The sequence below is a fragment of the Populus alba genome, chromosome 5, assembly GCF_005239225.2.
Source record: "Populus alba chromosome 5, ASM523922v2, whole genome shotgun sequence".
Classification (NCBI taxonomy): Eukaryota; Viridiplantae; Streptophyta; class Magnoliopsida; order Malpighiales; family Salicaceae; genus Populus; species Populus alba.
Genome location: NC_133288.1, coordinates 18,819,234 through 18,875,808, shown reverse-complemented (window position 1 = coordinate 18,875,808; position 56,575 = coordinate 18,819,234). Strand labels below are relative to the sequence as shown.

At 33.0% G+C, this 56,575-nt stretch overlaps 5 protein-coding genes across 14 annotated transcripts; 3 read left to right on the top strand and 2 right to left on the bottom strand.

Moving 5' to 3' along the window:
• The first annotated feature begins 3,197 nt into the window (after positions 1–3,197).
• Positions 3,198–18,418, top strand: LOC118061791 (type IV inositol polyphosphate 5-phosphatase 3). 4 transcript variants are annotated; one of them, XM_035075361.2, is made up of 12 exons: positions 3,210–3,500; positions 10,666–10,698; positions 10,776–10,941; positions 11,039–11,092; positions 12,003–12,075; positions 12,263–12,367; positions 12,943–13,795; positions 14,452–14,636; positions 14,821–14,929; positions 15,206–15,348; positions 16,301–16,535; positions 17,907–18,418. In XM_035075361.2, the coding sequence occupies exons 2-12, from the start codon at positions 10,669–10,671 to the stop codon at positions 17,928–17,930; spliced, it is 1,977 nt and encodes a 658-aa protein (XP_034931252.1). In that variant the 5' UTR covers positions 3,210–3,500; positions 10,666–10,668; the 3' UTR covers positions 17,931–18,418. The 4 variants fall into 4 exon arrangements, with proteins under 4 accessions (XP_073265213.1, XP_034931252.1, XP_034931253.1 ...); XM_035075362.2 differs by having other exon boundaries at positions 3,213–3,500; positions 10,824–10,941; XM_073409112.1 differs by lacking the exons at positions 16,301–16,535; positions 17,907–18,418 and adding an exon at positions 15,795–16,277 and having other exon boundaries at positions 3,198–3,500.
• A 1,299-nt stretch (positions 18,419–19,717) lies between these two features.
• On the top strand, positions 19,718–22,992 carry LOC118061793 (uncharacterized). 2 transcript variants are annotated; one of them, XM_035075366.2, is made up of 10 exons: positions 19,719–20,003; positions 20,108–20,169; positions 20,296–20,415; positions 20,551–20,650; positions 20,862–20,942; positions 21,253–21,302; positions 21,421–21,571; positions 21,658–21,714; positions 22,324–22,445; positions 22,540–22,992. In XM_035075366.2, the coding sequence occupies exons 1-10, from the start codon at positions 19,932–19,934 to the stop codon at positions 22,748–22,750; spliced, it is 1,026 nt and encodes a 341-aa protein (XP_034931257.1). In that variant the 5' UTR covers positions 19,719–19,931; the 3' UTR covers positions 22,751–22,992. The 2 variants fall into 2 exon arrangements, with proteins under 2 accessions (XP_073265492.1, XP_034931257.1); XM_073409391.1 differs by lacking the exon at positions 20,862–20,942 and having other exon boundaries at positions 19,718–20,003.
• Positions 22,937–27,084, bottom strand: LOC118061792 (probable choline kinase 3). Of its 3 annotated transcripts, none has more exons than XM_035075364.2 (8): positions 26,879–27,084; positions 26,153–26,539; positions 25,320–25,441; positions 25,045–25,240; positions 24,235–24,352; positions 24,040–24,087; positions 23,352–23,452; positions 22,937–23,263 (listed from the first exon to the last, which is right to left on the bottom strand). In XM_035075364.2, the coding sequence occupies exons 1-8, from the start codon at positions 26,993–26,995 to the stop codon at positions 23,120–23,122; spliced, it is 1,233 nt and encodes a 410-aa protein (XP_034931255.1). In that variant the 5' UTR covers positions 26,996–27,084; the 3' UTR covers positions 22,937–23,119. The 3 variants fall into 3 exon arrangements, with proteins under 3 accessions (XP_034931255.1, XP_034931256.1, XP_073265491.1); XM_035075365.2 differs by lacking the exon at positions 26,879–27,084 and adding an exon at positions 26,708–26,866; XM_073409390.1 differs by lacking the exon at positions 26,879–27,084 and adding an exon at positions 26,636–26,842.
• A 6,643-nt stretch (positions 27,085–33,727) lies between these two features.
• LOC118061794 (S-adenosylmethionine carrier 1, chloroplastic/mitochondrial) lies at positions 33,728–39,411 on the top strand. Of its 4 annotated transcripts, XM_073409071.1 has the most exons (13): positions 33,728–34,047; positions 34,370–34,480; positions 35,142–35,224; positions 35,841–35,917; positions 36,184–36,274; positions 36,659–36,712; positions 36,789–36,884; positions 37,129–37,218; positions 37,433–37,484; positions 37,898–37,959; positions 38,117–38,197; positions 38,290–38,335; positions 39,140–39,246. In XM_073409071.1, exons 1-12 carry the CDS (start codon positions 34,014–34,016, stop codon positions 38,329–38,331), a joined length of 873 nt encoding a protein of 290 aa, XP_073265172.1. In that variant the 5' UTR covers positions 33,728–34,013; the 3' UTR covers positions 38,332–38,335; positions 39,140–39,246. The 4 variants fall into 4 exon arrangements, with proteins under 4 accessions (XP_073265172.1, XP_034931260.1, XP_034931258.1 ...); XM_035075369.2 differs by lacking the exon at positions 38,290–38,335 and having other exon boundaries at positions 39,093–39,246; XM_035075367.1 differs by lacking the exon at positions 38,290–38,335 and having other exon boundaries at positions 33,730–34,047; positions 39,140–39,411.
• Positions 39,412–40,258: 847 nt separating this feature from the next.
• On the bottom strand, positions 40,259–47,124 carry LOC118061796 (carboxypeptidase SOL1). Its single transcript, XM_035075371.2, has 15 exons — positions 46,906–47,124; positions 46,701–46,779; positions 46,474–46,569; positions 46,242–46,272; positions 46,087–46,143; positions 45,893–45,988; positions 45,256–45,378; positions 44,432–44,536; positions 43,819–43,865; positions 43,096–43,221; positions 42,844–42,946; positions 42,641–42,703; positions 42,118–42,201; positions 41,532–41,595; positions 40,259–40,627 (listed from the first exon to the last, which is right to left on the bottom strand). The coding sequence occupies exons 1-15, from the start codon at positions 46,997–46,999 to the stop codon at positions 40,332–40,334; spliced, it is 1,464 nt and encodes a 487-aa protein (XP_034931262.1). The 5' UTR covers positions 47,000–47,124; the 3' UTR covers positions 40,259–40,331.
• Positions 47,125–56,575: the final 9,451 nt, after the last annotated feature.

The following is a 56,575-nucleotide window of genomic DNA, read 5'->3' as shown; positions in this document are numbered from 1 at the left end:
TAAAAAATTAAAAAATTTTGTTTTAATATATTTTTAAACAAAATAAAACCCTTTAAATCACAGATATTACTTCACTCTAACATGTTTGAGAATGTAGGTCTCAAACATTCTAGTGACACGTCACAGGTCTAACGAAAATTATTCGTCCTCATAGGTCTCTCTTTTTTTCCATATAAAAAACGAAAGAATAATAATTAAAAAAAAAAAAAACTAGTGACACGTCACAGGCATGATGCTGGCCATTGAAAGAATCCTATGGCAAGAAAATATTTTTTTTAAAAAATCATAATGTCCCTCCGGACCATGATCTTACCTCTCTCTATGGACGCATCACAGACACGTATAGTCTCTCGATTGATCATCGAATATTAATTAGATTTCATGAGATTGACGGTTTATGTCTTGGGAATAAATTAAAGGGGCTTCACTATTTTTATTTTTTTTATTCTTATAGTTCAATGTCACCTGATTTATATTAATGGTAAGAAGGAAGGCATAAACTGACAAATTAGAGTGCAAGTGTGGCTTTATTATTGGACCTCTTGCTTGATACCTTGAACTAGCCATGTCTATATGTGTAATAATTACTTTCTACCTATCAATTTTGAAATTATTAGTTTTGGGGTACTTAAAAGAATAGTAATAGTTGCCTTTTATTTTATTTTAAAAAAAAAAAATATTTGGTGCTGCTTATAGTTACAACGTTAACGATTGAGAAATTCCTTGCTTAACAAATTTTAATCGTGCCTTTCCTTTTTTTTCCAAGATAATTACGCGTGAACCAGAACAATATTTTTTTCCTCATGCAATTTGAATAGCATATCTTTTACATTAATCTCGTATATTAAATGTTTGTTTAAGAATATGATTATAATTATTTTTTAAAATATTTTTTGTGTTAAAATTTATTAAAATATATTTTTTTATTTTTAAAAATTATGTTTAAGATCAACGTATTGAAACGACATAAAACAAATAAAAAATTATTTAAAAAAAAATAAAAATTATTTTTTTAATTTAATAAAAGTCTTTAGATACTAACTCCAAGGATTAATTTCAAAAAGTCAATAAAAAGAGAGTACCTTCTTAACCATCAAGCAATTTAATATTAATTTATCTTAAAAATGTTATGTTACCCTCTATTACCATGGACTAGGGTGTGTTTGGTATTGCGGTTGCTGTTGTGGTTGTGGTTTTAAAAAAGTAGTTTTATAAAAAATACTTTTAGTTGAGGTTGGGTTGGAAAAATAGGTGTTTGGTTAAAACTGTGGTTGAAATTGAGGTTGAACAAAAAGTAGTTTAATGTGTTTGGTTAAAAAAAATGCTTTTCAAATTGAGGTTATAAAATAATTAATATATATATATATATATACTAATATTAATGATTTTTAATTTAAATATTATAAATTTAACTACTGTTATTACATCATGAAATAAATAATATTAATATCAAATATTTTTTATTATTTCATTAAACTATATGTAATGTCATTACATACGAAATCTATCAAATAAGGACTATATTTTTCATGGTTTCTTAAGCGCGCAACAACAAAAACTGATTTTTTAATTTATGTAGTGTTATTAAATAATAAAGATTGTGATATATTTATTATTGGAATTGCGATCAAATTTCATAAATACTATGTCATCATGCGATATATTTCTAATTTATGTAGTGTTATTAAATAATATTAAATACTAGTTTTTCGAGTAAAACATAATTTTTTTTAAAAAATTACAATTTCATTACGTACAAAAGTTATTCGACAACTACAGTTTCCATAATTTTTTGAGCGTGCAATAAAATTAGATAAAATATTATCATAAATAAAATTGAGATTACAGTACGAATAAATTTAATTCATCTTAAACTAATTTTTCTTTTTTTTAAAAAAAATATATTGTTTACGATTAACTGCACTGGTTTTTTGGAGGAAAAAATAAACCTTGCTCACTGATTTTTTTAAAAATAAATAAATAAATAAACTTTTTATACTGATTTAAAAAAAAAAAAAAAACATGGTGGCTCGTTAGAAGAAAACGTCTTCTAACAGGGAGCCATGCTCCACTGTTCATCCATTTTTCCATTTCAAGAAGCAGTCGAGAGCTGCTTCTTGAGACCTGTGGTTGCACCACAGTTAATAGTGGGGTCTATAATTGAAAAACTGTGGTGCAAAGGTTACCAAACAGAAAAATTTATGGCTGCGGGACATCAACACACAATACCAAACACACACTATATATTATACCTGCGTTAGCTATCAATTCCCATATCTAACACATGTTTAATGCCTTGAGTCCTTTGGTTTCTTTTCTGGCGCTGTCAGATCCCTTTGAAAATTCAGAACAAGTTGTCGCTTCGCGAGTGGGCCTCCAAAATGTTACCTTTTGATTGGCAATTCTCAAGATTTTTACATGGCCATCAATCATCATAGCAAGGGGGCAGATTCAAGACAGCTTGGGGTGTTCTGATCATTTCGAAGACACGTGTAACATGATATAATTTTTATATCATCCCGTTGCTCTAGCTTTTATTACAAATTGAAAGGTGAACTCACTCGTGAAGTTTTATTTGGGAGGTCGTCGAGCATGGGTTATTATGGTCATTTCAGTGTAAAATTGACAATTAAAATATAATTATCATTAACAAAAAATGTTTGTGTTATGGTCCAGGACTGAAATTCTGTGAGTGCCGAAGGAAGTCTCTTTGCATTTTACTGGGGAATTCACTTTTCACGAGTACTATAGTGTTCATGCTTGTTAAATACTGTTTAGAAATACAATGAAAATTATATTTTAAAAACATTATATTTTTATTATAAATTAATTTTTATATATAATTTATATTGTTTTGATAGGCTGATCTCTCACAATAATTTTTTAAAAATAAAAAAAATATATTATTTTAATGTATTTTAACATGAGAAACACTTTAAAAAATAACTACAACTACATTCCCAAACAGCTTTAATTTAATGTAAATTATTATTATTATTATTATTATATATTTTTAACATGAATACATTAAATTTATTAAAAAAAAAACTACAAAAATCATAAAAAAAAAACTCAAACTATAAATCGTCAAATAGAATTGGGGTGCATATTGAATGCAAAAATGGAGTTAAGAAGCCCAAAAGTTAATAAAGAAACAAAATGTTCAAAATGGCACAACCACGTCGAATGAGATGCGGCTTGGAAAGAGACGGAGCCATTTTTAAGTAGCAGACAGCATTTTATATATAAACAGCCAAAGAGAGGCAGTCTTTCACTCCAGCTGTAGACACACGACAGTGCAGAGAAAGCTCCTTCCTTAGCCATTGTAGGCCAGCACCTTCTTTCTGTGGTAAATAGGTAATTAAAGCTCCTTCCTTAGCCATTGTAGGCTAGCTGCTTCTTGCTGTGCAGAGACAAAAGTTGCAGTCGCAGACCAGGAAATCTACCTCACCCATAGTGAAGAGCTCCAGGTTAAAAACAAGAGGCTATCAGCCGATCAGGTATGTATGATCTGTTTCATTTCTTATATATGCAATTCCTTCGTTACTTCAAAAACTTTCTTGATTTGCAACCCTTCATTTTTATACTTTTTAATACGCGCACACCTGCAAGTTTTGTTTATGATCTGGGTATAGTTTGCTTGCTTTCTTCATAGTTATAAGACACGAGGGTTCGACCCAGCCGGGTTGACTCGCTGGTATGCGGGTCAAAAACAAAGTGCCCTTGATGTTGTTTTGCTAAATAAAAAGATATTAGTTCGAAGTAAGACCGTCTTCTCGAGGCGGTGGATCACCGAGTTGATTTATCAAACAAAACCGGGTTTTATTTTCGATGACTTCATGGTACGATATTGACTCAAGGGTGAGATTAATTTACTGGATACGATTTTAGGAATTCATTTCAAAAGTCCCTCCCTTTTCTTTCCGTTCTCCCTCCCTTCCTCTCTCTCTCTCTCTCTCTCTCTCTCTATTCATAGCGAAAATAATAGGAATAATGGTGCCCTGGAAAAGGGATGGATATTTTCATGATTTAATTGAACTTAAATGTCAATTAATGTCCGAGAAAATCGATTCCGGGGGCATGGTGCAAGGGAAAGGATACCTCGTCCTTGTAATACCGATTAGGGATTAACTCGGTATATGATTCAGAGTGTTGATTTTAGGTAATTTAATTTTTATTTTTTTAAAATTAAAATACTATTATTTTGATAAAATTTTTATGGATGACCGGATTAATAAGTTAATTCAGTTTTATCTCATATTGTTCATTTATTTATTTTTCAATCCATATTGATCTAGGATCCGGGTTAGTTTCAAATCAACTCACCGGCAGTTCTGTATTTTATAATTATGATAAGAAAGGGCCTGTTATTCACGGTGAATTATAACAAGATGACAAATTTCCATGATCCAGGGGCTTATCAATGTTGATTTGGTCCGGAGATAAATGTACGTCTTGTAGTGTTATTAAAAAAAATTTATTATTTTTTAAATTGATATATTTTTAATATTTTAAATTTTATTTGATGAGCTAATATTAGAAGTAATTTTTTTAAAACAAATATGTTTTTAATATATTTTTAAATTAAAATCACTCAACGAGTATACTCTCAAATTGACCGTTTATTTACCTCCTTGATCTCTTTCCAATGTTTCAATTGTATCAATGTAATCTAGAATCAATTATAAATCAGAGAAATATTTTATGATTTAAATTCTTTAATATTTTTATAATTTAATCCTTAATTTTTAAATCATTACATATTTTTTTCTTTATTTTAATGTAAACCATATTTTAAAAAAGAAAAAAATAATTTTTTTTTATAATCTTTAATACAAATGATATATTTGAACTTTTTAATTCGACTGAAAGCTTGATCTTATCGAATTATTTTCAAAGATTCTTGTCATATCAAATTCCCAAAAAAAAAAAGGAATTAAAAGAAAAATTATCTTTTACCTTGGGTAACGTGAAGAGAGAAGTTGATATTTGATTGGATTTTTGAAGAAGACAACTGAAATGACGGAAGAAACCAAATTGAAATTAGTACTATGTTTTTCCCTCGCTTGATCATAGCCCAGATGCACTAATTAAGACAGGTATGGATGTGACCACAAATTTACATTATAGTAAAAGTAACATGAATTATTGCAAAAAGTCAAAAACATCTTCATTACTGGAGCCCATTCATGTAATTTAAAAGGCGGATCATGCATGTAACTTAGTCCCTTTTTTAAACATGCTTATAATTTAATTGCAAGAATATTGAGTTTTATCGCAATGTCAGTCTATAAATTGTGGGTTTGGACACTGGATCCAATATGCAAATTGTAGGTTTGGACGCTGGATCCAAAAATCTTGCATCTGATCTTGCATCTGGGCATCAGACCCAAGAATCTCAGATCTTGATATTAGATCTGAGAGCCATAAATCTTGTTGTTATGCCTGACTCGAGCGCTTGAGATTTGATTGCTTTATCTGATCGAAACGCTTAGGGTATGACTAGGGGTGTTCACGGTCCGGTTCGGTCCGGTTTTAACATAAAAATTCAATCGAACCGGAAAATACCATTTCTTGTTAATATAAACCGAACCGAACTGAAAACCGGTTCGGGTCGGTTTTTTAGCCTTAGAAACCAGAAAAACCGAAACTAATAAAATAAAAGAAAACTTTTGGGGAAAAGGGAAGGGGGAGGGTGAGTGCGTTGGAAAGATTTTTGGGAAAAGGGAAGGGGGAGGGTGAGTGGGGTGAAATGTTTTGGGAAAAAGGGAAGGGGGATGATGAGTGGGCTGGAAAGGTATTGGAGGGGGGGCCGCCGGATAAATTGTTGAAATAAGTCAATTAAATTGTTGAAATGCGTTCCAAAGGGAATGGAGGTTCGGTTTAGTTCGGTTCAATCGGTTTAAGCTTTTTAAAACCGGAATCGAACTGGACCGGGTGGTTTTTTTAAAATTTTTAATCGGTTTATTCGGTTTTTTTATCAGTTCGGTTTTTTCGGTTAATTTTTTCTCGGTTTAATCGGTTGGTTGGTTTTTTTGAACACCCCTAGGTATGACAATCATGCATGCCCTTAGTATTAAATGTCTGATAGTTATGTCATGCCCCAAGTGACCAACACTTGGGGATGACAGCTTTATCATGTGCCAATAAAATTTAACAAAATTCAAATTGATTATTTTATCTTGAATCATTATTTCAATATCAAATACATTTCATGGAAAATACAATTTTATCCTATTGCATACTTAACAATTTTTTTGGGTAAGTATTAGGGGTGTTCAAAAAAACCGACCAACCGATTAAACCGAGAAAACCGAGAAAAACGAAAAAAACCGATAAAAAAACCGAATAAACCGATTAAAAATTTTAGAAAAACCACCCGGTCCGGTTCGGTTCCGGTTTTAAAAAGCTTAAACCGATTGAACCGGACTAAACCGAACCTCCCTTCCCTTTGGAACGCATTTCAACAATTTAATTGACTTATTTCAACAATTTATCCGGCGGCCCCCCCTCCAATACCTTTCCAGCCCACTCACCATCCCCCTTCCTCTTTTCCCAAAACATTTCACCCCACTCACCCTCCCCCTTCCCTTTTCCCCAAAATCTTTCCAGCCCACTCACCCTCCCCTTTCCCTTTTCCCCAAAAGTTTTCTTTTATTTTATTAGTTTCGGTTTTTCTGGTTTCTAAGGCTAAAAAAATGACCCGACCCGAACAAAACCGGTTCGGTTTGAACCGGTTTTCGGTTCGGTTTATATTAACAAGAAATGGTATTTTCCGGTTCGGTTGAATTTTTATGTTAAAATCGGACCGAACCGGACCGTGAACACCCCTAGTAAGTATAACTCTATCGTTAAACTGCTTCAATTTACAATAATTTGTGTTCCAAGTAAACAATGAGAAGGGCACTAAGCCTTTTTATTATATTGTATAATAGGGACTGTCTTATCTGATTGCTATAAAAAAATCCATCCACAATATAAATATATAAAATATTATATTTCAATTCAAATATTTAAATTATTAAGTTATATTAATTTTATTTAGAAAAAAAATAAACATGATAATATTTGAATTTACAACTATTTTGTTAGTAAGAGTTTAATATTATGTTAAAAAAATATTTTAATTAAAAAAAATTATCTATTAAATAAAATTTTAAAATAAAATTTATATTATTCTTTTTTTTTTTTATCACAATACAATAATTACTAGAATCGTAAAAAAGATAGAAAGAAACCGACTCTTTTTTGAGAGGATGGAGGCTTGGCCAAGAGGGAGGGAGCGGTCTCGGTTGCTGGGGGTGGCGCCGAGCTCTCTTAGCTTTGGCAGCAGTAATTCAAGGGGAGATGAGGCTCTTGTATTGAGAGAGAAATTAGCTGAGCGAAAATGGGGGGAAAAAGGGGAGGGTAGGAATTTTGATTGAATAAAATCGGTCGCAAATCCATTGCCAGTTACATGTACCTCTGTCGTGAATCCTGACTTTTTTAATATCATTTTTATTTTATGTTAAATAATAAATATTTAAAATTTTATAGATAAAATATAAATATTTAAATTTTATTTTTAATAAAGTATAAATATAACAAAAACCAGAATAGTAAGCAAAATCAGGTGCCAGTAGATAAGAGTACTTTTTACTAGGGGACTCCTTGGTTGATCATTTAAAAACGGTGTCGTAAGCAAACATCCGTGCTGTGACAGCAATTGCTTTTCGCTGTCGGGTAAACATCCATACTGTGCTCACATGGTTTCAAGCCGGTCCAGAGAAATTCAAAGAGTACAATACCCTTCTAAAACTTTTTTTGAGGCTATTTTGGACAGCATGCATACATATATATATAGAAAAGTGGAACTCAAGATTCTACTATTTCCATGTATACTATGGATGTTCTCCGTCGATTATAAATGAATGTTTTTACCATGACTTCGTGTTTTTTTCATTAAATATTTATGTATCGTTCTAATATAATAATATTAAAAATAAATTTAAAAAAAATTTAAAATACTATTTTAATATAATTTTTTTAAAAAATTAAAAAAACAATTATTATCACTATAACAAACATTAATTTATTAATACGTGAGTGATAATGAATGTCAAACGCTACTTAAGAAGGCGTTGTCCCTCGAGGCATGGGAACTTGATTGTTATAAATCAGAATAAAATATCCTCTGTGATTCTTTATGTGTGTTTGTATTTGAGGTGGAGGTTGAGGTTTGGTGTGGGACCTATTAAAAAACAAGAAAAAATAGTTTTTTATAGTTGAGGTTTGTGCATAAATGGGTTGTACCCAACCACAACCATAAAAGCAAAAACAAACACACACACGAACTTCCTTGGACGACCAGCATGTATATCATGTGTCTCCACATGTTCTGTCTTTGAATAGTTACTGGCTTTTATGAGTAAAATAGGATTTTGTCTTTTGTTATTAGCATTGTTGCACAACAACAAAGTATAGGAACTATCCTCCATGAAGTAACTAAATTGTTAAAATAGGATTTTGTCTTCTGTTATAGACATTGTTGGACAACAATAAATTATAGGAACTATCCTTCATGAAGTAACTAAATTGTTAAAATAGATTTTGCTTTCCAACGGCCCAACTGCCAAGCCAAAACATTAATTTAATTTTTATTTATTTATTTATTAAATTTGATAACATCATCTTTGGCTGAATTTTCTTTTCTTTTGGTTACTATAATTATGCTGAAAAATATTTTACTAATATCATACACTACCTATCAGGAAAAGACTTCTTAATTTTATTAAAAGAAAAAAAAAATTTTAATCATGTTGATGGTATTTTAGAATGTGTTCTATAAGAGATGCACAGAATATAAATTATATAAAAATATTTGTTAATTACGCTGTCTAGTAGAAAATGTATTTTTTATGATGCTGTCTTTTAAAAATCATGTTAATTTGTTTTCGTTTTATTACTTATGGTTTTTAGTTTTAAAATCGTTTTTAAAAAATTTAAAATTTCTTGTTATTTTTTTTATTTAAAATTAATATTTATTTTGGTTTTTTTAAATTATTTTTATGTGTTAATATTAAAAATAAAAAATATTATTTTAATATATTCTAAGTGAAAAATATTTTAAAAAATAACAACAATTAAGTTTTCAAATAAAATTTTTTTGACACAAAAGGCCAAAGAACTTCGTGATTCTTAATTATGGAATCATGCTAGTGGGTGTTTTTTAACTAAAAAAAATATAAAATTAATTTTCTAAAAGTTTCTTAATTATAATGATGTTTTCGTGTTAAAAATAAAAAAAATTTAAAAGATAGTATTTTTAATTAAAAATCAACATTCACTTCTTTAATAAACACACTGTTTCACGAGATTTGCCCCGCCTGGGACTTTGTGGCTTTATTCAATGTATAAAAAAAAGCTCACAGCCTTTTTGCAATGGAAGTGTTATTACACGCGCAACAGCCTTTTTGCAAGTGGGCTGTTGTTAATACAACCCCAAAGTTTCGTGTAAAGTGACAACATAAGCCTCATTCGCAACTTTTATATCTTTAGTCGGAATGCTAGGATTCCTAGGAACCCCCCCCCCTTTTTTTTTTTTCTTTTAAAAAAAATTGGGATCTTTTTTTTTTTTTTTTTAATCATGTCCTGCTCAATGATCACGATCCCTCTATCAAATATATTACTTATAAATAGTTTTGTTTTTGACCCCACAACTAGCTTGAAAAACTAGCATATCAATGTTTAGAATCTAATAAATTATTGGTTATTAAAATATTTTTTTGTTTAAAAATATATTTAAAATAATTTATTTTTATTTTTAATATTAACACACTAAAAAAATCTAAAATTACAAACATTTAATTTTAAAAAAATTCGAAAATCTTTAAAATCATCTTTTGAACGAAAAACAAAAACACTATACAATAAAGCGTAAGAAGTTTGAGGTGATCAATTAGTGTTTTCCACGAAGTTAATCTACATTATGACATAAAAAAATGTTGATTTTCAATTCATTGATGGGTTTCCGCTCTATGGGTGGAAGCTTACATAAGAACCCCTGTGGGACGTGAGACGTGATTGATTAGCAACGCACCTTCGACGCCGCCGTGCTACGGGTACCCCGTCCCAATTGGATGGCTAGGGTTTCTTCGTATAAAAAATAACACATTCATGGCTTAAATTTTTCCGCACAAAGATTGTCGTCGACATATTGTTTTCACCGGGACCATCCTCCCGTGGGGACACATACAGGTCACCCATGAACCGGAGCCTCAAACACTCTTTCATGGCTTAAATTCCAAGCGTTGTTTTGTTTAAATTAAAATAATTTAAATTAAAATGCCACGTGAATTTGTAATCATAAAAGTAGGCGTGGAGCTGGCGTGCTTTAATTAAATTTTTTTTTTTCCGAGTATTACCTCTAGACTCTAGTTAAGCAATTAAGCCCCACAATTGGGTTAATCAAGCACTCGATTATTTAATTAAGTAAATTAATCCCACTACCGTTATCCGGAACGAAATAGGTGGTTAGTGGTTAGCTCTTTAACTTAACCTGCGCATACTCCCTCTCCCTCCATTTCTCTTTGGCCTCTGCGATCTACTTCGATCTCTCTTTCTTAACTCCTTGAATACTTAGCTTTTTTTTTTTTTTTTTATGGTTTCTAACGTAAAAATCCACAGACCATGAATTCTCAGTCGAAGCAACGACCAGAGGTAATGCTCTCGTTTCCTTTTTCCAGTCTTTTGATTTGGTAAAATTTAAATGGAAACTGAGACTGAATTTGGGGCAGATAAGTAGAGCTGAAACGTGTTGTTCTTTGGGTTATTGGTGCATACAGCTCTTTTGGCCAAGAGTGGTGGTTCGTAAATGGCTAAATATCAGCTCCAAAGACTCCGATTACAGCGCCGACTCTGAAGACGACTACGCTTCTTCTGATTCTGCTTCCGACACCAGTGGTAACGCCAAAATTCCAAACTCTCGAAATGTGAGAGAGAATTATTGAATTTTCTTTGTCCTGGTTTTTTAAGGGATTTTGCTTGTGACTTGGTGCAGAGTTTGTCCAGAGAGAATCGCGATTTGGAAGTAACAGAGGGGAGGATGTTCAAGGTGATCTCAACTTTATTTGCTTTTTATTACTCCTCCTCCTTTTCTTTTAAGTTTTGAATTCGCGGCTGGAATCTTGATTTCTGGCACTTTGAGTTTAAATAATGGGTATTTCGATTAAAGATTTAAGTTTAAATTAGTGGGTATTTTGATTCATGATTTAATCTTGAAATGGTTGCAAGCTGTTAATAGAAGCATTTGATTCTTGAAGATAGTATAAACTGTGCCTTTTATTCTGTATGGAATTTTATTGATTTTGGAATGTTGAAATATTTTTGTTTTTGTAGTTTGGTGGGATTATATTTTATGGTTTTGGGGATTTATAGAATTCAATTTTGGCATGTAACTTAGTGAATTCCATAATGACTCCTTATGCTTACTTTCTCCTATAAAAGCTGGCATATGTAATTGAAAATGGGTGATGACGCCCGCTATATTTTGACTAATAGTTAAATGGAGGTAGGTACTAATGCATTTGCTATTACTTTATTTAGGTATTTGAAGAAATCTTCAAACCATGGATCCTGATGGTTTGTTGTGGTGGTCCTTTTGGTTTTCTTGCTTTTCTTTTCAATTTTATGCTTGATTCAAATTTTGGTACATGCTTGAGGTGCCTGCACGACAATATTCCATGCTGGCATCAGAATGAGTCAATACACATACATGCATGCATACATACATACATACACACACACACACACATATATTTTCCTGATTCTACTTAGATGCTCGGGCCTTGTTTTCCAAATGTTATTAAAAAAGTACATAAAAAATGAAGCCAGCTATTTCCCTGTTTTGGAAGTGAATCAGTTATGGCTGCTTCAAACTTGAGTCAGCTTTGTTGAGAAGTTTCTTTATACTGTATTGCTTTTTTTATTTGACTTCTTTCCGGGGCAAATATTTTAAACTCCAGATGCTATTCCAAGGATAAGGAGACGAAAGTCAGAGACATTTAGAGCACAGTATATAAACATAAACGAAATCAGGTCCTATACCCTTCCCTTATATCTTGATAACTTAAGAGTGAAATCCAGTTACACTGATGCTGAAGATTGTTGTTTTGTTTTTTTGGTAATCACATTGCGATACTTGATGCTTTCTTTTTTAGTGGAAAAAAATTCTGTTTAACCTCCTGGTAACCAAGTAAATTGAATTTTGATGAAATTCTGTCAGAATATGCGTTGGGACATGGAATGTTGGAGGAAAACTTCCACATGATGACCTAGATATCGATGACTGGATTGATACTGATGATCCTGCCGACATCTATGTGTTTGGGTATGTGTTTCCCTGCACCTCCTAAGGTGAATTGTCTGAACTTTGTTTATTTCAAGGTAATCTGCTATTTAAGACCTGAAAAAGGTAATATGTTCTCTGCCACGCAGTCAACGTTAATCTTATCTAAGACCTAACATCATTACAATTAAATATCAATCTTCATTGATACAGTTAAGCCTTACTCTAGCTAAGAAAGAATATGATCAATTTCAAGAGAACCCTATATAAATCAAACAGCGTTATTGATAACAGCCAAAGAGAGAACATTAAGTATGAACCTCTACTTCTGCCTTGATGAAAACTGAAATTTCCACCCATAATTGTATGTGCTCTTATCTAAGACCTAAACATAATTATATGTGAATGATGGGGTTTCATATCCACTTGACATGACTCCAGTAATTTAATTTACTTATTGCCTCAACTTGCTGTGTGTGTTGTTTTTTCTTTCTCATGAAATGCATACTTTGTCTTCCTAGATATGTCAATTGTGGTCTCAAACTGGTTATTTGTTTTTCTCTGTTATATCCAAGTGATTTCACTTGAGAAATATGACAAATGCTTCATTTTTACAGGCTCCAGGAGATTGTACCCTTAAATCCTGGGAATATCCTTGGTGCTGAAGATAACCGCCCAGTTCCAAAGTGGGAAAACATTATTCGTGAAACACTGAACAGAATTAGACCAGCAAGGACTAAGGTTAAATGCTACAGTGATCCTCCATCCCCATCAAAATTCATGCCATCTGAGGATGTGCCCACCATAGAAGAGGAGATATTACTTGAAAGTGATAGTGATATTGGTGAAGAAATTCATCCCTTGGATGAAGAATTCAAAGGTTTTGATGAACTCAATGATATATCAATCACAGGTGACATGAGCGTGAATTCTGGAGTTCCAGACGGTACTGGTAGCGAAAAATTAGGTGAGCCAGTAGAGTGGGATTTACAGAAGCAATTTTCTTCTCCAAAAAAATTAGGTAGATTAAATTGCTTGCGGACAGAGGACTTTGCAGGAGATGTAGAAGCAATGGCAGCTCCTCGAAAATTAACTAAAATTCTTAGTGGTTCTGAAAGGCTTGGCTTGAGCTGGCCAGAGCCCCCTTTAAACTTGGTATCTCAGCATGTTTTGCCAAGAAGAAATTCCTTCAAATCAGTTAAATCATTTAAAGCAACCAAGTCTTTTGGAGGATATAGTTCTTTTAAGTCTGTCTCAAATGAAACACAATCAGGATTGGCTTTGTTTACCGAGATTGACTTTGAAGCTCTAATGAAACGGAAAAGAAGACCATCATATGTAAGGATAGTGAGCAAGCAGATGGTTGGAAGTTTTCTCACTATTTGGGTTCGTAGGAGCTTGCGTAAGCATATCCAGAACGTAAAAGTGTCCACTGTTGGTGTCGGTGTTATGGGCTATATTGGTAACAAGGTCTGTTTCCTAACCTAATTTTACTTGCATTTTGGTCATATTTTTTCTTATGCTACCATTGTGATGGTTCTCATATCACACACTTTGACAAGTGAGAGTTCCTTTCATATTTAGATTAAGGTCTTGTTTATCTTTGCAGCCACGCAATGCTTTTCAAGAAAAATGATTTTTTTTTTGCTTATAATTATTTTTTTTGGTGTTTTTAGATTGTTTTGATATGCCGATATCAAAAATAAATCTAAAAAAATGAAAAAAATATTATTTTGATGCATTTCCATACAAAAAGCACTTTGAAAAACAATAACTACCACAATACCAAATACCACCTAAATTTGCTTTCATGGTTGAGCATGTATAGGTTATTCGAATGCAAAAGCTTGTAATGCTCTCTGAAAATTTTCATTGTCTTAACATTGTTAGGAGATTGCAAATCTCATTTTAGAGATAACTTTATAAGATAATGTTATGTGAAATCTTGTTTCAGGAAAGCTAAATGCTTAATTCTTTCTTCTAATGTCTTGTAATTGTTATCAAGCCTAGAAATGGGTGAAAATATTTTCGTCATTTTTGTTTTGAACTGCAAATATGCCCTGCATCAAATCCTTTTTCATTTAAGGTAATCCTTCACATAGTATGACAGTTCTTCAATCTTTCAGGGATCAATATCAGTCAGCATGTCTATATATCAGACATCTTTCTGCTTTGTATGCACGCATCTCACATCAGGTGAAAAGGACGGGGATGAACGCAAAAGAAATGCTGATGTTCATGAAATACATAGAAGAACTCAATTTCGTCCCCTTTCCAGTGTTGGGCTTCCTAAAAACATCTATGATCATGAGTGAGTATATGGCATCTAAATACAAATGCAACATGTCTTGTTTTGGCCCTATATTAGACATCCTTCATACTTTTGAAATTGTTCTTTTCAGCCTTTGGAAATCTTCTTGTTGCTGGTTGTTTGCACATTTTTCACTTCAATAGAAGACGATATACCATAATACTAACCCGTATCACTTCTGCAGAAGAATTATCTGGTTGGGTGATTTGAATTACCGCATCAACTTGTCATATGACAAAACACACGAACTCATCTCCAGAAAGGAGTGGTCCCAGTTAGTGGAGAGGGACCAGGTACCTAAGTGATTGTTATTTTTTTAAAGAAAATTATGTTATAAGACATCAAAGTATTTTCCCCTGTGATTGATTTCATATGTGTATGCGTGCATGTTCACACCTCCTAAGGTGAATTGTCTGAACTTTGAATTTAATAGCATTGTTATTTTGGCTATTTTTTAATCATCTGATAACAACTGGACTGCATCTTTGTTGGTTTCTACAAGGCTCAGTTAACTTAGTTGCTAGGATGCCGACTATTTGTAAATTTTTCTTGACATGTTACCATGGCAGCTTGTACGAGAACTAAGAAAAGGCCGTGCATTCGATGGATGGTCGGAGGGTACATTGAATTTTGCACCAACATATAAATATGAGATGAATTCAGACAAATACTATGGAGAAGATCCAAAAGCTGGAAGGCGTATTCCTGCATGGTATGCTTCTGCATGATTCGAGTAGTTATAATAGTGTTTCCACTTATCTGCTTAGTTCATGTTTATTAATTCATCTCCTGCAACTGTATGTTTTATTGTGTTGTTTTAGGATTATATTCTCTGTTGAAATGAACCCTATCCATGACTTTGTATTTACTGCTACGAGGTTTAGACAGTTTTTTCCCTCCATTTGTTTGTTAGTTGCTTTCAGTATCTAGGATTATCATAGTAATGTGGTTTTTGTTGCTAGTTGGCTGTTCACATTATCTTTTAGAAATAATGCTTACCATCCTTACACTTGTGTCTGGGGTATGTTGTGGTATCATGTTAGATATTTCTCTTCGTATACCATTCACTTTATTTTTACTCTCTGAGTCTAAGGTTTATTTCGAATCCTCTTAAGATTCAAAGTTTCATTCACTAGTATTTTTCTTAATTCCTTTTAGGTTACCGTATCCCTATTAGCTTTATGAAAACATACCACCTGATACACAAGCATTCCAAATGGGTGAAACTGCAGTGCCTAACTGGTGGCGTTTGGTGGCCGTCCCAGAATCTGTCTTTTGTCAATCATTCTGGTAAAGATGCTGGAAGATGACCGTGTATAGGAATGACTATCATATCAAGACAAAATAAGTTGCGAATTACTTAACCTTGAATGGAAAAAGATCATCAGCCCTTCCCTGCATCCTTTCTCCCCCTTTACATTCACTTCCTCTTTCACCCTCTACTTTTCTACCACAAATGTGCTCGCTGTCACAGCCACCATTATTTCTGAACCCCCCAGAGAAAATTGAACATGGTGGATTTTAGAATATTATTCAAGTAAAATTTTATATTCTTCGCGTAAATTCTTCAACTTCCAACTTTTTGCTTAATAGCATGGTTACATTACTGTGTCATTATCAGTATCTTCTATGAATATACACCAATGTGCACACTAATCTTTCAGGTGTGATCGCATCCTTTCATATGGAAAGGGAATGAGGCTACTGAACTACAGGAGGACAGAGCTAAAACTTTCTGATCATCGACCTGTGACTGCCACATTTATGGCTGAGGCTGAGGTGTTTTCTCCTAGGAAGCTACAGAAGGCACTCACATTAACAGATGCAGAGATTGAAAATGAGGACGTTGTGGCAGACTTGGGCATTGACGTCGGAATGAGCCAGTTGAGATTGGAGCAGGTGAGCACTAAGTTATGTTTGTGAACTGCATAAATGTTGACTGGTTGATTCTATGTTAGGTCTTAAAGGGTGCAGTATATAGCATTTCTAGGAGTGAAGTATACAGGGAAAGGAATCTAGAGTTTTTAAACCTTACTCTTACACATAAAAAGACCTTAAATGAGAAATGCTGTAGCTTCCTCTTTGCATACAACTGCTGATACTGATTGAAAACAGTCAGGGCTGTTTTCTTGGTCATCATAATGCCCCTGTTTAAAGCCCTTATGCTGCTGGAAGACATTCTATGAACTCATTTCACAGCAGTGTTATACATCTTTTAGCAATGGTGGTGTGTTTTATTGAAGTTGTCACACTCTGAAAACTATTATTTGTTCATAATTTAGATTAAAGTGTAAATTATGTTCCTTGCAATTTCTAATAGAAGTTAATGTGCGAATTCAATTATCATTTCAGACCTTTCATTATCTAGGGCCCGGTGTATAGCAGGCTAGTCAAGCAATCATTTTAGATGACATGAGTCACTGGGGCAGGTTTAGGCATAACTATTGGAATTTTAGATGACTTTGAGACTGGGTTGTGGCCCCTAAAATCTGAGTGATGCATGAATGGGTGCACTTTGGTGAGCTTGACTTCTATTTGGTTTCCTGTCGAGGTTGGGCAAGGTTAAAATGGTACCAATCTGATCTTGAATCAGTACCAGTCTTATGCTTTAAAACCTCAGCTAGATTTCACTGGCCGTGAGCAAGATTGTGACTAGTTAACCCATCAACTACTTACTTGAATTGTGTTGTTCTCACATAGAGATAGAAATAGTTGCATCAGGAATTTAAGATCTAGTATCTAGTGTATACAGTGAGTGGTTCCTTTGCTCAGATTTAGATATCGCGTAGTTATGATTAGCCTTGAACTTGGTATCTCGTACCTAAGTTTGTGTGCCCACCACATGATCACACGGTGCTTAATTTCAAAATGCTGAAGAAAGCTTGATTGAAGAAAGCACTTTTTTGATCCTTTCTGATCCCTCATATCTTGAAATATCATTTATTCAATTGTTGCCCAGCCAAAACAGAATCCTGGAATTCTTCCTTGGAATTTTCACTTGAAATGGTTGCGAGGGATTATCGTTATAAAATACATATGCCCCTGTGGAAGCAATTCAAATGTTTACCTACTCAGTATATTTTAGCATCAAAACAATGAAAAGAAAGCATAAAAGTTAAGAAGAAGAGGAAGAGTTTCATGTATAGATTATTTGAGGGCAACCATTTATAGGCCCTTGAGTGGCCATGAGTGTATCAAATGGTTTCTTCCGTTCTGCTATTTTGGTTCTATATTGGCTTTAATGCATCATTTTGACCACAACTTTTACAGGATATCACTTTTTGGGAGCGTTGAGGAGGACTACCCTGTTATAAAGGCTGAGAGTGACATCCTGACAACTATGCTATTACTACCCTACCTTAGATTCATTCATTTGTTTTGTATTTTTTTGCATGATATTGTGCGTTGAGCTTCCTGTGTTAATGTGTTCATAGTAGGGGTCTTTTTTTTTTTTCTTCAGAGAGAGAACAGAGGAGAACTAAACTGTAAGTTTGGTAGCAATATTAGTTAGGATGTGCGGTGGCGTACACAGGTGCCATGATCATCATAGATCAATCCACGGGGTTTATGAAGGTTTTTGATGTTGTAAAAAAAAGAACAGTTAATGTTTACTACTTTACCTTGTTTAAACTAAAGAATGAAGAGCGTATCCTGGCTGTGAGCATGTTGCTCTCTCCTACGTAGAGAAATTCCTTCACACCAAGCAGAAGCAAGTTGGCTGTGCTTTGCTCTATTCTGTGTACTGGAATTAATTATCTCACAAGCAGAGTGTTGTGTATTAATGAGTTTTCAGGATGGTTGTATACTTGTATTTGTTATTTTTTTATTAAGAAATATATTAAAATAATTTTTTTAAAATTATATTAATATAGTATGTCATCAAAATGATATGAAACATCAAAATAAATAAATAAATAAATAAAAAATTTAATTAATTTTTTTATCATTAAAATCAGAGGGGTTCAATAAGTGGCGGAGTCAAGGATATTAAAAGGGCAATTGTTCCTTTATTTATTTTTTTGATTGTTTTTGATTGTTTTTTTAATAATAGAAATGATTTGATTGTTTTCAATTAATTAAAGATTATATTTTTTTCTTTTTAGTTTAACATGGGTGTTCGGGTCAGCTTGCGCACCTCGACTAATCCCACGGGCCCTGAAGTTAACGATCATGTAAGCCTCCAGTGGCCATCATATGAGCAACTTCAGGGTTCAAACCTGAGACCACAGAGGGAGCAAACCTCTTGGTCCCAAGCTTTTACTACTGGGCCACCACCTAGATGGTTAAAGATTATATTATTTTTAATTGAATTAGTTATGGTATGAAAATAAATTAAATTTTTTCAGGAGATAAACAACCAAACATTTTAATTGTGGTCAGAGATTGATATTTGTAAAATTAAATGTTGGTTTTTTTCAAAAAAAAAAAACAAAAAAACCATTTTTTTGTTTTTAAAAGTGATTTATCATGATAAATTTAAACTATCAATCCTTATCTATATTCATGTATTATGTACAACATGCTATATGGTAATGGGGTGTGAAATGGGTTTTGATGAATTAATATGTATTTTTTTATGAATTTTATATGAAAAATTTATAATTATTATGTAACTGAACTGAATTTTGTTATTATGAAAACTTTTAAAAAATAATAATTATAATGTAAGTTTTTTTATTTTAAAAATATTTTTAAATTAATTTTGCTTTATATGAATTAATATATTTATTTTAAATTGATTTTTAATACATATCTATATAATATAATATTTATTAATTAATTTATTCTTTTATTTAAAATATTTTGGCTCCATTGAATGACTAAACAATTGTTAATCATAGATCATAAAAGTCAACTGCGCGCGCGCGCGCACATGCATCTCAGAATGGGAGACCGCTTCTAGAAAGAAAGTTGTGGTCGGCTTCTCCACTACGTGGCGCAATTTTACACAAGCGTATGGATTTTCTTTAATTTGTATTCCAACCCTTTTATTTTCCCAACCAAGTATCTTAACTCTTTGATTGTGATTAGTTATGTACTAAATATTATTTTAATATATTTATTAATAAAAAAAACTTTAGAAAATAATGATAAGCACCCCTACCCGATTCCTAATAATAATAAAAGTTTACAGAGAATATTGATACCCAAATACAAAGAGAAATCCATTTGGAATCATCCAATCGAGAAATTTCAAGAATTGAAAAAGCTTCATTAAACCAAAAAAGGAAAAAAAAAAAAAAAAAGGACTTCGAACTTTGAAGAGTACACGAATAACAAACCGAGCAATATTATATGGTAATCGCAACACTGCATTTCGAAATCCACGTCCATTCTGTTAGATCACTCTCGATGTTCCTTCTCAAGGTACCCCTGCAATCCCTCCCTCTCTCTTTTATTTCTGTCCTCTTTTCCTGTCTTTTTTTTTTTATAACTAAAGTGGAATTTTTGTGCCTGTCCTGTGGTAACAGACATGGAGAGCTACTGCATTTGGTGTTTATGGGTACCTCAATTTCACCAAATCCGCTTTCATGTAAGTAAACTTCCATGTCTTTGTTATCTCTTTTTTCTTCTTGGCCTCTGTTTTATCTCTGACGTCGTGTTGTCCATGTTTTCTTTTCGTTCTTGAATAATACGAATTTCCCATGATTATTTACAGGGAACACTCCAAGAAATTCAACCCGGAAGATACGCAGGCGAGGATTGATGGGAAGAATTGTGTAGTAACAGGGGCTAATTCTGGCATTGGTTATGCAACTGCCGAGGGTCTTGCATCACGGTTATCATCCTTTTTTCCTTTTAACTTCATATCATATAAAGTGCTTTCTTTTCTTCTTGAATTTAAGGTCTTTAAAAACGTTCTTGAAATTAAATATTTATCGTAGCTCTATATTTTGTCAATAATGTTATTCAGTGGGGCAACAGTGTATATGGTGTGTCGTAGCAAGGAGAGAGGGGAGGCTGCTCTTTCTCAAATTCAATCTACAACAGGAAACCAAAAGGTCCATTTGGAGGTATGATGCTGACCACTCCGGCAGTGATTTTGTTCCTTTTTAACTGTTAGCGAATCTCTCTATGCTCAAGAACTTCTATTTGAAAACTTTTGGTGAATTAAAAAAAAGTGGGAATTGTATTGTATTTATGGTTGCTAACATGGTGCATGGACAGCAATTTTTAAGCACTTTGTTCTGATGTTAAATGCCTTGCTACTTTTAACTCTTGCAGGTTTGTGATCTTTCATCTATCAGTGATATCAAGTCTTTCGCATCCAGGTTTTCTTCAAAGAATGTGCCAGTTCATGTTTTGGTAAAGTTATACATCTTTTGACACAATCCCTATGAAAGAGAGTGTTATATTTGCATTTCTATGGTGTACAAGGTCTGTAACTAGCTGGCTGACTGGCTGTACGTATTGTGGTTATGGAACATGCTTCTTACTTTCATGATTCTGAAACTATATTTTGCAAATCCATTGAAGAAAATTATCTGGTTCATTTTTATGATTCTGGTCATGTGACAATCTGATGGAACTTAGTTTGGAATTATTTAGACTGATATTTTTGTCACTTCCTATGAATTAATGGAAGTCTGATGTGGGTATACTTTTCTGCCTTTAGGTTAACAATGCTGGTTTGCTTGAGAATAAACAAACTACCACATCTGAAGGGTGACTTGTCACTTATTGATATTTTACATCAAAAACCAAATTTTGATTAACACATTGAAGTCTCATTGTTTCCCATATAGAGAAATTAATTCACTGCTTTAATTCTCTTTTACTGCAGATTTGAACAGAATTTTGCTGTGAATGTGCTGGGCACTTATTCCATGACTGAATTGATGTTGCCTTTGTTGGAGAATGCTGCACCTGATGCTCGAGTCATCACGGTTTCCTCTGGTGGAATGTACACAGCTCCCTTGACCACAGATCTACAGGTAACTTTTGTTGTGAAATTCTTTACTGTCATTTTTGCAGCTGGATGGATACTTATGGAACTCACAACTAATTTTTCTCAATGCAGTTTAGCGAAGGAAAATTCAACAGTGCTGAACAGTATGCTCGAAACAAGCGAGTTCAGGTTTGTTATTTTTACATGCTAGAGCTCACATATCTTCTTCACTCATAAATTGCTTGGATGTTGTGATTTTGTGGATATCACCTTGCACTTGCTTTCCCTCCTTCAGCTGAGTTGGTTTCATTTACATGTTGAAAAGGACAGAATGTTTTGGATTTATATTTTAGCTCTGATTCTTGTTTTATCCTCTCCTTCATTCTCGATGCACATATTCTCTTCTTTTGTTGCTTTTTGATATATATTTTTTTAATTGGTTTCCAAATATATTTCCAAATATAGGGTTAGAAATTGATTTCATCCTGTTCATTGTGATGATATATTTTGCTATCAACTCATGGTGCGAAAATGCATGAAAGATGGCCGATGCATTAACCGAATTGAATCATGTTGACTCGGGTAACATGTTTTGAAAACCATGTAAACCAGATGGTGGTGCGGATAGAAAAATTTCTAGTTCTATCAATTTCTGTTTTCCCTCAACTTCTTTCTGCCCAGTGTTTTTGGAAGAAATTTAGGCTGCATTGAATAAGGGTGTGCATGCAATCGTTTATATACCACTCTGAAAATTAAATGATGATTTTCTTCAAGTGGATAACTGCCTTTCTTTCTTAGGTGGCATTGACTGAGAACTGGGCTGAAATGTACAAGGACAAAGGAATCTCGTTCTATTCAATGCACCCGGGTTGGGCTGAGACACCAGGAGTTGCTAATAGTTTACCTGATTTCAATAAATCGTAAGAAACTTTTTTGTTTATTATGATTGCAATAACTCCAATTTATTCCACTCACCTGCACATGTATTCTTACTTTGAATTCTACGTGTTCCAGATTATCAGGAAAGCTAAGAACAAGCGAGGAAGGGGCAGACACTGTTATTTGGCTGGCTTTACAACCCAAAGAAAAGCTGACACCAGGTGCTTTTTATTTCGATAGAGCTGAAGCTCCCAAGCACCTGATGTTTTCTGCTACTAGAGGCTCTCATTCATTGATAAACAACATTGTCGAGGATCTTCGTTCCATGTCCAGACTTTCTTCTTGAATTAAATGCACCGGTCAATGCTTATAATGAACTTTTGTTTTTAGATTTTTCGTTTATAGTTAAATTTGAAAGTGATGATAGCTTCAGCTGGAGTGGTGGTTCAAGTAATTCTGCTCGTGTATTCACAGCTTATAGCTATGGTGGTTCCGATGTCTCGGTGTATTTTCTGTTTTTACAATGGAAACATGTTAAACTATCTGCATCTTTTTATATGGATAACGAAATCATTTGCTATAGAATTACTCATTTTGTTTGAAAGATAACATCTAGTCAAGCATATACCATGACACAATTACAGAAGCTGTGGATCAGCCTGTGCCCTAGACAAACAGCCCAGTGCTGCATTCCTACGAAGATTTGACCTAGGAATTACCCTGATCCCGTACCGTACGCTACATATCCATTTACATGGTTATCGGAGGATCCCAGGAGTCTTTTCTTTCTCAGCCAATACTGCCGAAACCTTTGCCTAGCATACTCCATATAGTCGAAGTCTATTTTGTTCACATACCCCTGCAACCAGTAGAAACACGTTCCATGAAATCACTCACGCATGCTCTTGTGAATAACAAGGATAAAGCAAGATGCTGAATATACTTACCGAGATTATTCCCCATAATCCCCAAAAGAGATGGCTGGCCAGAGTGTACCTTTCCACCTCATGAAGTAGTAGCACTGCTTCATCTTCACTGGGCTGCTTCCCTGTGAATAACAGGAATTTTCCATGTAAAATAAAATGAGAATTCTCTTATAATTTGCAACACCATAAAATTCAATTACTCAGTAGTATTTCATAAAAAGAGACCCAGCAAAATGACAAATTTTACGAGTCGTGTTGCTGCCAAAGTCATTGTGCTCCATTTTTCAACACATCTTATCTAGTCACAAGTCCAAAGACACCTAGGCGTACAGGAAAATTGAACTTCCGTGTTTGAATGAGCATTGTTGATCTAAAAGTCACATTACCAGAGGCAGTCAAGCATGTCTATTAATGGCACGTGTTGATGACATCAGTGTTGACCTGACCTGTTCCATTCCATTACCGATCGATAATTTATCGTGTCCAGGTCAAAATGGAATACCCATGGTCAAAGAGCCATTAACATCAGCAGTAAGCTTTTGCAAACCTTAAGACTAGAAGAAAACACAGTTCGTGGAAACTTGTTTTCTTTTTTTGTTTTTCTCTTTACATTCATGTTCAACAATATATAGATCAATCATACACTTAACAGTTGAACTTCTTGTCTCATAAACTTCAATTTAAATGCACAAAAAATCTATAAACTAACCTGCAGAACTTAGATATGTGTCAACAAATCTGCGGCGCTCCTCAAGTCCTGTTTGCAGATGCAATAAAGGAAAGCAAACTGATTAGTCCAGAGGGATAAAGTATGATCTAGATCACAAAACATTGAAATGGAGAAAGGGTAAAATATGGAGACAGCAGAATTGAAGGATAAAAAGAAATTCGAGAAGTTGCACACCTGGGTATTTATTATAGTCCAAGATATGTGGTGTTTCCGAATGATAATTCGCTACCATTTCGCAGAAGTGATTTGCAAGGTCATATGCAACAGGATTGAAACTTGCATACTCGTAATCCTATAAAAGAACGAGTGATTTATAAGGAAAGGAATGCCTTTTATCAACAAAGTTAGTCCTAAGCATATTTTCTTACAATTGCATTTCATCAATCACAATACTGAGCAGAGAATAACCCTAACAAATAAGGCATATACAGAATAGCATAGAATGCTTCAAGGTATTGATAGAATGCAAGTGTAAAAAGGGAGGAACAGGGCACTTTATGAAAATCCGGTTGAAGTTTGGCAATTGGAAATCTTATACAAATTATGAAGTACATTTTTAATTAAGTGATTGGATGACTACTATTTTCAAGTTCATAACTTGAAAAGCAATGAAAAAACTGTATTTTAACATCGAAGAATTCAGCCATGCAAATAGAAAACAGCCTTGTGAATATCATTAGATATCATATAGAGGAAGAGAAGTAATACCTCAAAAGGGGCGGACCTGTCCACTTCTTATTTTTCATTTTTTTTTCTTTTATATCATTTGTGCAGTTGAAAACTTCTGCTGCGATTAGATAGCAGTAGATTGCACTGTCACCATGCAAACATCATTTGCAGTTTCTTGCTATAAGAATTTCAAACTAAACGAGATGCTACTACTGTATGTTTTCATGGAATTGGGATATATCATGCCATTGAGCTCCAAAAACAATGATCTTGTATAAAGTTACATAACATAGTTAACAAAACAAGGAAACTTACGATTAAGGTGATTGATCTTGTCTCTTCATCGAGCATTATGTTGCCATACTGCAGGTCATTGTGACAAAACCCAATATCTAGATAGTCATGTGACAGCTCCTTCTCTAGCATACTGATCTCATCTTCTAGACTATCCAAACGAAATTCTTTCACACATTTGGCAGAGCACATGCTTTTGGCTTCAACCAGCCAGTCCCTAGGAAGATCAGAAGAAAGGCATCAGAATATTTTCAATTATAAAAGAAAGACCTTTAACTTCATTATCATATCAATACCTCATCCTGTTCCAGAGGAGTACAGTCCTAGGACCGGGCATCTCAAGATTGTGGAACTCTCTCATCTTCGCAGCCACCAGAGCAGATATTTCATGGTCACGAAGATCAGCAGCTGATAGTGTCTGGACATCCACCCAAGAAAAGGAGGAAAATGAAAGACAAGATTAGTTGATTTATAACAAGTACTGCACCTTCTCCCTCAGCGCTGGTTTCCTCGGATAAAATCTGATCTAAGGAGGTCAATGCGAGATTCCTAGCCATGGTTCAATCTATCAAGCTAAAGATAAACTTTTCACAAATCATTATGTAAAAACCAATTATTCAATCTGCTTGTCAACTGACAGAGTTTGTTTTTATTAAACCCAGTAACACATAGCTATAGCTCCCAAATTCAATCGAGCTACAATAAATACTGCTAATAAATACTGCTGCAGCAGTATCCATTTGACTCTGATCCCATCCTGGAAATATGATATGTTCGCTGCAAAAAGTACAAGTAAAAAAAGGGAAAATCCCCAAATTCATGCAAGGTGAAAAAACTATGCACCAACAGAACTGTACATACATACATAAGCGCCTGGTTTTAACTTCTAATCCAACTGTTTACTTTTGCGAAAGAAGGTCATTATTCCACAGCCCTGGGGCTCTTTAACTCAATTTGTGTCCTCTGATTTAGTCCCAACATAATGGGAGCAGAAATATACTTCCACAAACTTGAACATGTAAGATTATGAAGGAGATACTTTATATTTGTCAACTGGTAATAAAATGGTGGATATAATTAAACTTCAAAATCACCATTAACTTAAGGAAGAGGTTCAAATTTCGCTTACTCTAGCATGAATGAACTCTTCAACCCTTCCATCAGCAAACCGGCCAAGAAGCCTAGGACCTTGTCCATGCTTTGACATGCACTCAAAAGTCCTAATCTCATCATCCCTGTTGAAAAAAGCTTCAACACCTTCACCATAAATCCGAACCAATAATTTTCGATCAAGATTACCACACTTTGTAGGCCAGTTTATCTGGAAAACCTCATTAGTCATAGCCCCCTTCAAAGGTATCACCTGCAATGATTCCATGTCATCAACCACATCTCCCCACTCCGATCCTACTAATCGAAGGACTTTCTTCAGCTCATCTGGTAAAATACCGTCGACGAATCCATTTGTTTTCATCACCATCTTTGTAGGAAAAACCTTGTTGTGACGAAGTTTTAGCTGCAAGAAAGTATGATAATTGGAATCAACTCCAGTCCTTTTAACTTATAGATAATCAATCACAGTCCAAAACAAAAACAAGAACTTAAACAAAACCTTCAAGAAACACAAAAGCCAAGCAATTCCCAAAAAAAAAGAAAGAGAAAAACGTGATGTAGAAAAACACACCCCAATAAACAGAGACAAGGTCCGAGAAATGAAAGCAATCTAAGATCGTTGAAGCTAAGAATTTATAACACCCAAAAGAAAGACCAGCCAATTAAATATTGGGTTATAATATTAGAAACAAAGAAAATGAGATTATAATTGTATTTATTTATATTCTAATCCTAAGGTTACCGTCTCCTCCTTGCTGATGATAAAAGAGGGCCGCGAGTAGAATCTGGTGGGATTGCGTGTCAGATTCTGTGAGACAGTTACACACGGAGGCGCGGACCAGTTAAACAGGCGAATCATGATCTGACACGTGTGTAGAACAGAGCGGAATCTTTGTTGCCGATTTTTACAGCAACACGGAGACTTTGTGTGATTGCTAGGGACAGCAGAAAATGTTCAAAGTCAGAAAAACACTAGATGTCGGTCCTTAACCGATCCCAAAGGTCAAATAATTTATCTAAGAAAAGATAACACGTGTTACTTGTTTGGTTTTTTTACATGCCTATTCAATATTATTTAAAGAGTCTTTTTTGTGGAATTTTCTAGGTAGAAAGAAAATATCCGCTTGGTTGGATTGGAGGAGGATGCAAAGTCCAACGTTGCCCTTTTGTTTTGCTAGAATAACATACTTTTTTTTATTTTTATGAAATAGTACTTTTTTAAAAATATTATTATTATTAAATATAATAAAATAATTTTCATATTTTTAAAAATAATATTTAAACATGTCACGTCTAAAATATGACATGTTGTGAAATTTAAATGTCTTTCCAAATAAAAAAATACATAATATATATATATATATATCAAAATCCATTGTTGTTGCCACTACCACCTCAACCCTTTTTCTAGTTTTACAAGAAAAATAAGCATACTACTACATTACTATAAATTTGTGTTTGCTTGAATTGAAATGATATAATTGTTTAGGTTGAATTTAGGATTTATTGAATTAATGATAAATTAGTTATAAATACCATCAATTAGGTTGATTTGATATATATGAACATGAAAATTAGTTTAATTAATTATGTCTTACGTTTAATTTTGGATAAGTTGTTGAATGAGGAATTTTATATGGATTGTTTGAATCAACTAGTAATGTAATTATTTATGTTTGATGATTTCGGGCAATAGAGTATAAATGCAATATAATTATGATGAATTACATGTTGCATTGAATTGTTAATAAATTGATAAATTTGGTATTTTTTTTTGAATTATTTTAATTTATTATGAATTTGGGTTTGATTTAATGCAATTAAGTATGAAAATATCAATTAGATTTGATATCATAAATTATGTTTAATTTTAGTCAAGTTTGCTTTTATGTTAAATTTTGGTAGTTTGATGGAATTTACTATGAACTTTGTCAATTAGGGTACAGGTAATGCAATTTAGTTAAAATTATGTCTAGTTAACTAGAACTCGATTTGTTTTTTCTTACATAATGTCTTGTAACATATTTATGTTATGTCATTACGGTGACACTATTGTTCCTAATATGAACAGTAATATCACATTAAATGGCGAGAGTAATTTGTTGTTAAATGATAATTCAGGCATGTTATATGCAAAAATGAAAGAAGTTATTTTCCATGGACTTAGATGGAATTATAATGATATCAATGTTGAAATAAATTGAAGGTGTTGAATTCGTGAACACCAATATTTTCTAGTTCTAGTTATGTGTTATGGTAGTTTTAAGACCATGAATGATTCTTTAATCCAAAGTGGTTTGAACATGATTGTATTGTATGTGAGTAGTTGACCAAAAAATGTGTTTGTTTCAACTTCTTCTGGTCTTTCAAAGTTAGATAATAAATGAAAAAATAGCTTATTGTCGGATAATATGTTGTAGACAATAAATGATACAATATTTGACAATTCATTTACTGACCAGCATCGATTTGACTACTCTAAGCCCAGTGACAATAAAGATGATGAGACATTAAACCCAAATATAACAGTAAATGTTAATGGTGATGTTGATAATGATGTTGATGGTGATGATGATAATATTGATGATGAAATGATATCTCATGTCCTGAATTTGTAGATGCTTCTAGGTTTAGTTTTGTTATTTCTCATGATTGGGTACTTGGTAATAGATGTATGCTAAAAAGGTCTGATTTGCAGGTTGGATAAACATTTAGTAGTAAAAATAAATTGGTTCATGCAATTAAATGGTGACACATTGCACATTCAATTTAATATTAAATCCAAGAGTCTGATTCAAATTCTACATTTGTTCAATTACAATATATACAAGCACCTAAATGTAAATGTATTTGCATAAGGGATATCATAAAAGGTCAAACTCATTTGAGATAGCAAGGTTAAAAGGGTCATACATATTTGTTTCGACTTTTGTCCAAAATAACCATCATCAGCTTTATGCGAATTTTATTACTAATGTTATATCAACTTTTTTTATTCAAATATCTTTTAATGAAAGTTGCAAGTATACATGATGAAATAAAATTGCACTGCAAGTACAAAATATTATATGATAAAACATGGTTTGCAAAACAAAAGGTGTTTGAGTATCTTTTTGGTTCACATGAAGAGTCTTTTAAAAATTTACCTGGGTTGTTGTTGGTAATAAATAAATCAAATCCTGAAATAGTTATTGATTAGACACGCAAAAGAAATCTTAATGATAGTATAATAATTTTTTAGAGAGTTTTTTTTGTCATTTAGACCTTGAATTAAAGGTTTCGAGTAATGTATACCACTTATCAATGTTAATGGCATACATTTGTATGAGCGATATGATAGAAAGTTATTGATTATAGTTGCTTTTGATACAAATAATAAGATATTCCTATTGGCTTTTGCACTTTTTGATGAAAAAATAATTTTGATTGAAGATGGTTTTTGCTTTGTTTACAAAGATACATTACTAATGATAGAACATATATATGTATAATATCATATAAACATGCAGGTATAAAATAGGTTAACTCGTGATCCAGGTTAAGAGATTGGAATAACCCAACATAAAAAAACAAAGAAAACCACAAAGTAATTTTTTTTTTTAAAAAAGAATGATTAATGATGAAATTGAAAAAGAGAATAAGTTAAATAAAAAATTATGATGTTAACCCGTATAAGCTTTTTAAACATGTGACTCGAGTCATTAGACTAGAAGCATCCTATTTAGAAAATCCAAGAAGCTCAATTCTCAATCAAATCAAATGTTGAATTATAATTTTTTTTTAAATCAATTATACAAAAAAAATCCAAAACAAAAGGTAGTGATTAAGAGAATGATGATCAAAATTGAAATAAAAAATAATTTAGAGGACAACTTCAATTTTATTGAATGGTGAAATCGAAAACAAAAATTAATTTAACAAAAAAACAAAAAAGAAGTCAAGAGAATAAGAATCAAACTAGAAAAAATAACATATGAAAAATTTTAACAAAGAAACAAGAACAAAAATTAAAAATAAAAAGGAATAAGAACCAGAGTTGAAGCATTAGTAAATAAAAGGATAGCTTTGAAATCTTGAATGGCCAACACAAATTTTAAGAGGAGAAGAGAGAAAAGAGAGGGGGGAAAGTTATTTGTGACAAACCATTTTAACCATCACTACCACGCTTTGTCCCATCAGGAAAAGACACTGTGATGATTCCAATAATATGGCAAAAATAAATTTTTATTTGCTAGGAGTTGCAACATTTACATCTCACACGGCAACAAATTTTTTATTTAAATAATATTTTATGTTTATTAAAAAATTAAACTGTTTCAATTAACTTGATAATAATACAAAAAAACAAGGTTAAAAAGATTTTAAAAAGTACATAGATGAAAGTTTTAAATTTTTTTATTTTAAAAATAAATTAATTATTCTACAATTATTTTTTAAAAAAGTAGAAAGATAAAAAGGCTTTTATATGCTGTTTTTTTTTTTTTTAGTTTTTAAGAGCAGCTTAATCATTTTATTGTGCATAAAAAAAAATACATTTACCCTTAATAAATCTTATAATATGTAACGAGCCACGTGAAAAGATAAAATTATCCCAGCACTAAGACTATTGATTTTTTTTAGAAGGATATAAAAAGATACTTCTGCCCTCTAATATGTGATGAGCCATGTGAAAAGATCGAGAAAGATATTATAAGATTGATAGAAGTAAATCCAAACTTCTATTTTGTAAAATAATAATTATTATTGATTTTTTTCAAGAAAGATAAAATAATAATTATATTATTCAAATGGATAATGAAGTGTGTTGACGTACCATGAAAATCCCTTACGAGATGAGTACAAAAAAGATATCAAATCCAAACCTCTGTTTTGTAAAAGAAAAAAAGATATATGAGTCAAAAAAGTAGAGATGTTCATTTAATGCGTCGAGGACTCTTGGCAGTTTGCTGATACTCATATATCCCGGGCTTTATTTTCTAGGGAGCAAATACGAATTTGGTTATTATTAAAAAAAATAATCAAATTAAATTTTTTTTTTAAAACTAAAACCGGTTTGAACCGGCTGGTTTTGGTTCGGTTTGGTTTTTTAAGGAAAAAAACTAGTTTTTTCCGGTTTGGCTCGGTTTGTTCGGTTTTGGCTCGGTTTTTTTCTGGTCTTGGCTTTGTTTTTTTCCGGTTTGGCTTGTTTTTTTAGGTTGGCTTGGTTTTTTCGGTTCGGTTCGGTTTTAGAAGCCTAAAACCGATACCGAACTGAACCAGTCAGTTTTTTTAAAATTTTAATTGATTTAATCGGTTTTTATTCTCGGTTTTGTTATTTTTTTCTTGGTTTTCTCAGTTTCTCGGCTTTTTTCTCACCCTTGATATCTCTAATCCCTGTTTACAAGATGTTCTTTTTTCTTCTTTTTTTATGTTTACGAGATGTTCTTTTTTTTACGAGATGTTCTTTGTTTAGCCAGGGAGGGGTAAGAAAAAGTAGAGAAACTGGTCAGATAATATTGGTCCAGAAAAGAAGAAATTGTACGGATTTTCATCTGAAACAGATGGTTTAGCATATCTAAGTTATAGGAGGAACCCGGGGGCATGGCATGCACCTGAAATGGAAATTAAACGCCACCGGTACCTAAAATAAAAACACCATGCATGAATTGGGCTCTTGGGGAGCTGTACCCTTGTAGTTAATGATTTGATAACTAACAGGAGCAAGTGTCGAGGGAAGAAGGGCAAGCGACTGCTTCGGGAAGTGGTTCGGCAGGTAATGCTGCATCGGGATCATTAGGGGTTCTGATATACATATATGAGCAAGCAAATGGTGTTTTGCTTGTAGCAGAAAGAACATCTTTCATCTTAGTTTGAATTTACATTAATGGAGAGGCTCGAGAAGCAACAGTTCAAGGCAAATATGCTAAACAAGTATGGAACTGATTTAACAAAAATGGCACAAGAGGTAAAACCCGATTTCTTTTTCTCACATGTTCTTGCGGAACCAGTGACTTTGGCTTCTTTAAATGGCATTTTACAGGGCAAGCTGGACCAGGTAGGAGGAAGGCAAAAACAGATCGAGCGTGTCACGCAAATACTTTGCAGAAGAAGAAAGGATAACCCTTGTCTTGTAGGTGATCCTGGTGTCGGAAAAACTGTCATTGTTGAGGGCCTGGCAGCAAACATCGTTGAAGGCACTGTTCCTTCAAAGCTTGAGGGAAAGAAGGTAATCCTACAACTTGGTTTTTACCAAAAATCATCACATTTTATAGTAATAATTCTACACCAGTAATTTGCACCTGTGCACCTCAAATTGTGATGTGTTCTTTAGATTTTTGCTTTGGATACTTTGCTTTAGATTTTTGGTAATTTACACCTCAAAAAAAAATTTTGTGTATTAATTTTTTTAATTGTATCCTTTTTAAAATTCAACCCTGGCAATTGTCTCATTTTTTTTTATTTTTTTTTTTAATTTGATGCTCATTTTTAATTGTTCGCGTTAGGGGGTATTGAGAAAAAAATTTGATGCTCGATGCAGCGTGTCATTCTCATCCACATGAAGTGACATGTGTATATTGATTGATTCATGATAAACCATTGCCAGCCGACTTTTCTTTCTCTTTTCTCTCCTTCATAAAATTGGTGTTAGCCATTCCAACTTCCAGGTTGCCCCTCATTGTACTGTCATTTAAAATTCGGTTGTTTTTTTTTATTACTAAATTTTTATTCTTAGTACTTTTCTAAATAATATTGTTTATTTTAAAATATTATTTTTTATTTTAATTTATTTTTAATATTAACACATCAAAATAATTTAAAAAACATAAAAAAAAATTAACAAACTTAGACCTCGTTTGTTTCCGTTTATTTGTCTTCAAAAAAGTTGGTTAACGGAACATATTTTTCAATTAAAGAAAAATTTAACTTGGTTTTTCAGGAAAATATTTTCATTTTATTTTGGACGAAAAACACTTTTTAAAAATTGTTAAAAATTTAGAAATGTCATGTTATTTGTTGATTATATCAAATTTAATTCTCAAACTTTTGATTTTTATTTATATATATTTTTTAATTTTCTTTTCAATTTTATTTATTAGAATTTGATTTTTATATCAACTTTGATCCTCTTTTTTATGATTGTTATTTGCTTTTTCTGTTATCATTTTTTTAATTAAAATTTTTTATCTATCAAATTTGATTTTTATTCTTTTTATTGTTATTTATTTTATTTAAAATAATTTATAAAATTATAATTTTTTTTAATTTCAACATCTTTTAATTTTTTTTATCTGTTAGATTTAATCTCTTGTTATTTATTTTATTTAAAATAATTTATAAAATTATATTTTTTTTTAATTTTATTCTTATTCAACTTTTTAATTTGTAAATTTTATTTTTTTTTATTTTAACAAATTTAAAAAAAATATTAAAAATTATTTTACAGTTTATTTTTCATAATATACCTAAATACTAAAAAATATTTTTTAATTATTTTTTCATGATATTACTAAACATTAAAAATAATTTATTTTTAAAAAAATTTAATTTAAGGAAAAAAAAAATCCAGGGATTTATATTTATAAAACACTCCCAAACGGGGCAACGTAGGTTGGGAGAGGCAGGGACGGCAAGGGGTGTCCCGGTAAATCACCACTTGCAGTAGAAATACAGCAGAGTCCTCGATTTCATCACTGCTCTCAGTACCAGAAAATTCAAATAGTAAAACAGGATAAGAAGATTAGTAGTGTAGTATCTCCGTGAATTTTTATACCAGTGCCTCTCTTCTTCCGGAAACTGCATTTTATTACTAGATTAATGATTTTTTTTAAGTAATTAATTGATTGTAGCTGCTGCTGCTGCTCTTTTTTGTGTTGCCGTGCCTGTCTATCTATCTATCAATGGATGCACCAGCTTTTCAGAAAATCTCTCTTGGTAAGTTGGAACTCGCTTTAATTCTTTTTAGTAACTGTTGGTGGTAAAATTGTGGATTTCCCTTTTTTCCATTTTATATCCTTGTATTGCTTGTTGCTTGGCTTCCTCAATCTTCGCTGAAGGATTGACTTGTATTAGCCTTGGTATTCTATTCGATAATGGGTGTCTGGCATCCACATGAATCAATGATGACGGCTTGGTTCTCTGAGGACTTGATGAGTATTTGCATTGCTATTTGTTTTCCGAAGTTGATTTCTTTATCGGACTTATTGTCTTCTCTTGCTCTTGTTGTTTTCAGCAATGTAATGAAATGAAATTACAGGTGCATTGGAGTATAAGAGGTGCAATTCTCCAATGGAGCCTCCGTGTAGATTTTTCGCATCAGTCAGTGCAGCTGAGAACAAACCATTTTATTTCTTACATGCGATGTATGGTAAGTTTGTATTAAATTGGATCTGCAATAAACTTTTGTGCATGATCTTATGAATAAGTCTTTTTTGGATAGAAAAATGGTGGCAATACATTTCATCAATTTACAAGGGCTGGTTAGTTTATCGCAATTATCTTCACACATATACTTTGGTGGGAATTTTAAATCTATTTTTAACATGAGATCTGATTTCTCTTTTTTTTTTCCTCTCTCTTTTTCAGTTGCAAATTCACAGTTTCATTGCGTGTGTGTGTGTAAATATATACGCCTTAATGCCATGAAGCGTTTCTAATGTCTCTGACAAGTCCAATGTGTAATACTGGTATCTTTTTAAGGTTAGATATTCAGCGGCCTTACTTTAGCTTCATGCTGGCCACCATTTTTCCTCCTTAAAGTGATAACTGTTGCTAAAATGAAAATCTCTTCGATTTTTCTGAATGCCAAAAGCATGTCCATATACCCAACTGTTGCAGCTTATATCTGGGAAATCAATATAGATGGTATTCAGGATCCTGGCTGCATGTTTTTTGCAAATTTGAGGATCTCACTGTTCTGTTGGCCAGCCTTGTGATTTTGTGTTTTGTTGATAAAATAGCAAGATTGGAAACTCAACCTCTAACTTTTCTACAATAGGCTTCCTAAATTTTTGTTATGGGTTTTACAGAGGGCATCATAGCTGGAGGTGCTGCAGGTGTTATTGCAGAAGCAGTTTTATACCCTATTGATACAATTAAAACTCGATTGCAGGCAAGTGGGCTTATTCTATCTCAATTTGCTTTAGTTTTTGCTCCGCATTGCATCCCAATACCATAATGTTACAGACTAGCTTCAAGTTTGAAAAGAAATTCCATGTATTGTGCTATACTGAGCTTAGTTCTGACAGAAATGCAATTTCCTTTTTCTTCACCACCCCTATTTCATGGTTGCATGATGCCATCATATTTTGATTGTGCTGGATTTTCTTGGTAAAATTGTGGTTACTCGAGTGCAATTACTCTTTTTACTATATCTAGTTGCTTGATCATAACTCGAAGTTATGCTACACAGTGGCTGCTTGATCATTATTCGAAGTTATGCTACATGGTTGCTCTATGTCCAAATGTTATGTTTTCTTGGTGATTCTAAATATCTTGACACTTCTTTCAAAGCAAATTTCATATATTTGGTAGGGAGGAGGACTTTTCAAACTGTGGCATGTGAATTGCAACTATACATTACAGTGGATGTGCAAAAGAATTCTATTGAGTCAAAAGAAAAGACTTGAACAAAAAGAATCCCAAATTTTGCACATGTTATACAAGTTATAAAACTTTTTATTATTCGAGTTGTGATGATAATCAATTGTACATGGTTTTCATGTTAGGCTGTTCATGGTGGAGGGAAAATCAATTTCAAGGGTCTTTATTCTGGATTGGCTGGAAATCTTGCTGGTGTCTTACCGTGAGTATTTGGTTTCAAAGTATATTCACCTATCCAGTACATACTTGAGCACGCAAATAGACAATCATTTAGTGTACTGTTGGATAGGTGAAAATATGGTGTACTTTTGTATCTATGTTCTGTTTTGCTGCTCTTATCTGTACATTGTTTGTATGTTTCCTTTTTTCATAATTTGAATTTAACTAGCACTTAGTGTCATCTTGATTATGAACTATTTTTGTGTTTGGTGGCATGCAGTTTATGGATCTATCTCTTTTGTTTTGCAGGGCTTCTGCTATATTTGTTGGCGTATATGAACCCACAAAGCAGAAATTGCTAAAATCTTTGCCCGAAAACCTCAGTGCCTTAGCCCAGCTGGTAAGATGCCTGCCTAATGCACTACAAGTTGGTAAACTAATTCTCATGAAGAATGCTATTTAATCCAGCAGTGTTTTTATTTGCTACCAGTCTTTAAATATTTCCCCTGAAAGTCCTTTCTATCACTTTGGCATTTTTAAATTTGCTTGACACACTAGTAAGAAGGATCCAAATTCAGCCCTGTGCATCGTCAACTAAACTATGTTGAAACTTGTTTGAAAAATAACCTATAGAAAAGTCAGGTCCTTCACTTTCATGCTCTGAGTTGCATATTGTGCACCTTCTTTTTTTCTTTCTTTTTCTGCAATGGAGAGAGTCTTTAGGTTCCATCTACTGTATAGAGCCTCTCTTTGGTGATTTAATAGGGTACGTGACGTCATTCAGACTGCAGGTGCCATTGGAGGTGCTGCTTCTTCTCTTGTTCGTGTGCCAACAGAGGTAATTAATCATACTTCTTTGTTCTCCATCCTATCTTTGGTTCTTATCAGGTCTTTTCTCCCCGGACATTTGTCAGGTTGTTAAGCAAAGGATGCAAACTGGGCAATTTGCTTCAGCCCCTGATGCCATCCGTCTTATTGTCTCTGAGGAGGGTTTTAAAGGTCTCTATGCGGTATGCAACACTTCAAATTTTAAAATTTGATTTAGCACTTCCAAGTTTATTATGGGCTTACCTGCATGAGACTAGGTTCTGATAGTGTAATAGTTCTGACAAGCATTATTTTTTCCAGAGCTACCTACATGTCATTTGGTGTACCATTTCTATACAGTGCTGCTTGATTTACCCCCTGCCTTGCTTGCCATTATGCATGTGAAAGCATATCTCATGAACTTTGTTGTTTATTTTAAACTTTCAGGGGTATGGATCCTTTTTATTGAGAGACTTGCCATTTGATGCAATTCAGTTTTGCATCTATGAGCAAATGCTAATGGGATATAAGTTAGCGGTAAGCTTTCTTTTACTCACCGGAGCTAGAGGCCCTTAAAATTTATTTGCATGTGTTTTTAACAATTCTGTTACCTGGCTATTGTGGATCTTATTATTTTCTTTACATCATGTTAAGACGAAACTAATGAATCTCATGTGACTGTTCTACATGCTGCGGGTGAATTTATTAAGAAACTGTGGAGAAATGACTATTTTATTGTGTTTTTCTTTAGGCAAAGAGAGATCCGAAGGATGCGGAGATCGCTATAGTTGGTGCTTTTGCTGGTAATGAAGCATTCTCAGAAGCTTAAGTTCACCTTACTCTCTGGAGTTTTTGGTACTTGCACTCCTACTGTTGTCCTTACATAAACTATTTTTGTCCTTGGCTTGTTATAAATGATGTGCTGGCTATTCTGAGCTGCAGTTTTTTCCATCTTCAAGCACCGATTCTTGATATGACCTACTAGTCTTATGTTACTCATTCCTATCATTTAAGGATATAATTTTCTTCTTTGATGTTCCTTATTTCTTTTCAGAAATTTATTTGATATTCCATCTAAATGGAAGGGGCGATAAAAAATTCATGTCTAATCCTCATTAATCCTCCATTATGTGTCCTACAATACCTATGTTAGTTGCATTTGTATATAAATCTCTCCTTTCATGAGAATCTCTCAGCTAATCTAGTTCACGTGCAGGTGCAATAACTGGAGCCATGACTACTCCACTCGATGTAGTGAAAACCAGATTAATGGTCCAGGTAGAGATAATCTGTTTAAGTTCTCTTTCAATGCATTTCATAAATCTTCCGTATCTTTTGAACTTGTGCACGGCTTGATTATCAGTTTCCTCTTCCTTTTTAGTGGAAAATTACTATTGAATCTTCTTCTATCTTGTTGTCTGTTCAAATCTTTCAGGGATCTGCTAACCAGTACAAAGGGATTTTTGATTGTGCCAGGACCATAGCAAAAGAAGAAGGAACCCGTGCTCTTTTGAAGGTTGGTTCATTTCTTATCATTCTTCCCACAATTTAAATAATCAAAATGAGGCGGTCATTCTTTCTTCTTCATTTTTTCTATTGTTTTGGTAGATATATTCACAAATCCAGAGGCAAATCCTTAGGTTTCAATAACATGGTACAGCTGCTCAAACCTGGGACCTATTTCTGACCACCCTCGTTTTTTTTTTCTTCACAAAAAGCCAATGGAAGCGATATACCCTTCTCACTTTTCAATGTACTTCTCAAGTTACTTAACCCAAATAAACAAAGCTGAATACAAGAGATGGTTCCATGCAGCTGACCAAACTAGTTAGACTTAGTTGAGTTGATATAAATATCAATTTGTACTCCCATTTAAACTTTATATCCTTCTTCCTAGTGTCCATTCTTTCTTTTCAGGTAAGAAATCTGGTGTTATGTTCCTTACTAAAACAACAGCACCTGCTGTTGTTCGATTTAGAGAAGTCAGATGTGGTTACTCCCGAAGTCTTGTGATCGTGGATAACTGATAGTTTGTGCCCCCATATCTTTATGCTCTTGGGAGTGTTCTTGATGACTTTGCCTTTTGATTTTCTCCTTAGATATTAAGTTTTATGGTTTTTCTGAGAAAGTGTAGACCATTTAGTTAGAAAAGGGGGAACCTGTCCTTCTATATATATATATATATATATATATATCATTCAGTTGATAAAAAATGAAATAAAGACCTTTTGGTGTTAGGGTTCAAACCTGGGTAAGCTTGATCACCCAATAACATGCACGCCATGAACTGTGCTTCCATTTAAGTTACAAATTCCAAAAAACGTGAAAACGTTAGATGTCTTCTGATAAGTTAGGAGTAATGTTCGGAAAAGGATATTAAACATCTTCAGAAGTAAAATTTTAATGAACAGGTTGCAGCAGATCACATGAGGCTTCACTTTTCTACCATTTGATGCAGGGTCTTGGACCAAGAGTATTATGGATCGGTGTTGGAGGTGCAATCTTCTTTGGTGTCCTTGAAAAGACAAAGCAAATACTCGCTCAAAGGTGCCCACAGCCTAAGATGTGAGCAAGATTTAACTTTGCTAATCTCTGGGTTGAAACATTCTCGTGAATCTCGTTAATGTGGAGGAGGACCTTTTGATTATGGGATCTCATAATATTTCAACTTCAGCATACTTCACGTTATTTCTACTTTTATCTTAAAAAAATCGCTTTGATTGTTTGTAATTTATTATATTTGAGAATGTTGAATATATTAAATCAATTCAAGCTTTGCTGTTTAAATTGGTAAATCCATGATTTTTTGTTATGGACTTCACTAAATTTAAAAATTTTATATTTTTAAGATTATTTTTACTTAATTATACAATAATAAAAATAAATGCATGAAAAATCAAGCACAAATCAAAATAAAAGTTGAACAAAAGGGTTTTCTTAGGCTATAACAAGCTCATTGCGAGTAATGTCAGGAAGAATAATTATTAAATTTTTAAATTAAAATATTTTTTTAATATAATAGTAAAATCTGGTTGAAGAAATAATCACGCTAATAGGTATCCACTACATAAACTCAGCCGAGAAACAAAGTTTGTATTTGTTTTCTTCTCTGGACAGACATGAATTTTAAATATATTACTGAAATTAAGCTGTCATTTTTCTTTAATATTGGGACATGTTGGAAAAGGGAGGTTCTTGAATATATAATCATTATAACTTTTCATCGCCTGCCAGGGTGGTGGCTTCAATTCCTTTTTATCCGGTTGGTACCACTCAGATTCTTGATTTTTATTAATTTCTTGAATTGACTTTTAGACGCTCCATTGATATCTGTGATGATTCCTATGTTGCTACTAAAGCCTTGCAGGTTCATGAACGGCAGAAAGACATTTTTCAATCAGTAAATTCTAGCTCCAGCAGATGGTGATGTCATGATATTCACTCCACATTTTACTCCTATAAGAATGAATAAATGTTCCACGTCTACATAAATCAATGTTTACTACTCGGCATTAGTTTCTTAAGAGTCTCTAAGTCTGACGCCTACTGCACAAATAATTAGGAGTTTGACAGCAGATTTGCAAATAATGAAAAAAGAGTTATGTATTTTTTGTTGTAAAAGGTTTCGTATAAGCTAGTGCATACATACCTCATACCTGAACTGACCTTTTAGGCAACTGTCTACGGTTTAAAATGTTGACTTTCAGCTTCCTCTTCAATAAAAAGCAAAGGAATACAGAGACAACAATCAAGATAAAATAAACCTCTGAGTGCACCCTCCAGAAAATTTCAAGCCCGCACTTGTTTTCACACCTACAATCATTAATACTTCGTAGGCTCCCCTTGCTTGTGACCTCTGGATCAAGAATAAAGTCCAGAGTCATGGCTGCTTCTTCCAGTGAGATACGTGTGGTTTTTGGTTTGTACCCATGCATACTGGCCATAACTACAGAAACAGTTGCCCCGTTGATATTAGAATTCCAGGCGGGGATGGGACAGCAATCTTAAAACCACCCACTAAATCTAATATATAGTATTGCAAGATCATACCGGATTTTGAACCAAAAAATGTAGGTGTATAATAGGGTAAAATGAACTAGAGGTCCCTGCACTATTGATCAAAGCACAAAGAGTTTCTAAACAAATAGTCCCTGAACAAAATTAAGAGTACAAATTAGTCCTTCTGTTAAGTGACTTCAGGTTTCGATCCAATATGGATTCAAGTAAAATCATGTGTGTAGCACATGACACCCAGTCCTACTTAATAGAATGACCTAATTTGCATTGAATACTTTGTTTTGGGACTATTTGCGCTTTCATTAACAGTTTAGGAGGGCTTGGCACATGTTATCTTTAAAAAACTGAATGGTTTGCCCTGATTTTATTGAGGGATTGTTTGTGCTGAATAATTTATTCAAGGACTCTTTGCACTCTGACTGAATAATTGTACAGGGGCTCTGGTACATTTTACCCCATGTAATTCAATGATATAACTAATAGCTAAATCAAAGGCTACATAATACTGTTGGGAACATGCAATGAAGGCTATTAAATCAGAATAAGATTTAACATTTCATAAGATTAATAATTTCATTTACAATTCAAACTTCCACAATTTTTACTTTTGGATGGAACAATGTTCTGGGTGATATTTTGGCTCAGCATTGTCGTGTTGCCACTTAAGGAACAGATTGGCTTTCAAACATTACAATATGCACCGAAATGAGTGATACTGTTTTGTCAATTTTGAAGAACTATTTGATTACTTTAAACGTTAAGGAGACTCCATGATTTGCCAAATTGCTAAAGTTTAATCCTCATGTTTTGGTACACATCAATATAAGACATACCTTCATATCTCTCCCCTGGAGCAAGTAGCCGATGGTAATCAGCAAAACCTCTGCTAGCTTTAACCTGTGAATTGAAGTTAAGGAGTTGCTAAGGAGTAAGGAATATGTTACCAGAGAAATATCAAGACAAATCACCAAGTTTCAAAGCAATGACAGAACATTTCCTTGAAGGGCTGGCCCACTGGTTTGGTTAGCTAATACAGAAGCTTGAGCTTGATATCCCAATCAATGTTATTATGTAATAACCAACCCAAAAGTTCAAAATGAAAGTATGTCAAGATGCATTTTACATAGTATTGAAACAGTTCTCAAGAGAAAAGGGAAAATAAAAAACAAATAATTTTCCCACTAGTAGAGCAGAGACATACCACATGATGCTATGGTTTTGAATAGAGACACTACATAGACTTGAAAGATTTCTTGATGCAGGGCAAAAACAAGACAATAATTTGTTTTCGGTGATAGATATTACAACATCCACAACAAGAAAATCTCAATGTGCTGGAGGACAGCAGAACAAACTAGAACTCCCTAGTAATAATAGAGAACAATAAAAAACAAGATATATAAATGGTTGTGAACTTACTGTGTAATTTATTCCCTTGATCGTAACAGAGCCGGGGAGTGGCATTCCACTATCTGACGAAAAGATCCTTCCATGTATTCCTGTCTTTAAGCATAAAAGTCATTGAGATAATGATTTGACACTTTGTAAATCAGATATATGTAATTGGTATGACTTCAGAAATAAACTGTGATCTCCTTGAGCCTATAAATTATCTAAAATGATTTAATCGAACAAACAATAATGATATTTAGTTTTAATAACATGAATATGCAATCCACATGGATAGTATTGTTGCTTAGATATCTGGATTTCAAATCAAATTCACATTCAACTCATCCAAACTAATGTTTTATGAGGTATGAAAGTGGCTGTATATATTTCAATAAATAAAATTTTTAAAATCCTCATTTGCATGACAGCATGTGTCTTTGCCATGAAAATCATTTATGAGGGTTCCTACTATAGATGTTACAAAAAGCAGGAAAAAAACTAATATATGAATATATGAGAACAAAAAATTAATTGCCACACTGCAGCCTACCTTCACAAGGCTAGCTGCAAGGTTCAGTAAACTCATTTTGTTGTACTCCCAAAGAGTAGGAAGCTGCCCAGGTACATGGCAAGACAGATTAAGCAATTGGATGACTGTAAGATGGAAGGGAATAAAGCAAAGTGGGGGGAGAGGGTCACAGGGGTGATGTACCGACAATTAAACACATACAGCTTGAAAATAAAAAAACAGACCTCATTGGCATTAGGCCATTTGTTTTCACTAATCTCCAAGGTCAATTCAAAACATCCAGCATGTATATAATTCCAGTCTTGCATTCCACCATATATTGGGTACCTGCAACAAGTTTTGGTTAATATAGTCACTGAGCAACAAATAAAGGAAAAGAAAAGCAAAACTTATACAAGTGCAAAGATATACTCTTGAAGAATGATTTATGCCAGTGCAGTTCTTGTGCATAAGAAACAGTTTTGAACTTGCCATACCAAAACGCTCCATTTGTGATTCCTCCAGGGAATTCCTTGCTCAGAGACATGTTATGGTGAGAATGACTATAGACACTCGCCATGAACCGGAATGTGTCATCATCGGGGCATGCATAGTAATTTCTCCTGAAATTGGTTGCACATAACAAGATAAAGCTAAGTGCATAAAAAACAGAAAAGAAATTCTAGGCAGGGCATAAAAAATTATTGCAAGGCAACTTAATTATGGTGTCTTCAGTGTCAGTGAGAGCATTTAGGGAGCCAAAAAAAAAAACAGAAAAACAAGAGATCAGCTTCATGAAATTACTTGTGGCATCTTTATGGAATTATATACTAGCAGAACCTAAACCATGCATACACTAAGTCTGAAATACAGCCATAAGAAAACTATTGAAAGGAAAGATTTGTTTAGAAACCACATCATGGTAATGATGCCTAATATACATGTCAGTTTTTTTTATGGAAACCTAAACTATAAAAAAGAGGTGTGAATCAATAAACCATCTAAGAGATTAATGATCAATGGCCGAATTGAAGAAAAATATATGTTAAGAAACAATGCAGAAATAAGTGGAATGGGTTTGAATAAGCATGGTCAGCATGGCAATAGTCTAACAATCACCAAATGGATAGCATGTACGGAGGAACTAAAGGATCAGTAACGAAACATGAAGAAAGAGGTACTACTTTCAAGTTACATATCTATGCAATAGGCATAATTACCTTTTATCCTCAGTACCATCCCATGGGTAATTTGCAACCAGGGCACCCTAGAATAACAAAAGGCAAGACTAAGAAGTATGATTAAGCAAGACAAATCCACATCCCTGTGTTTTCAACAACTTAGTAGCACTCACAAAAGCCCATAAAAAAGTTCATTTCTTTGGAATCGGCTGAAATTGGCTGGACAAGTCAACCCAGCAACAATGATATGTTGAAAGTGTGAAGATGTAAAGAAGGAAGAAAAGACGAGTTTTAAATTTCAGGATGAACAGATGTGAATGAATGAAGATCAAGTCTTCCATTTCTGATCAAGAAGAATGCCACTCGCAATGTTCAAGAATTTGATAGCTATTTTGGGCACACATTGATATAAGAACCAGCAGGTGTTTACATACCTGTATGATTACTTCACCCCTCTTCATGTGAATTAAAAATTGTATTTTAATTCAATCACAACATACAATGTACACGGTAACATGTCAAACTAAGTGCCTATCACTCTTAGCTTAAAGAAACCACAAAATTAAATTATTTTTTAATAAAAAAAAAAATGGTATGTATATGCTTTCACCAAATTCGTAACATAGTGGAAAAAAAGGAGACGAAGCATTACCCCGTGCAAACTAGCAGACGCGGCAAATTGTATCTCTCTCAGCCAATTCATAACTGCTCTTGTTTCTGGTTGGCGTGCATTTATGTCATTATTGAGTGGAAAGAACTGGCATTTCATTTTGGTTAATTCTTTATCATAATTCACTCACAACAGAGTCTAGAAAAGAAATGTAGAACAAAATTTAACTAGTATATAAAATATAGCAACATGCAGGAACATTTCATTTCACAATTATGGCAATTTTATAATTTTACTTGATTGTGGATCAAACAATTTGGACACAAGGACTAGGTCCTGGTAGATAAGATCATTTCAGTCACAGAAAAAATGTTCAAGTTCCAACATATGTATTACATATGAGTATTATTTGAATTTCAATCTCAACCTGAAAGGTCCAGAACCAATGATTGGACCACTTGTTGGACAAAATACTATCAAAACCACAATTATATAGTTAATCCCACATATTAATATTTTAGCAATGCTATTAATCTCAAACTGTTTATTATTTTCTCTCTTTCCCCTCCTGGTCCATCTCTTAAAAGAAAAGGAACCCAATCATAGTACTTGCATGAAAAATATATTGCAGAAATTACTCCAATTAGAATTCTTTTGACATGGTAAAACGATTCAGAGATTCTAAAGGTTTTTTTTCAGTTAGGCTTGCAACTTGTGTCATAAGATAAAAACATGCAGAGCAGAACTGTAACATGTTACACATTGTAGTATTCATCCTCATCATAGCAGAGTATAATAAATTGATTTCAGGTTATATCTGGATTTGCCCCAAGAAAATAACAAAATCAGTGACAACAATGACGTACCTGGTCTGGAAAATCTCGATTTAGATCAATATTGTTAGCATTACCACGGCTCCTTAAAAAATAACCATCAGGATTCATGGATGGAAGAATATGAAGGTGAATATTTTCTACAATCAATCTGGCCTGTAAGATAACAGAAGACTTGAAAATGAACCAGATATTGCTGTGAAGCATGCTTTGTTGCAGTAGTGCAAGTTATTAACTGGTGCACAAAGCAACAGGAAATTTCTATATTCATCAGGCTAATTTGACTAGAAGAATTGAATGCAAACATAATGTTACCTATGAGAGCTTCTGAAACAAGGATATGAAACAAATAAAGAAAAAATTTTGTTAGAAAATGTTCATATAATGTGACCAGGAATGGTCACAAATGATCAATACTGTAATTCTTAGCCTTTCTTGATGGCAGTAAACTTGGCTTAATTTAGAAAAGAAAAATGGATTACTCCTGGAAGAAGACACAGAGTCTGTCAAAGATTCATAAGTGTGAAGGAGATAGTGAAGAGATAGATAGAAACTAAAGAATAAATGTGCAGCTAATTGATGTGGGGGGGGAAAGCACATGCAAGTAAACTACAAAATAAAGTTCAAAAACTTTGGATGCAGACATGTAATGAAAGGAGAAGAGAAATACCAAGGAATCCTTCATATAGTGATCGCATATCCAATTAGCAAGACGTAACAGAAGCTCACGACCAACAGGTTCATCTCCATGGACATTTCCAATGAACTGAGAAATCAAAAGGAAAAAAAAAAGTCAGTCACCTAGTTGCTCGCAGCAAATATTACACATTGCATACATGCATATGGCTGTAAAAGATCATTCACCTTGAATGCAGGTTCAGGCTCTTCCTCCCCAGGCTTGTCAGAAATCTCAATAACCCACTACAGCCAAAAAAAACAGAAACCACCTTTGTAAGAAATATGTAGTGCAGGTAAAAAAAAAATAGAAAAGAGGGAACTAAATAGAGTGAAACGATTACCAGCGGAACTCCAAGGACACTCTTTCCAATACTGATTTATCCATTCCAAGAATCCCTCAACGAGAGAAACAAACAACACGTCAGCAAAATCACCTTGAAACCAACAAAAAAAAAAACTATATTCGACAAAACCTCCAAATATATAAATCACTTCGCGAATCATTTGTATATCAAAACTCAATCGAAACAGTGTCACCGCAATTAATTTCCAGCAAAGAATCATGAGAACAACCTGTAAATCCTAGAAATATTACTGCATCTTCGACCGAATTCTTTGACAGCCTTTTCAAGATCAGAGTTAGTCATGTATCCTTTAGCTCTATCATCACTGTTCCCACAAATTTTTGCCACATTTAAGTTTAAAAACAAAAAAATACGCAAATTCAAAAAGCATAAAAAATCAAATAAAAATAAGCTTTAAAAAATCAATTAAAAAAAGAAACTGAGATGGTAAAATACCTTAACTTAGACGGTTTATCCTGGAATAACTGCCTCCTTACAGAATCCGAATAACTAATTCTACTACCATTTCTAATACCTGCAAAATAAATAAATAAAACAATACAATTATTTTGCGGATCATCACTAAAACCTAAATCGTAATCGAAATCGAAAACAACAATCATAAATTGCAGAACCGATGTTTTGGAGAGAGGGAACTGACCTGAAGGAAGAGAAGAATGGAGAGGGCCGCGAGCGATGGAAGAGGAGAAAGAGAGAGAGAAAACGAGGAGATGGAAGAAGAAGAAGATTTTCATTTCTGCAAACAGAGCGCCAGGATGGCCCAACCATCTGATGTTTGCAGTCTGCTGAATTTTAGTTTCTTCTACCTGTAGTAGAGGCCAGAGGGTTGGTATTTATATTTATTTATTTATTTTAGTTTTGAACGTTGAATATGAAAGGAAGGGAAGGTGGGATAGTCGTGGGTTGCGCACGTCACGCTGGAGACGGACGAGACCACGTGGATCTGGGCTTGGGTGAAATGGCCTGTATAAAAAATTTATTTTTAATATAAATATATTAAAATAATTTAAAAATAAAAATTTTGAAAAGCGTTTTGTAACTGCTAGCCATGGACATGAGCAATGCTTTCTCTATGTCCTTGGTTACATGTCTCTGGATCATGTTAGTTATATATTTCACGGATACTGAATCACAACGCAACGTCAGAGGCCTGTTGCCTGGCAATCCAAATTCATCTTCTTCTAGCTTGAATAGCTCGTACTCTAGCAATTTTGTTGCTAAAATATTCCAATGGAAGCACAAACCGTTTCCGATCAATACTGTAAACAACAAGGTGTCCCTTCTCAACGGTGGATGATGTGCTACAACGATCTTCATCAACAACCTTCCCAATGGTTGCTGGCAGTGTGATTCTTTTTCGGCTAAGAGCAGCCAGCTTCTTCCATTTCCTCACTAGTTTGATAAGCTTCTTTGCATTGATCACTTTGTAAATCTGGTATGAAACGGGAAAGTTTCTCAGACAAAATAATTTGAGCCTTCTAGGCCTTACAAATGCTAGGTGCTATTTTCCTGCTATGAAGGAGATAGTGGAAGTGGATTGTTTATTCATTCACAGAGCCAGAGGCAGTCCATTTATAACGCAGCGCTCATTGACATGGAGTTGCGGGGTTGTTGGTTCTTCATTCTGGAGAGAATATGATAAGGCACAGCGTGTGGAAATTGACTTGAGCAAGGGTTTCTCCAGATTTTTATCTGCTCCTCGTCGCATGTTAATGTGATTGGTCCATCACTTGGCAGCCCAAACTCATCTTTAGATAATTCAAATAGCGCTCTAAGAATCCCACTGTTAAGATATACTAATGGAATTAAGAAGCGATTTTGATCAATTGTGTAGACAACAAGGTGACCCTTATCAGCAAGCACAGATGTTCTTTCATCACTCCATGTTGTTCTTGGCAGTGAGGTGCTCTTCCTGTTGATAGAAGCTAGCTTCTGCAACTTCTTTCCCAACATGGTGAGGACGCTGGAACTATTCATGTCGGAATACTTGGAGACAGAACTCGGAAGACTTGAGGAAAGTACAAGAGGGTGGAGCTATGAGTTTTGCTGAGTGGAATACGAACTCAAGTAGTGATTTTTATTTATACAGGATAACAAGGATTGTAATCTTTGTTGTTGTTTATTACTTTTTTACAGGGAATCACTCATCATATTATCCATCTTTTGGTTTCGTTTTGACTCAGGAATTTGTCGAATAATGTGTCTAGTAGACTATTGACCTGGTATTTTTTTGAAGAAGGTTGCCTTGATTTTATCAAGGATCTGCTTTTTTAATGCAATGAGTACCAGCACAGTCAAGAGTGCCGGGAAAGAAGTTTCCATATAGAGCATAGGACGTAGGAGTAGGACAATCTAACTTGTTTTCATTAAAATCAAATATACAATATTTCTCTGTTTCAAGAGTTGAATAGGAAGCTTATATTTTGTCTTGCAAGACTAGCTTCCACCTTGTCAGTAAGACAATGGAAGTAGCCATTGAGATTGATAGTCAGTATGAAATGATGGCACTCACGTGGAGGAGTAAGACGGTGTATGTGACAGAAAGGGTGGTGCTCACAGCAGAGAAAGTTGGAGTTCACCGGAGACTAGGGTGGCGCCAGCAATATACAATAGGGTTTGCGTTTTTCAAGAGAGCATACAGGAATTCAGGCGGTGGCTTTTGAATGAAGTGAGTCTGTTTGGGCTGCCTATTTTCTCCTCCTCCTTTTTCTCATTTTCTTCATCTTTTCCCCATTAGGCCTTGGTTGGGCCGGGGGTTCTCCTTCTCCCTTTCTTCTTTTCTTCTTCTTCTCTCCACCTGGCCTCGATTAGGCCAAAGGTTCTGTTGGGCTGTCCCTATAGCTTCGGTTGGGCTGGCCTTTTCTTCCCTCTCCTCTCTTTCTCACCTTCGGATGGGCCTTTTAGATTTGAGGGTTTGATTGGTCCACATGGAGGAGGGTCTAGTTGGGCTTATGGAGGGTCAGTTAGGCTGCATGGACAAGGGTTTCGTTGGGCTATCAGCTCTTCCAGCCCATTTCTTCTCCTCCTCTTCTTTGTTTTGGATTATGATAATAGTTGTTTTTCAAAATAATTTTTTCTTATAAATGAATTTATTTTTAAAATTTTATTTTTGACATAAAAAAAATAAAAATAATCTAAAATTATTAAAAAAAAAATTAAAAATACTTTTTAAACACAAAAACAATTAGTTATCCCCTCCTCCTTGATCTAAATCTGAATTAGGGCAGACTGCAAATACAAGGTAGGGGAGCATATAAGCCCATTACTACTCAAGCCCAACTGCAAATAAATCCCTTAACTCACCGCATCAGGCAGCCCTAATCAGTAATTAACTAGTGATTTATGATTTGTTTTATAAATAATCGGGTGAGCTTGACGTTAATGGAAGGCAAAGTCAGAGGATAGCATAGAACCGCCGTCCAACCTTTTCAAAATGGTAGATGATTGGCCCAAGACAAGATCCTTGTCCATGGACCCACCATGACAGAGCGCAGAGCACGTGTACGGTCAGGAAACGAACACCAGGCACCAAGTAAAGGATTGAAGGCCCTGGAGAGTTTGTTCCAATTGGGAGCAGGGTAACTGTCATGCTTGATGGCCTTGGTGAATGAATAAAAAACTGCGATGATTGGTGCCGACGGGCCCCACCATGTTTCCTTTCTATGTTTTTTTATTGTGAGTGCGTAACCGACTTTTACCTCCTAATGTAAACTTTATGCCATTGTTTTTTGTCGTTCTAGATTCTTCCTTTCTGCAGTCATTTTCTCATATTAAACACATTCCTCCTTGTGATGGTGGTCATTTTTTGACCTCTCACGTTGTACGAGAAAGTATATTCCAAAACGAAGGAAGCCCCAAATATATATTATATTATATATTTTCTGCAAGCAAGTTTTGTTGCTCCGTTTCTTCGTTTATTAGCTTCTGAAGGGAAATCTGGACCCCTCAGCTCTGAACAACGTTGGTAGAGGTCCGTGACTCGGTTTAATTTCCGGGTAAATTATTGAATCAATTGATTCAAGTAGATCCAAAGAATCAAGTCATAGATTAGTATGTTTAGCAGTCTATAACAGTTGCTTTTTAAATAACTTTTCGTGCCGAAAAGTATGTCAATGATTTTTTTTTATTTTTTAAAAATTATTTTTAATATCATCACAATTAATTTTTATATCAGCACATTATTAAAACGATTAAAAATAAATTTAGGAATAAATAAGAATTTAATTAATTAAATTCGTGTGATAAATATTTATATTCATTATTTTATCTTCTGAAAACAATTTGTATAGCTTCGTGGGCATTGCATTGTAAATTTCAATGCAGGTGCTCACCATAATAAATTTCGAAGAAGGCATGAAGTGTACCGCTGACAGGTGGACGAATGCGATTATACGAGTATGCCGTGCAACTCGCCGCCCCCAACTTGCTGTCTTGTCCGTTTTGTATTTTATGTTTTATACAGTTAATTTTTAAAGTTTTTTTTATTTGAAAATAAATTAAAGTAATATTTTTTTATATTAATACATTAAAATATAAAAAATAATCTTTCTGAAAAATACCTTTAAAACATGAGAACAAAGTAATCGTCCATGCTGTAAAAGAATTGGATGACTGGATTGAATTATTGATATCCAACAGGGGATGTTGTGGTTAATTTAATCATCAGCATTGGTTCTTTTGTAATTTTCATTTGAAAAATCTAATGCAATCAATGAATTATCTTAACATTTGAAATCAATATTTTGAATTAGTTGGATTTTAAACTTTTTTTTCGTTTGTATATGGCTTCGAGTAACAGCAGTTGTAAATAACCAACTTTCACCGGTAATTATTATACAGGTAATAAAATGAAATGGTGATTTTTTATATAGAAATAATATAATTATAAATTTGGCCAATTATTTTTGTTACCATTTTTCTTATTATCTTTATTTTTTTGTGATGTTTTTTTTTCTTTGCACTTTCTTTTGGAAAAAAATATTATTTTTTATTTTTTACACTTTGAATATTTATTACTCTACACTTTATACTATTTTTTTTCTTATCTTTATTCCTTTGTATTTTTGAAAAAAAAAATTTCTTTACACTTTTTTTTTTGAAAAAATATTATAAAAAATACTAAGAAAATGGTGTTTTATTGTAACAATTACAATATTGTTCTATTCTTATATTATTTTAAAAAATTAGGTTGAGATTTTAAAAGTTTTGTTAACGCATATGATTCTATGTAAGCTTCGATATTTTGATTCATAGTTATATTTTTTATTTAGTGAAAAAAAATATGCTAAGAACACCTACACATTATTTTTTTTGTTTTGGAAAAAAAATATTCGACCTACAGCGAGGTGAGTTGAATAGACATGTTAACACTTTGTTTTTTGCATTTACTGGCATGGATAGTTCTCAATATATTTAATTAAATACATGCATATGCTTTTTTATTTATAATTGGAATTTAAAAAAATGAAAAGCTTGCCTTTTTTTTGCAAAAAATAATTATCCGACCCGCAATGAAATGCGGGTCAAATAAATAGTTATAATTATTAAAATAGACTCTAAACCGAGTGGAAAAACACTATAGAAGTCTACAATGAATCAACAATGCTTTCTCATTTTTCCCATCTTTACATGAAAATAAAACCTTGCAATTGAGGTATTGTAGTCTTTTCATATATACATATTTGTCTTTGAAAAAATCATTGGATGCACAGGGTCTTTTTGCATTTTATTTGAATAGTAGAATTACCAAAATAACATTTTATGCAAAAAAAAAATAAAAAAAATTGAAGCTTTGTACAGGGGCATTGTTGTTATTTTATTAAAATGAACAACAAAAAACTAGGATGCCCATTGGGTAAAGTAATTTTTACACTTCCTTATAGGGGTATTTTTTTTTTCTAGGTTTTTTAAAAACTTTTGGGTGGGCTCGATAGCATTTTTGTCTTTCAATAATATAAAATAAAAAAAAATCATTGTTGAGTGACAAGCACTCTCCAGCAAGTGGATGTTGACCACATCTTACAAGTGAAACATGTGACGGTATCCTACCATCAAATGTCACCTTCCACGGCTGCATTAGAAGTACACTAACATCCTTTTTTTGGAGATATATTGTGATGGTGGAGGATAGTCGATTTGTCATTGATGATCATTTTTTTTTTTCTTTTTATTCTCCCTATTGCCCAAAAAATAATGCATGCCGACCCTCTTTGATTTTGGTTTTTCAATTTCAATCCCTATTCTTTTAATTTTGATTCTTAACCTTTTTATAAAATTTTGGTTTGTTTTTAACATTAGACCTTCAATTACATATTGTCATGTATTATCCTTTCCGACTCGGTTCTTATTTGTCTTATTTTATTTTTTTCTATTGATTCTTTTGTTAAAATTTTATTGTTTTCAATTTTATCATTTAATCAAATTTCATGGTTTATTATTTTTCTCAAATTTGATCCTCCAATCAGAAAATTTTGGTTCCCTCTAATTTATTTTTTATTTAGATCTTCACCCTCGTTCTTCTAATTACAATTTTGTAAGATCTTCGCATATTTGATTTTTTTTTATTGGTTTCACCCTTCAAAGTTTGATTTACAGGGGATTGAACTTTGTGGTTTTTTTTTAAATTTATGTTTCCTTTTAGTATAATAACTAGGTCACATGTTTTAAAAGTTAACACGAAGTTGACACTTTTATTTTTAGCTCATTTTATTTTTTGAATCCATCGTTCAATATTATTTAAAAAGAAAACGATTGGCTATGAGTTTTGAATGATAACCAGGGTTGACTCACCTCTTATTACCTAGATTACATGTCAATCACGCTAACTCATGCTACATGTTTATCCAATTTCATACTTTTCAGGTTTTTTCCTCAAGTTATTGTGATCTTTTACTTGTAGAAATTTTATATAAAATCAACTTATTAAACTTAATTGGGCTTGCAACTCATGTCGTTTGTTTTTTTTTAAAGCACTTATGATACCTAGACTATCGTTGTCTTTTTATTATTTTTTATTATAATTTTTGTTTTTATTTTAATTGGCATCCTTTAAAAAAATATTTTTTAATTTATATTTCAATAAATATCCCTCATTTATGATTTTTTTTTTATTTTGCTTATTTAGCCTTTCTTGAATTGATCTTTTTTAAAATTATTTTTTATGTTTTTAATGTTTGGGATATTATTTTGATTCATTTATATATATATATATATATTATATATATATATATATAATTTATGTTTTATATAGATGATTTTTTTTAAAAAAAAAATAGACAATATTCATAACATGTGCAATATTGCATGATATTTTTTTCCCTTTTATTCTACTCAACCAGATTCATATATGTCTATTTATATTGTTCTTTAACTAGATAAAAAACAGATCATGGTAAAAATAGATCCATAAATACCATCAGGTAAATATTCCATGTTGTAGGAACAAATATCTTGATCTATATTTATCTTTTGATTTTTTCCATTTTTGCATTTAGTTATCATTAATGACTTTTTTTATTTATTTAAAAATATAATTATCAATTTATTTAATTAGATGTTTGTATAAGCTAAAAACAAATTTTCCTCTAAAAACATTAATCACACCCTCACGTTTTAAACGTGGACTCACTATTCATAATTTTTATATTTTTTTCATTTTGTTCCTCAAACATTTTTTAGGCGATTTTAACCTTTTATGACCAAATTAAAGGACACTTGCTTTGAAATTTCTCGAGGAAGGGTAATATCGAAAGAAAGAGGATAAAAAATGAAAATGAAAAAGGAAAATAAGTATTGGTTTCGATATTGGGTCAAAAAATTCACCTTGTTCCTCCTACTTTTCAAATTATAAGTTTATGGTCCCTCTATTTTTTACAAATTTAATTTTAATCCAAAACTCTTTTTTTTTTTCAATTCCTAGTTTGAGATACAAGAGAAAAAGATTATAGTGGAAGAAATGTTGACACCAATTATGATCACAAGTTTTTTTTTTTTTGTTAGTAAGTCTCATTTGAATTTGGGTTTTTTGCCCTTCACTTTTGTTTAAGATGGTAGATTTGGACCAGTAAAGTTGTTTTTTTGTTTCAGATTTATTTTTGAGTTTTGGGTGATTCCTGGGTTGCTTGAGGCCATATACGAGTCTATTAAAGTATTTAGGATGTTTTATAGATGTTTTGTATCAAAATTAAAAAAAATATTAACCATAATTTTTCGGACATCATCATGGTCAGAATACTAGAAAAAACAAGTGAAGTGTTATGTGCCTAGATGACACATAGCTTGCATTTATTTTCTATATAAATCTTGTTATTCACTCTATTACCAGATAAAGAAAAAGTTTTTGTCTGCACAAGCTTGCTTTTGTAGTCGAATACCCTTTCTAAATGGATTAAGCTCGTGTTCCTTCATTTCGTATTAGGTTTTTTGGAGAATAATTTTCAATAAAGTATTAGTTTTAGAAATAATGGGATTTTATTTTTAATTTCAGCTCAATCATGATTGCTAATCATTTTTTTTACTTTTTTTAAAATTGAATTTCTTGAAAAAAATTATTCAGAAAAAATATTCTGTGAAGTTAAGGTTTGCTTTTAAAAAAAAAAGTTGGTTTTACCTCTCAAACTTAACTCACACTAGATAGCATGTTGGCCTGACAAAGACTTTCACTAAAATATATCCGATCCATATTATCTTTTGTTATTTTTTATGACTTCCCGTTATCCCTTATATATCTTTATCGATGGTTTATTTTTCCTTTTAGATCAAACAAATACGAAAAAATTGCAACAATGTTTGAACCTAAAAAGAAAATTGGACTCCTACTTGCACTGCAGCACTGGTCAGTAAAGGGTATATTAGTCATCATACGCTACCAAGGAAAACAAGCAGATCTCTGCGCCTTTCTGGGGTCAAAGAAACACGAAGCTATTTTCCAGCAAATCAAAGCGTGCCACGTATGTTAAGACATATCACTGAATAAGCACATACATGCCGTTTTATCACATACATTCATGCAATTCACTATCAATAACCCAAGATTGACGTTGTGTCTGAGAGAGTTACTGTTTCTGGATGCTATTTTATTAAAAAAAAAAATTAACATGTTTTCTGATAGTTTTACTGTGATGATATAAAAAAAAATTTTAAAAAAAATATTTTAATTTATTTTCTTAAAAAAACTATTTTTAAAAACAAACTACACGGTGTCTCAAACAAACATCAATAAAAGCATTCATGGAAATGGGTCCCACAGAAATCATAGTGGTCAACTGGTGCAAAAACCCAGGATTTTTTTTAAGAAAATATATACATATATATTCCTAGAGCAGCATTGGACCACGTGTAAGTTAGGCGGAGATCTAGGAAGTCGTGTATATCTGTAGTTCGTTTCTGGTTGGTTATTCGTCACCGCAATAATTATTATTATTATTATTATTATTTTCTGTCGATTCTCTTGTTGATTGTTTTGCTGACTGTTCATGGAGAAAATATCTAGGGGCGATGCTGAGTGTTTTAGCCACTCCCAGATATTTATGAGCCTGACCGTATTTTCTGCCCATGCATTTCCAGCCACTGAAATTGTTTTCGTGTCTCGAAGTAATTGGGCGATTCTTTTTCGGGCAGCACTGGATGACCGGTGCCTTTTGGGTTTTGGTTCGGGCGTCTGCTGGAGAGGAATTTCTTTGATGCTAGATGCCGATTTTGAAGCTGTTAAAAATCGGAAATTTAAGGGAAGGGTCACGAGAAATTGGGCACTGTCAAGTGCAAACTCCTATTAAATTCTTATTTTAAATTTTAAGGCATGAATTTCCTTTCGTGCCAATTATAGCAACACGTGGAGGAGGGGGTGCCGAGTTCAAATTGAAATTCTTCCCAGCATCATAGTTTTTTATTTTTATGACCATCACGAAGCATTTTATTTAATAACTCTGAGTTGTTTGCATTTTTTTAATTCCATAATTAAAAATATTTTTAAATCAGTTTAAATATCAGATTAGATAAAATTATTGAGTATCTGTTTTAATGAAAGAAACTACCATGTATATATTTAAAAAATTGGTGAGAACTTCTATTTTGTTAGTGGGTTTTACTTGAAAAAGATGTTCGAGAGTGTAGTAGGTTGGCGATTATTTTTTTTAAAATATTTTTTTATTTAAAAATATATTATAATAATACCTTATTATTTTTTATATAAACACATAGAACTATAAAAAAATATATAAAACAACGACTTTATATAAAAAACAATAAATTTTCATAAGAACTATATTTGAAACGAGATCTCAAAGTGTCGTGCAAGAGCATGTTTCTCCCGC

Coding starts and splice junctions, on each gene's coding strand:
- LOC118061796 (XM_035075371.2), bottom strand. CDS start 46,999: ATGAAAATCTTCTTCTTCTTCCATCTCCTCGTTTTCTCTCTCTCTTTC. Junction 46,780..46,905: donor CCATTCTTCTCTTCCTTCAG/GTCAGTTCCCTC, acceptor TTTATTTTGCAG/GTATTAGAAATGGTAGTAGA. Junction 45,989..46,086: donor AGCCTGAACCTGCATTCAAG/GTGAATGATCTT, acceptor TTGATTTCTCAG/TTCATTGGAAATGTCCATGG.
- LOC118061792 (XM_035075364.2), bottom strand. CDS start 26,995: ATGATTCGCCTGTTTAACTGGTCCGCGCCTCCGTGTGTAACTGTCTCA. Junction 25,241..25,319: donor CTCCTCTGGAACAGGATGAG/GTATTGATATGA, acceptor TGATCTTCCTAG/GGACTGGCTGGTTGAAGCCA. Junction 23,264..23,351: donor GATTATGGGGAATAATCTCG/GTAAGTATATTC, acceptor TACTGGTTGCAG/GGGTATGTGAACAAAATAGA.
- LOC118061791 (XM_035075361.2), top strand. CDS start 10,669: ATGAATTCTCAGTCGAAGCAACGACCAGAG. Junction 10,699..10,775: donor AGTCGAAGCAACGACCAGAG/GTAATGCTCTCG, acceptor AATTTGGGGCAG/ATAAGTAGAGCTGAAACGTG. Junction 11,093..12,002: donor CAGAGGGGAGGATGTTCAAG/GTGATCTCAACT, acceptor TTTAAACTCCAG/ATGCTATTCCAAGGATAAGG.
- LOC118061794 (XM_035075367.1), top strand. CDS start 34,014: ATGGATGCACCAGCTTTTCAGAAAATCTCTCTTG. Junction 35,225..35,840: donor CAATTAAAACTCGATTGCAG/GCAAGTGGGCTT, acceptor TTTTCATGTTAG/GCTGTTCATGGTGGAGGGAA. Junction 36,275..36,658: donor TCAGTGCCTTAGCCCAGCTG/GTAAGATGCCTG, acceptor GACGTCATTCAG/ACTGCAGGTGCCATTGGAGG.
- LOC118061793 (XM_035075366.2), top strand. CDS start 19,932: ATGGTAATCGCAACACTGCATTTCGAAATCCACGTCCATTCTGTTAGA. Junction 21,572..21,657: donor CCTTGACCACAGATCTACAG/GTAACTTTTGTT, acceptor TTCTCAATGCAG/TTTAGCGAAGGAAAATTCAA. Junction 21,715..22,323: donor CTCGAAACAAGCGAGTTCAG/GTTTGTTATTTT, acceptor TTTCTTTCTTAG/GTGGCATTGACTGAGAACTG.